We start from the raw sequence: 72089 nt of genomic DNA on the forward strand, positions 1-72089 counted from the left end.
TCCATACATTGAATTTCACAACAATAGGTACAACATTTCTTCTTTCCTTCGCATTCATTATCCCCATGACACCGAATCACTGGAAGGGAAGGATCATCTGGGCACATGCAAGGATCGGGTGGGCACTGTCCTGGCCTCTCTGCAATAATGGAGGATAATACAGTACAACAGTGGTTAACCTTAAAAATATAATGTATAGGTAGCACTGACGTATCAACTGCTTTGTTTAGTGACATCACTGTTACCATTATGATAATAATAATAATAATAATAACCAAGGTCTGCATTTATGATTTTTTCAGATTTGTAAAACAAAGGAAAGCTGAAGGACAATAACTGTTGCATTTGGTGACCGCTTTGCTTATCAAGACAGTTGCTAAAATTAACTGCATTAGGAACATATACAATAATTAGCAGCCAAAAGTCAACATTATCAATGGCAAAATTACTAAAGCTTATTAAAAAGATGAGCTATGCTCATTTTCCTGGAGATTAACAAAGACGAGAGTAATTAGCTTCTGTGTTTATTGTACATTTTCAGAATTACCTTAAAAAGATTACTGGGAAGTTTTGAACAATTTTCCCTTTCTGAGTTCCTGTACTATATCTATAACTACTATTTTATTCATTGAAAATATTCTTCAAATTACTGAAAGAAAATAGATGTTTGAAAAATGTTGCCATGTACAGATGTAGCTCATATCTATGGGATGAAGTAAGTTTAATTTGAAACCTCGTAAATCAAATTCTATTGGACAAATGGAAAAACTCTGATGGTCCACAGGTTGGTTGAATACTATAAGGACCACAGTACATTGTATGAACAGCATCTCCAACAAAATAGATTAACATATATATGCAAATTATGAATTAAAATAGGATAAAAGATTTTCTTTTGCATTGCAACAAAACAAATTGTAATTTTCTCCAACCAAAACAACCACTTGTGGAGTTGGTGAAGTGATCAATCTCAACTTTATATTTCTTTATCATTCTTATTTATTTTCAAGTGTTATAAAATAAATATAGATTGATTTTACACTGGAAATGTGCACCTTCAACTCCCTGAGAGAAAATTAAGGTTATATTTTAAAGAGATTCAGCTAATATCTTTAGTATGGCTTTGATGAGTTTGAAATCTCCAACAGAATCATAAATTGGTTGAATAATATAAAGACTGCAGTAAATTGAACTGCGTTACAGTTTTGCATATTTCCCATGATAATAATGGTAGTAAAAACTATATAAATTAATATTCAATTAGGTAAATCAAATAGGCAATTTACAAAGTAAAGAAGCAGGCATAAAAAGCAGTCGGGCTTCCTTCTCTTTCCTCCATCATCTCAGTTCATCAGACAGCTACTTTTATGTTTCACCTGTTGTATGGTTGCTCCCGAGGGTGGAGGGGAATCCCATCCAAAGAGCAAGAAGGCCCACAAGGAGAAAGGTGGTGAGCAGCTTCATGCTGTCCTTCAGATTCAGCAAATGACTTAGAATGGTGGAAAAAAAGCTACTGCTGGGCAAGACAGTGAAGGAACAAAAATATGGTTAGGATTACAATTGCACAGAACTGCTATCAGACTTTTGCCAAACTGGTTTATATGCTTCCGTTTTGTCTCCTCCCTCAAACGTAAGGAATTAATCTCATTTTTGTTGAAGCAGAACTTTGGCTCTAAAGCCCTACGTGGCATCGGACTATGCAGGACTGCCTTCTGCCGCATGAATCCCAGTGACCGATTAGGTTCCACATAGTTGGCCTTCTCCGGTTTCCGTCGACAAAACAATGTCGTCTGGCGGGACCCAGGGGAAGAGCCTTCTCTGTGGTGGCCCCAGCCTTCTGGAATCAACTCCCCCCGGAGATTAGGACTGCACTCACCCTCCTTGCCTTTTGTAAACTCCTGAAAACCCACCTATGTCACCAGGCATGGGGAAATTGATATACCCCTTGGCTGTTCCGTTTTATGTATGGTTTGTTAGGGGTCACATGGTTGTTTTTAATAAGGGTTTTAAAATTGTTTTTAATATTGGATTTGTATTTTGTATTCCTTGTTGTGAGCTGCTCTGAGTCCCCAGAGAAGGGCAGCAAATCTAAATTATTATTATTATTATTATTATTAGTAGTAGTAGTAGTAGTAGTAGTAGTAGTAGTAGTAGTAGTAGTAACTGCAATATTATGGAATAATGTAGATTGTCCCATCTGGCATGACCATGTGACCATGGAGATGCCTGCTGATTGGCTGTATGCCAGCCCATGCAAAAGCAGGAGATTGGCAGTTTAATTATTTTATTGACCGTATTTATTGTATTTGTCAAACAAGTATAGATTATAGTTTGTATAAACATAACACAGTATAAAGAAATAATAAAAAGGATAATAGGACAGAAGGACAGGGATGGTAGGCACAATAGTGTGCTTATGCATGTCCTTTACAAACCTCGCACCATGAGGCTATTCGTTCAATCTCCCATCTTGTGTGGTAGTTTAATAGATGGATCATTTGAGATGCAATCATTGGTATATGGAGAGAAGAAAAGTGGTGAGAGTACACAGCCTTGTGCTGGGTGTGGGGTGGAGGCTTTGCTACTTGTACTAGTATCTGATGTAATTTTCCCTAACTTCATTTGCTGTTTCCTATCTGTTAGGAAGCTTCTGATCTACTTACAAGTGTGTTCAAGTACTGCTAGATTATTTAGTTTAGTAACTAATCCAGTGTTTCTCAATTATTTTCTCTTATGCCCCCCCCCCCCCAGGAAGAAGTAAATATTTTGCGTGCCCCCAAATCTCCGATCTGGGCTCCAGTGGAATGTTAGTGTTAATATTTATTATTTTACTTATTATAAGCTGAAAGCAAACTATTGGCTGGGGATGGTTGCTCTCCCCACTTACCTGGGAGCAAGTCCAACAGAACTTAGTGGAGCCTGTTTTCGGTTAGGGGAATCAATTGAGAGGGACCACGCATATTCCCTGGGGTCATATACCCTCCCCCCTAGCATTGCTCCACACACCCCTAGGGGGGCCCACGCAGTGAAGGGCTATCAAAAATTTTATTGCCACACTGTGGGTGTGGCTTATGCAGGAAGCAGCATTATCTTTCAACATCTTTCAGTGCAAATTGGGTACTCTGGGGTGGAGCTTCATTTTCAATACCCCACTGCGTTACCACTCGTCCAGGCAGTAGCCCAACCCTGGGCCTACCCCATTATTTGAGAAACACTGAACTAATCTATTTATTTATTTTATTTATTTTATTTATTTTATTTATTTTATTTATTTTATTTATTTTATTTATTTTATTTATTTTATTTATTTTATTTATTTTATTTATTTTATTTATTTTATTTATTTTATTTATTTTATTTATTTTATTTATTTTATTTATTTTATTTATTTTATTTATTTTCTTACTGATTGACTGATTGATTGATTGATTTGTATGCCGACCCTTTCCGTAGACTCGGGGCGGCTCACAACACAATAAAACAGTTCATGACAAATCTAATAATTTACAATTTAAAATATTAAAAAAAACCATTATTAAGCAAACATACATACAAGCATACCATACTTGAATAGGCCCGGGGGAGATATCTCAGGTCCCCCATGCCTGACGACAAAGGTGGGTTTTAAGGAGTTTACGAAAGGCAAGGAGGGTAGGGGCAGTTCTAATCTCTGTGGGGAGCTGGTTCCAGAGAGTCAGGGCCACCACAGAGAAGGCTCTTCCCCTGGGGCCCGCCAACCGACATTGTTTAGTTGATGGGACCTTGAGAAGGCCCACTCTGTGGGACCTAATCGGTCGCTGGGATTCGTGTGGCAGAAGGCGGTCTCGGAGATATTCTGGTCCAATGCCATGAAGGGCTTTAAAGGTCATAACCAACACTTTGAATTGTGACCGGAAATTGATCGGCAACCAATGCAGACTGTGGAGTGTTGGTGTAACATGGGCATACCTGGGGAAGCCCATGATTGCTCTCGCAGCTGCATTCTGCACGATCTGAAGTTTCCGAACACTTTTCAAAGGTAGCCCCATGTAGAGAGCATTACAGTAGTTGAGCCTCGAGGTGATGAGGGCATGAGTGACTGTGAGCAGTGAGTCCCGGTCCAAATAGGGTTGCAACTGGTGTACCAGGGGAACCTGGGCAAACGCCCCCCTCACCACAGCTGAAAGATGGTTCTCTAATGTGAGCTGTGGATTGATTGAAATTAGATTCATTTCAATCAAGGCTTGAACCTAAGCCTGAGGTGGTAACTTTATGTTGCTGCTATTGTGGAACTTTTCATTCGTGGCTTACAGGAGGTGGATTAGGGCAGTTCATCCGAAACAGAGAGAATCAGAGGTCTCCAGGGTGAAAACAATTCCTGTATTCACTAGAGAAGGAAGGGAAAACATGTGAGGAAGATTAGGCTATAGGGCTAAGGTGAAGGGAACACAGAGGTTATTTTCTTTTTCACTAAGAACATGACAACCTGGAACCTGCACTAAGAGTTTGGGACATAAGTAAGATTAGAAGAGAAACAAAATCATTTAATCTGGGGAAAATCTGAATGAACAGAGTGATAACATGAACTATTAGATTCATTTCGATCAGGGCTTGAACCTAAGCCTGGGATGGAGTTTATGTGGCTGCTATTGTGGAGCTCTTCAGTTGCGACTTACAGGGGGTGGTTTAGGGTAGTTCATCCTAAACAGGGAGAATCAGAGCTCTCCGGAGTGAAAACAATACTTGAATTCACCAAAGAAGGAAAGGAAAACATGTGAGGAAGATTAGGCTACTGGGCTAAAGTAAAGGGAACATGAAGGTTATTTCCTTTTTCACTAAGGAAATGACAGCCTGGAACCCAGTGGGTGCTTGAAAAGAAAGTGTGTGTAAAGTATTAAGAAAGTGTGTGTAAAGTATTAACTTCTTATTAAGAATAAGAAGTTCTGTATCCCAGAACTTCTCATTCTTAATTCAAACAGTGTATTACTTCTCAAAACCAACCTCCATCGTCAGGCATGGGGAAATTGATTCCCCTGGGCCATTTCCGCTTTATGTATGGTCTGTATGAGATGTATGATTGTTTTTATATTAAGGGTTTTAAATTGTTTTAAGTATTGGATTTGCACTGTTTCTTGTTGTGAGCCGCTCTGAGTCCTCGGAGAGGGGTGGCATATAAATCTAATAAGTAATAATAATAATAATTACATATCACTTTTTTTTACAATCATGATCTGTGAGGCACTTAATAAGTTGAATCTGAGAATGGGTACATTCCTGGGTCATGTGTAATTAGATTCCATAATAGAGAACAGCGTGGTGTGTGTGTGTGTGAAATCAATATAGATACATCCATCTAGGAATACTGGTTCTATAGCTTACACAAAATCTGAAATATAATGCATAGGTATTTCTTGCCATGTTTAGTGGCCATTCACAGTTAAGACTCTGATGAAAACATATCGTATTTTTTGGAGTATGAGGTGCACCGGGGTATAAGACACACCTTAGTTTAGGGGGAAGAAAATAGGGGGGGGGGAATCTGCCTACCAAGTATTCATCTGGCTAGCATCCCTAGTCTGGTCAGCTTCAGCACATTATTTTATCCCCTGGTTAGGGATTAAAAAAAAACTTATATGGAGAGCGTAACAATGAAAGAACCTGCAAGCCAGTAAAAAGTGGGGAGATAGTTAGCACTTCATTAGGGTTGGAAAGAAACTTATTTGGAGCAAGTAGAGCAATGAAAAAAAGCCTGCAAAGACTTAGGGCTGGAAAAAAGTTTTTGGGAGAGAGTAACAATGAAAAAGCCTGCAAGGTAAGAGCTGGGAACTTTGTTAGCATCTCGCTAGGGCTCTAGAAAAAGCTTCCAAAAAGTTATATTCAGAATTTAAGATGCAACCAAATTTTCAGCCTCTTTTAGGGAGGAAAAAGGTGCATCTCATACTTTAATCTTATACTTTTTAATCAAGCGCAGTCACGATTTCTCTTAGTGAGTGCTTTGTTTATCATGTGAGTTACCCTAACTGGACAAAGTGAGTGGCTCACTTATCATTAAAAAATATGCTAAAATATTAATAACAGAAAATAAAGGCAAGGACACTGTTGGCACTTCCCTATTAGTACCAACATATTATATCTTCCTTATTAACTTCAGTATAGAGGGACCATGTCAGGACTAGCAGAGCCTGATTTTAGCACCCTTTCAAAAGGCCAAAAGTGTGGGGACAGAGCTCAACTTGGGTTGCAAGATGACAAACCTATGGCATGTGTGCCAGTAGTGGCATGCAAAGCCATGTCGCCTGGCATGCACAGCATTGCCCACCCCTCTTCTGGATTTCTGGCATGCATGTGCATGACAATCAGCTAGCCCTCATGCCTGTGACAGTGCCAGAAAATGGAAAAGCTGGTCTTCCCTTTTCCAGTATGAGCATGTGCGCTAGCCAGCTGATCATCACATGTGCATGCACACCATTAACTGGAAGACTAACTGGCTGGTGAGCATGTGCCGGAAACTGGAAGTTCATTTTCCGGCATGCACATGCCCACTGGGCAACTCCTCTTCTGGGTCACATCCCAGACAAGCACTCATGCGCACACACTTTGCCATTTCTGTCTTAAAGTGAAATTATTGCCAGAGATGATTGAAAGAAAGAGATATACTCATTTTCTTGGAGACAGAGAGGTGATTTAATTAGCTTCTGTGCTTAATTAGCTGATATGTACACAGCCACCTACTTCTTCAGCAATTTAGCCTGTTCTCCATTCCTTCTTGTACGCACATTTTTTTATTTATTTATTCAATTTTTATGCTGCCCTTTTCCTTAGAGTCAGGGCGGCTTACAACATGTTAGCAATAGCACTTTTTAACAGAGCCAGCATATTGCCCCCACAATCCGGGTCCTCATTTTACCCACCTCGGAAGGATGGAAGGCTGAGTCAACCTTGAGCCGGTGATGAGATCTGAACCGCTGACCTGCAGATCTACAGTCAGCTTCAGTGGCCTACAGTACTGCACTCTACCTGCTGCGCCACCCTGGCACATGACCTGCCTGAAGGTGGATTCTGGTTTTAATTGACGCCAGTTCACTCAGTGGGGCTTCGCACAAGCAAGCAGGCACTTCGCATTTGCTTTATGCAGGCACAGTGCTAAAACTAAGCTTCTGCACATGTGCAGAATCAAAAAACAAGATGGCGGTACTATAGGCGCTGCTGAGAGAGCTGATTTGGGGATGTAGCAGGCCTGGGTTGCTGCCAGTTCTAGCAACCCAGGCCACCACATTACTACCCGTTCTATAGAACTGGTCCAAATCAGAATGAACCCACCTCTGAACCTGCCTAATGCAACATCTATAAACCTTTATGTCTTACCTGGCATCAGACCAGAATATCTCTGGGACTGCCTTCTGCCACACGAATCCCACTGACCAGTTAGGTCTCACAGAGTTGGCCTTCTCCGGGTCCAATGTCATTTGGCGGAACCCAGGGGAAAAGCCTTCTCTGTGGTGGCCAACTTTGGAACCAACTCCCCCTAGATATCAGAGTTGCCCCCACCCTCCTTGCCTTTCGTAAGTTTCTTAAAACCCACCTTTGTCATCAGGCATGGGGGAATTGAGACTTTCCCTTCTCCCTAGGCTTATAAAATTTATGCATGGTATGTCTGTATGTATGATTGGTTTCTTAAATTGGGGTTTTTAAATTAACTTAAATATTAGATTTGTTTACATTGTCTTACTATTGTTGTGAGCCGCCCTGAGTCTATGGAGAGGGGCGGCATACAAATAAGTAAGTAAGTAAGTAAGTAAGTAAGTAAGTAAGTAAGTAAGTAAGTAAGTAAGTAAGTAAATAAATAAGTTGCTCTCAGCTATAGAAGGGAAGCCCACACAAAATACTAGAAAACTCATAAGAAGAAAGGTGATGAGTAGCTTCATGCTGTCCTCAAGATTCATCAAAAGATTAAGAATTAACAATAACTCAGCAAGGCCAAAAGATAAAATGAAATGTGGTTAGGACTGCCATTGCATTGCTATCAATAGTTTTGCAAAAAAGAAAAAAAATGCTTCCCCTCCCACCCCAAACTTAAGCAATTGCTTTCTTCTTATTTACACATATTATATATTACATTGAAAAAAGAGGGCAGGGCTGAAACTAGTGGCTAGATCTGTAACTGTAATATTCTGGTGTGGTGCAGATTAAAACTACCCTTCCATTGCTGAAATCTAGGGTTTCCTGACCTCTATTAAAAGGACAAAAAGTCCTCCTTTTTGTCTTCAACCCAGCAATCTAATTGTCTTACTTTGGGGGAGCGTGTTGAAAGATGTTTTTATACAAACATTTCTGTAATTTGACCTTGTAAATTGTCTGCTTCTCTCTTTCTTTCCTTCAACAGGCTAGAAAGCCAAAATATTATTTATTGTATTTCTTGATTCTTTAATTCTATGATCACTGTAAATCATTATACAGTATATATTTTAGAGTGAATAATGCATCACAATCAATTCTATATTATAACTAGAAGCTTTGTTATCTCTAAATAAGTATTACTTCTAATACTTTGATTGGAAAGCTGATGGATGAGGAATCTCAAAGGAGAATCAAAATTCTCCCTTCTTCATCTTTGAAGATTTGTTTGGCATTTATTGTCTCTTTAATGTACCACCCCTCTTCTTTTTTGTTGTGATAGTGAATAAAATAATTTTTCCCAGTTTGGAATATTCCAATAATTTATAACGATGCTTCTTAATAAATTTTAGTAGGGTCAATCAGATTAGGGTAGATTATGGCCTCCACGATGGATAGCCATCTCGGTACTTTTATATAATCTTTCTTTTTTTATTTCCTACCAGGTATTTAGAAGTGATTTCTTAATTACGTGTTGATTGAAAGTTGTTTGCCTTTTTGAATCCACTTTCCATAAGTGTGCATGCCATCCTGTTTGAAGATTAGGATCTTCTAGGGTCAATGTTATTTTTTTTGATAAATTCATTCCTTAATCCAGTTTAAGGAGGCTGTGTTGAAATAGAGTTTCATCTCTGGGAGTCCTAGGCTGCCTCTGCCTTTACCATCCTGCAGATTTCAGATCTTGATCCTTGGTTTCTTATTGTGCCAAATGAATTTTGTGAAGTTTCTGTTCAGTTCCCTAAAAATGTTTAAATCTAAACTAATAAGAGCAGTTTGGCATAGATAGGGATATTTGGGAAGAATGCTCATTTTTATTACTGCTGTCCTACCAAGCATAGAAAGTTGTAATCTTCCCCATCTTTCAAAATCTTGCTTTGTTTGTTGCATTAACTTATCATAATTGTCTTTTTTTGATGCATGAACATTTATTCGTATTGATCAAGAATTTAATCTTTTTGGTTATTTGAAAATTTAACAATCCTTCTTTGGGTCATATTCTTTGTCATCAATTTGGTCTTTTGTTTGTTAATTTTTAATCCTGCAAATCCCCCACTCCATTCATGGCACCTCTGTCCTGAGCAGCCTGTCCGCTCCGACTCTGCTCCGACTCCGGTCCCCCGCCTCGCTGCTCTGCTCGTGGTGGCTTTGCCACGAGTAGCCTACTCACTCTGACTCCACTCCCCCACCTTGCCGCTCCGCTCATGGCGGCTCCACCACGAGCGGCCTGCCTGCTCCGCTATGAGCAGCAGCTCCATCTGCTTGCCCCTCCACCATGCCACCACCCGCCGCGCCATGATCAACCTGCCCAGCCCTTACATAGAAACATAGAAGACTGATGGCAGAAAAAGACCTCATGGTCCATCTAGTCTGCCCTTATACTATTTCCTGTATTTTATCTTAGGATGGATATATGTTTATCCCAGGCATGTTTAAATTCAGTTACTATGGATTTATCTACCACGTCTGCTGGAAGTTTGTTCCAAGGATCTACTACTCTTTCAGTAAAATAATATTTTCTCATGTTGCTTTTGATCTTTCCCCCAACTAACTTCAGATTGTGTCCCCTTGTTCTTGTGTTCACTTTCCTATTAAAAACACTTCCCTCCTGAACCTTATTTAACCCTTTAACATATTTAAATGTTTCGATCATGTCCCCCCTTTTCCTTCTGTCCTCCAGACTATACAGATTGAGTTCATTAAGTCTTTCCTGATACGTTCTTGCTCTTCTGCAATCTGCAGGTTAATGGGCCATGGTGCGAGAAGCAGGCCAGGTGGCCCCGATCTCCGGCCACGCAACCTGCTCTGTGCTCTGTCATGTCAGGAATCTCTCAGCATGGTGGTGGTGCCCCGAGCAAGTCACAGCGCTGCTTCCCAAGGCCACAACTCACTCAGGGTGCCATCGCCACATGGGCCAAGAGATGCCTGTGGTACGGGAGAGCAGAGAGGAGACCACACGACCAGACCTCAGGCAGGCTGTTGTTGCTGCTGGCCTCAGCTACTTCTCTAACCCACTGCAGTGTGATTCGGCTGCTGTGCATATGCAGCAGCCAAAATCTCATGCGGACGTCCTTGCGGCAGCAAAATTTGTGCAAAAATTGACAATTTCTTTGCTTGCACGAATGCACGGAAGCAAAAAACCTGGTAACTTTTACCGGAATCATACCAGTTGCACATGCACAGTGCATGCACACCGGCAGTGGCGGCAATGGAGCTAGGCTATGCGCTCCATGTCCGCCACCAGAACGGCATTCCACACTGTTCCAGTCCGGGCGTATCCCTGGTTTTAAGGCACTTGGAGCTGCTTTGAAAATTCAGGGGGGTAGTAAACTGATTAAATACTTTCCCTATATAGTTCTTGGTTTTTTTCCCCAAGAAAACTTGATCTCTGTTCACCTCTAGAATAGGCTGAAGCTTTTTCTCAAAATATTTTGTCCTCAGTCTAAATGGATTTTCTCTGCCCTCTGGTGGTGATGCTGATGAACTCATACTTGGCTCATTGTTTTACTATTTTGCAAATCATAGAAAAGGACTCTTCTTATTTAGATTGAACAATTTGGAATTAATCCTTACCTGACCAGAATTTTTGTTAGCTTACATAACAAACTACAGAACACATAATACACCACGCATTGTTTTCTTTTACTATAGAAGAGGTATCATATCTTGGGAATGTTCCATTAAAATAATAAACCATAACTCTGGAAAAGTTAATATATTGCAGAAAAGTTAATATATTGCAGAAAAATGCAAGTTTTCAAACACATTTATTAATAAACTGATATTTGTACCATCAAAATGATATGGTGAATTATAATTACAATATTTTCACATTATAAATATGGAGTGAATTCTCATTTTAAAAGACTGTTTGTGGGGATCAGACTTGGCTATCTGTTAAATTCAGAAATAAATCATCACAGTGATTTACATCATTGCAATGGTTTACATCATCCACTTAATTGTGTCATTATGCAAATGATGAATTTTATATTGTGTGAACAAATTTATATTATTAACATAATCACGTGAATGATTATCATTTGCATAGTGTTATCTCAGAAACAAACGTGTTGTTTTGGAGAAATATGGGATGGATATTCGGTCTGTTGCATTAAAAGTCTGCTAAATAAGAGTCTGTTAAATCAAGGTTGCACTGTATCTGCTTTTTTCTATTCTTTGCTTTTAGTATGCTTTCACTCACAAGAAAAATCATGGTTTGTTTTAACCAAGTTTTATTAAATAGGCTGAATCCACACATAGCTACCATCCAGAGTTTACCATGCCATATCAAAATCAAATAAACCAAGTGATTATTTAATGCAGTTTGTGGATTTGGTTAAAGTTTCATAAAAATGGACAGCAGAAGGAAATAAACTATCCATCAGTTCTGAAATGATAAAAAAAGTTGCTGTTGCAGAGATAAATTCAAGAGTTGTGCTTTTGTGAGATGGACCGGAAATCCTATTTTATTTTTAGATTTATATAATAGATTCCAAACCAAGAGAAACATAACCAGCTATATGGGTGCATATAGTTGTAACCACTGTTCATGAGAAGGAATTCAAGAATGATATAAAGAAGCATTTTGCTGGCTGTGTGTCTTCTTCATAAACAGGCAGACCAAGATTGATTTCTTTGGTACGCTGCCTTTATATGTAACTTTGATTCAATGTAAAGCAATCTCTGGTCATCCAAGTCAAATTCTGGCCTATGCAAAAACAAAAACAACTGTCTTGGAAACTTTACAATGCATCACATATTTACATTTCTTTTGATTTAATCTGTTCAGCTAATTATTACTTTGATGTTAGATGGAAGAGAGAAAGAGTCAATTAAATGAAAGCATTTTCTAGCAACATAGGAGGGAAGATTTGATGAATTCTATCCTAGCTGCTTGAGGGATGTTGGTATTGTCTAACAACAGAAAGCCTGGAATAAAAAGATAGAAAAACACCCTTGATCATGCAAACCAGAACAATTATGATCATAATCGTGATATACTGTGGGCTGCTATGAGTTCTCCCGGGTTCGGGCGGACCCATATCTAATGTTATGGCCAGGTTGGCAAACTGTCAAATCCCACCTCTGGCTGGCCCCTCCCAACATTGCCCTCCCAGGAGTCTCCAAGCAACCCATTTTGGATGTGAGGTAAGTACAGGGCCTGCGCTAAGTTTCGGGGAGGGGAAAAATGGGCCTTCCATAACTTCTGGAAATCCAAAAATGGGCTCATTTCTCGCCTGGAGGGCCTCTGGAGCCAGGGGAGGCAGTTTTCGCCCTCCTAGAGACTCAAAGAAAGCCTCTGGAGACTGGGGAGGCTAAGGTGGGTTCATTTCTGGCCTCCGGAGTTTGGGGAAGGTGAAAACAGGAGCCCTGTCATGGTGCAGGAGGCTGACTAGGCCACACCCACCTAGGCCATGCCCAACATGGCCACACCCACCCAGGCAGAGAACCCATTGCTGAAATTTTTGAAGCCCACCCCGAGTGTACAATTTCTGTTTAGACCATATGCCGAAATCAGTTCAATTGGTATACTGGCAAATTTGCAACAACCAAAAAATGGGAGCCAAAATAAAAACAAAAAACCCCCCTGCAACTTGTAAAGAAAAAAAACTCACAATTTTTCTGATTTGGTATGAGTTTCGAGAAAAGTCTGGTAGAATTTTTTTTTTTAAAGGATGGAAACAATTCTTTCTATAGGATTGAAAGGGCCAGTATTTATTATTTAGACAAATGTCTAAAACCTACTCAGGATGCAGAGGTCTGGCAAATGAAAAAGTCAGAGATCTGGTAAGAAACCTCTAAGGGAGCATAGTAGTAAAAAACAACAACACATTTCCATAATTGTCCCATTTGAAGGAGAGGGTTTAACCATTTAGAAAGCACCAGAAAATAATGTCTGAAATCAATCAAAAGGTATTTTTGATTGATCTAGTAGCAATTAAGTTAAGGCTCATCTCTCAGGATTCTAGATTGTTCCGATAAACAATGATATAAAGCAAAATGATACATGAGAAATAATTGATGATGATACCTTATTTACAGATCCTAGAGCAATTATAGTAGCAACACCTTTGTCTTCCTGGACAATCGTAGTCATAACGACAGCGATGCATTCCTGAGATGGTGCACTTAAATGGATTTCGTGGGCAACTCCAAGGAAGCACTAAAATGGAGGGGAGGGAATGTGGGGGCACATAATTGTTGTTAACCATTATTTATTTATTTATTACTTGGACTTATATGCCGCTCTACTACCAAGGGGCTCTGGGCAATGTACAGCCAAACACATTTAAAAATACAGCGTAAAACCTCCTAAAAATAATGCAATAATTTAAAACATACTATTAACAATTAAAACAACTAAAGCATGTCTTTCCTGGTTGGATCCCGATAGCAGGCCATCTGATCAACTAGTCCAGGTCTGCTGAAAAAGCCAGGTCTTTATGGTTTTTTGGAAGGCCAGTAGGGTGGGAGCAGTCCAGATCTTGGGAGGTAGCTGGTTCCAAAGATATGGAGCTGCCACAGAGAAGGCCCTCCCCCAACATTGTTTAGCTGATGGGACCTGGGGAAGACCAATCCCATGGACGCTTACCGGTCACTGGGAGCTATGTGGTAGAAGGCGGTCTGAAAGATAGTCTGGCTCTAAGCCATGTAGGGCTTTAATTAGTCAATTAAAGCCCTACAAGGATGTTTAATTAGTCAAACATAAGGTGACCAGGCATCCTGCTTTTGGCTGGACAGTCCCGCTCTTTGATAATTTGTCCCCTGTCCCGCGGCATTTCAAAAATGTCCCGATTTTTTGAAAGATCAACTGCTGTGCAGAGGTAGCTGGTGCAACAGTCACCTCTGCAGTCATCGGTCTTCATTGGTGGCTCCAGGCCGGTCACCTCCCGTCAAGCCACCCCCACCGGCCTAGACACCCTCCTGAATACGATCTGGGTGGATTTGCTGCAGGTGGAACCTACAAGTCCAGCTGAGCCAGGCCACTCCCTGACAAGGCAGGCAGAGCTGGCAGCCGGTAGGAGAAAGCCGAAGCTATATGGCAAATCTTACCAGAGAATTAAATCTATCAAATTGACATTGATATTAAGATATCCAGGCCAGTGTTCCTAATCCAGAGTCCCCAGCTTCTCTGTTTGCACAGAAAACCAGGCCCACAGCTGTAAGAAATGAGACTGTTTGTTAAAAATTAAGATTACCTGGGGGAATTCTACAACTTCTATTACATCTGAAATTACAGCAGCGTAGGGTCTGAGGACAGTCGTAATCACTCCTGCAACGATTGATTCCAGGTAAGGAGCATGGAAATGGATTTCCTGTGGAAATACCACATCCTGTTGAAAGGAAAAAAAATGTTTACTCTGTTTTTTATTGTTACGTGTTTTCTTTTTTCTTTTTTGTTTAATTTTGTTGATGTGTGTATATAATTTCTATACTTTTAAAGGAAAACTTAATAAAGACTATTTTAATTAAAAAAAGAAAAAAACAATGCGAAATACCCAAATACCTTTTACAAATTATTTTTTTTATTATAACGTACTTGCCCATAGTACTTATCATGAGTAAGATCATGTATTGAGCCTATGAAACTTATTACATTTGCCTACACATACTTTATACTTAGGTTCTGCTTTTTTGTATCTATGCTATTTTAATAATTGCACTGTTCCTTCTTTATTACCCTTTGCCCAACCTGAAATATACATGAATAAATTCATGTACCCACCAACAAGCTTTTCTAGATAAACAAATTCTCTCCTAGCTTTCTGAGGACACAATTCAAATGTTGCAAATAACTCTTTATGATTATCAGATACTATAGAATGCACATGTTTATAACCTTACAAGACCACAACAATCACAGAGAACTCACAGCCAATCAGAGCTTTCATTTTTGTCCAAAATAAAAATACCCTTTTTGTTAAAAAATTAAAAAGATATGTTGTCCAATCAGTGCTTATTTACCAGCTAAGAAAAAGTCTTTCATTTATCTCACCATAAAAAGCAAAGAGAAACAAAATAAAATGGAATGCTAATTGTACATTAGAACATCTTATATAATTATCTTTTCAAAATTGGACATTAGAGATTGGGAGGTATGATTCAGAAGGCATTCCTTATAGTGGCCACCCCAAGTAAGACAATGTGGTAATCACTCTTGCTTGTGCAATAACATTTGCTGCCTGAAAACAGATCTCCTCAAGATTGCAGCAGAAAAATGCCACGGAAACTACCATGTCATTTGATCAGCAGGAGGCATAATTCAATTTAATATTGCAAATGCGCTCCCCTCTTGAAGAGCCCTAAGTATATTTTCTATAAATATCATGAGAACAAAATGTTGATCTGACTAATGTGAGAAAGAAAGCAAAACAAAATATAAAACGAACACTATTCCTCACCATCCTTTACAACAATTTATAGCTAATTTAATTCATTTAAATTTATTTGGGAGACCCAAAGGATTGTTTGGCACAATTATAATTTGTTGTGATTATAGTCAATTTGCTCGAATTGATTGTCCTCTTAATCAATGGAAAGCAAATTATAAAGATAGTTAAATAAACTAAATATAAGTTTAAGCCCACCAAATATAAAGTAAATCACATTTTAGAGTTAACAAAGGCTTCCTATAGACTGTTTTGCAGCTTTCTTTGTCAAACAGGGCCCTCTACCAAGGATTTTATATCTTACCAAACAGAACTTTGGAAGACGTAGAGGGTAATCCTATCCAAAGGGTTAGAAGACCCACAAGAAGCAAGCCAGTCAACGGCTTCATGATGTCCTCAAAAGTCAGATGTGAACTCTCAGACAGCAATTAGGCTCGTATTTAAACAGATGTGTGGGTAGCTTTAAGATTACACCTTTCCACATCTTCCTCATGCTTGATATAGCAACTGCATAATACAGAAACCTGAAATAATTGCCTTATGCTGTCTTCATAGATAGCATGGACTTGCACCACACATGGACTAGAACCCAAAGGGTGTGACATCTAAAATGCTCCCATATAAACATCCTTACTTCAAACAACTCTTGTGAGCCACAACCTAATTGTAGCATCTTCCAACACGTGAAGAAAACACAGTCAACCTGAGAACAGTAAAAGGGCAGGGCCTTCCTTGTAAAGGACGCTGGACTTCCTATATTCTAAATAATAATTGGAGATAGTTAGGGCTGATACATACCAAGGACAATTACAGAATAGCCAGAGGGTGGGGTGGGGTGTAGTGAAGCATAACTCAATGGTACAAAATAACAATTTTTCTAAAGAAATATGCCATACAATCAAATTACAATGATCTCAAGGGAGACATCACTTCTAGTGGACAAGATGAAGCAGCTGCCTTAGGCAGAAGATGATAAGTGGTGATAGGAAGGACACATGCCCTGTGACATCAAAGTCTGATTATCAACGTTTGATGAAAGGGAAGAAGCGATCCATCATCAGTGTTGACTTTGGATGTGTCAATTATCGGTATTGTTTTTAAACCATCTTCAAGCCCCTCTGAAAGTTGTAATTGATGGAGAAGTAGGAATTAAATTTAATAACGTAAATAGATCAGGATTGGAGGTCATCGCTAAATATTGTGAAACAAATCCAATAATTTAATGGTGTTTTATACATAGTGTATTCTTGCCATTCTGAATATCCCACATTTTAGTTTTACTGGATGTTACTAGTAGTATTAGGGGGAGGGGAAAGAGTTTTTCTATCACTACACACATGATTTTATAATGATTTGTCTTTCTCTTCTTTTTTATCCGATTTAAAAATTTCAGTATCTGTGATCTTTTTTTATTTATTTAAAAACAGATTGCAGATACTGAAATTTGTAAATGACTTGATATAGTCTTTTAAATGACTTGATTCAACTCTAATGAGAAAGCCATGAGTAGAAGGCAAGATAATAAAGAAAATGGTCCAGTACATCATCAGGCTCAAGGTTGATTCAGCCTCCCATCCTTCCAGGTGGGTAAAATGAGGACCCAGATTGTTGAGGGAAATATGGTGACTCTGTAAACCGCTTAGAGAAGACTGGAAAGCACTGTGAAGTTGTATATAAGTCTAAGTGCTATTGCTATTGATACCTGCAGCAAAGAGAGATGAGAGAGATGGTAATACCACTTAAATCATATTTATTCCCCCCCCCCCACCTCTCTGTCATATGTATACAGGCCCATATTAAAAAAAAACATGGATTAGGACTGTAAAATAATTCCCATCAATATGTCAAAACTGGGAACATAAACATTACCCAGGAGTTTGAATCTTGACATCCTGATTCCCTAAACACTGGGATCTCGATCTTGATTCCTTTATAACTTTATAAAAGAATTGACTACCACAGGATATATTTGGGGAACATTAATCTTGGTTAACTTTGTTTGCCTCTTTGCATTGTTATTAGTTTGTATTTCAATACATTGTGCTCAATCAAATAAAATGCTTAATTTAATCACTGATTTAATATTCTATGTTGACAATTTTATTAAGAAAATTATTTCATCCAGTGCCTTTCCTTCCACTTACAATTTTTCAGTGCATATTAACTTCTCCACTATCCATTCTTTTCATGACAAATGGCTAAACAACTGAACTAAATGATATAATGGATGGATGTTGCCAGGTAAAAGCCAAGTATTTCACAGAGCACAGGTTCTCCAGAAATGTTGCCAAAACACATTGCCCAATCAGAACATTGCTTTCCGCCCACCATCACTCTCAGACTCATTAGCCTCAGCATGAATGCTTCTGATACAATCTGGTGGGCAGATCCCAAGTTTCTTTGTGATTACTAAGGATCGTAACACCTGTAATTTCTCTGTGGGTTTCTTCCATTGTTTTTAATCTAAAATAAGTACCAAAAGTGGGTTCCACAAGTGGTAACTGTAGTGGGCGTCTAAAATGTATCTAGTTTTCATTTTATAAATAAAAGAGAAACAGGTATCTGTCATTCTTCCCTTTGGAGCAATAAGCAGGATGAAGTGCAGTAGAAAAATACATATGATGAATTAATATTCCAGCTCAGGAAGCTCAAACTGCCCAAGGAGCTGCTGATACAGTTCTACAGAGGAATCATTGAGTCTGTCATCTGCACCTCTATAACTGTCTGGTTTGGTGCTGCAACCCAACAGGACCGACACAGACTTCAGAGGACAATCAGAACTGCAGAAAAAGCCATTGCTGCCAACCTGCCTTCCATTGAGGACCTGTAAACTGCACGAGTCAAAAAGAGGGCGGGGAAAATATTTACTGACCCCTCACATCCTGGACACAAACTGTTTCAACTCCTACCCTCAAAACGTTGCTACAGAGCACTGCACACCAAGACAACTAGACACAAGAACAGTTTTTTTCCAAACGCCATCACTCTACTAAACAAATAATTCCCTCAACACTGTCAGACTTTCTACTAAATCTGCACTTCTATTCTACTAGTTTTTCTCATCATTCCTATCATCCTTTTCCTCCCATGTTGACTGTGTGACTGTAACTTGTTGCTTATATCCTAAGATTTTTATTAATATTGCTTCTTCGTTGCTTATTTGACCCCTATGACAATCATTAAGTGTCGTACCACATGATTCTTAACAAATGTATATTTTATTTTATGTACGCTGAGAGCATATGCACCAAGACAAATTCCTTGTGTGTCCAATCACACTTGACCAATAAAATTCTATTCTATTCTTCTATAATAACAGAGTTGGAAGGGACCTTGAAGGTTTTCTAGTCCAACCCCCTACTTAGACAGGAAACCCTATACCAATTCAGACAAATAGTTATCCAACATCTTTTTAAAAACTTCCAGTGTTGGAGCATTCACAATTTATGGAGGCAAGTTGTTCCATGAATTAATTGTTCTAACTGGCAGGAAATTTCTCCTTAGTTCTAAGTTACTTCTCTCCTTGTTTAGTTTCCACCCATCGCTTCTTGTCCTACCCTCAGATGCTTTGGATAATAGTTTCACTCCCTCTTGTTTGTGGCAGCCCCTGAGATATTGGAACACTGCTATCATGTCTCCCCTGGTACTTCTTTTCATTACACTAGACATACCCAGTTCATGCAACAGTTCTTCATATGTTTTAGCCCCCAGTCCCCTAATCATCTTTATTGCTCTCCTGTGCACTCTTTATAGATAGCATATTGCATAGCCTTTGGGTTTTGGAAAGTTGCCTCCACCATATATCCTAAAGTTCAAATGCCAGCCTTACCTTCAAAAAATGTTGAAACATTCTAGATCAAAGTGAGCTCTTCCTTGATGGGGTTGGCAAAACATCCAATCTGTTGTAAAATGTTCCAATTTCACATTTTCATATTTTCATTATGATAACATACTTTAACCCATGCATGAAGGGTCATGTTTTCCATAGATGCTGAGGGTCTACAGATAGGGTGTTTCACATTCCTGAGAACAGCACACTACAGTAATTTATTTATTTGTCTATCTATCTATCTATCTATCTATCTATCTATCTATCTATCTATCTATCTATCTATCATCTATCTATCTATCTATCTATCTATCTATCTATCTATCTATCTATCTATTTATTGGATTTGTATGTCGTTCCTCTCCGCAGACTCGGGGCAGCTAACAACAGTGACAAAAAAACAGCATGTAACAATCCAATACTAAACAACTAAAAAAAACCCTTATTATAAAACCAAACATACATACAAACATACCATGCGTAAATTGTAAGGCCTAGGGGGAAAGAATATCTCAGTCCCCCCATGCCTGATGGCAGAGGTGGGTTTTAAGAAGCTTACGAAAGGCAAGGAGGGTGCAATTCTAATCTCTGGGGAGAGTTGGTTCCAAAGAGCCGGGGCCGCCACAGAGAAGGCTCTTCCCCTGGGTCCCACCAAACGACATTGTTTAGTTGACGGGACCCGGAGAAGGCCCACTCTGTGGGACCTAACTGGTCACTGGGATTCGTGCAGCAGAAGGCGGTCCCTGAGATAATCCTCAACTTGTGACCACAACTGAGCTGAACATTTATGTTGTTACTTTTGCAGTTTTGCCCCATTTTACAAGTTTTCTTGTCACACTTGTTAAGTGTATCACTAAAGTTGTTAACTTATTAACAGCTGGTTTGTTAAGTGAATCTGACCTCGAGTTGTCTTTGCTTGTCAGAAGGTCTCAAAAGGCGATGACATGACCCTGGGACAATACAAACCACGATAAGTATGAACCAGCTGTCAAGCATCCTGGAAATATACATGAGTGTGGGGATGCTGCAACTGTCATAGGTGTGAAAAATGGTCATAAGCCACATTTTTCACTGTCATTGTAACTTTAAACAGTCACTGAGTGAACTTTTGCAAATCGAGGACTACCTGTAGTTTGAAAAACACTGTAAGGCTGAGCTTCACTTGGTTTTCTGTTCTCTTGTCGCAATTCTATCATCCTTTCCAAGAATGTTTCCAAGATTGACCCATCAAGCTGAGGAGTATCCCTGTTGCTTAGTCTATGCAAATATTTAAGAGGCATCTGAAATACACCGCACCTTGGCACTCCCCTCTCCCCTTTTCTTATTTCTCCATCCCATTGCGATTCTCCCTTATCTTTTGAAGAGATCAAATACATTGCTGGAGAAGTTGCTATAAATGTTAAGTTATTATGTTTTTGTAAAACAACAACAACAGAGGTACTGATCCCGCTATATGGAGTGCTGGTGAGACCACATTTGGAATACTGTGTTCAGTTCTGGAGACCTCACCTACAAAAAGATATTGACAAAATTGAATGGGTCCAAAGACGGGCTACAAGAATGGTGGAAGGTCTTAAGCATAAAACGTATCAGGAAAGACTTCATGAACTCAAACTGTATAGTCTGGAGGACAGAAGGAAAAGGGGGGACATGATCGAAACATTTAAATATGTTAAAGGGTTAAATAATGTCCAGGAGGGAAGTGTTTTTAATAGGAAAGTGAACACAAGAACAAGGGGACACAATCTGAAGTTAGTTGGGGGAAAGATCAAAGGCAACATGAGAAAATATTATTTTACTGAAAGAGTAGTGGATACTTGGAACAAACTTCCAAAAGATGTGGTGGATAAATCCACAGTAACTGAATTTAAACATGCCTGGGATAAACATATATCCATCCTAAGATAGAATACAGAAAATAGTATAAGGGCAGACTAGATGGACCATGAGGTCTTTTTCTGCCGTCAGACTTCTATGTTTCTATGTTTCTACTCTGTAAAGCCTCGTTTCCCACTTTTAAAAAAGACACTTTAGGGGGTGAAAAATTTACACCATCTAAAGAGAAACCAGAGTAGTGCAGAAATTTTGGAAAGAGGTGCAAGAGGAAATTAATAGGATGTTAAATATAAAATGGGTGATTACAAAGGAGATGGCAGTATTAGCAATACGGAGTGATATGGGAGAATTCAGAGAAATTAAAGAAGCAGCTATAGAAAGTGCCCAAGCGGTAATAGTTTTAGATTGGAAGGATGCAACAAAATGGACAATACAAAATTGGTACCAGCACATGGTGGAACACATCCAGTTTAAATTTATTTATTTATTTGTTTGTTTGTTTGTTTGTTTGTTTGTCTGTTTGTCTGTTTGTCTGTTTGTTTATTTATTCATTCATTCACTCACTCACTCACTCACTCACTTACTTACTTATTTATTTATTTATTGGATTTGTATGCCACCCCTTTCCGTAGACTCGGAATTATGGATATAAAGATGAGTATGATTAATGAAAATAAAGTGCAGGAACTGATGGGACAATGGGACAGGGTTAGAGGTTATGTGGTTACTAGAAGTTGAGACCAAGGTATAAAGAATAAATTGGAATCAATCTATAATTTGTAAATATTGTAATGTTCTTGGTTTAAAATGCTATAAATAAGGTACACCCTCATTTCGTGGAAGGTTCCCACTGAGACTGTGTTTCATGTAGTGTGTATGTGTTATTATTATAAAAAAATCAATAAAAAATTTATTATTAAAAAAAAGACACTTAACAAACCCCCTCCCCCCCAAGCAATCCATTCTAAATATCAAAAGAAAACTGCAGTTTCCTCATAAGGTTTGCCACAAAACTCAATAACACAGGGGTTTCAACCTTTGGAACATATGCACCAAAGACAAATTCCCTGTGTGTGCAATCACACTTGTCCAATAAAGAATTCTATTCTATTCCGTTCTGCTCTGCTCTGCTCTGCTCTATTCTATTCCATTCCATTCCACTCCACTCTACTCTACTCTACTCTATTCTATTCTTGACACTTCCACACAGGACATTGTTTCTCAGATCAGATTTCTTCTTTCTGTTTGCAGGTCACTGGTGCCAAATTGTTATCTGAACTGATTTTCCCCCCAACTCAGTTGCAATGCTGCTCAAATCGACTATGTTTTCATTTTACAATTTCTGACTTTCTTAAAAGTCTGTAGAGATTGTCAGAGCTCTAGGTCCCAAAAGGGCTTTTTTGGGAGGCAACTGGACTTTGTTTTTTCACCAAAGACGTTTCGCTTCTCAGCCAAGAAGCTTCTTCAGCTCTGACAGGAGAGTGGGGAATGAATTCTGAGTTTGTTGTTCTAGGAAACTTGACTGGCAGTTGGTGGGTCTCCTCCCAGTCCTTGGCTTTCCTTCCTCTCTATAGTTGCTAAGCCTTGGTAGTGTTCTAGTGCCATGGTGCATGCGGAGCTACCCTGTTTCCCCGAAAATAAGAGGTACCCCGAAAGTAAGGCATGTCAGAGGTTTTGCAGAATTTGCTAATATAAGGCACCCCCTGAAAATAAGGCGTAGTCAAGTTTACATACGGTACGGTGGAAAAACATATGGTACCATTCAAAGCTGTTCATAGCGGTACCATAATAATGTGGCGTCCCCTGCTGGCCCCTTCCATCACTTTGTACCGTCCAGTACTGTCTCACCGCCAGTACAGTCTCCACTACAGTGTCTAGACTGTAGTTCCTCTGGTGGCCGGAAGCTGCAATAGCGCGAGTGCCGTTGTTTGTGTGTGTGTGTGCCATACTGACAGGTACCGTACCGTAATCAGTGTATTGTACGGAACACTTTCTTTGGAGGTGTCAGCTTTTCTGCCTGTGAATTTGTCTTATTTGAGAAATATAAGGCACCCCCCCGAAAATAAGACGTAGCACAACTTTTGGAGCAAAAATTAATATAAGACAGTGTCTTATTTTCGGGGAAACACGGTATATCTGCCAGCACGTGAGTTGTTGCCCTAGCTCACCTCCAGCATACATGTGCACACCGGCCAACTGATTTTTGGCTCGTAATAAGGCTCTGGGAGGGCAGTTTTCCCCTCTGGAGGGCCTCCTGCGGGAGAGTCTTTGGAGTCTGGGTAGGGCAAAAATTGGGCCTTCTGGGCCCACTGTATGTTGGGGAATGGGGGGATTGTGCACACATGCATGGGGGTCGAACCAGCACGTGGGGGGTTGTGCACATGGGGGGGCATTGAATTATAAGTGTGGGCATCTGCATGCACGCAATAGTGAACCAACCAATGCTCTGGTTCAGCAAGGAAGTGCAAAAATCAGCTTTCAAGGGAAAAAAGTTTCACCAAATAATCAGTGGATCTACACTGATTTTTTTTAAATTTCCACTTTTATTTTTCCATTGCAAAAAATCCCCCAAAAAACTCTTGAAGAAGCAAAGATAGGATACAGAGCAGTGGTGGATTTCTACCAGTTCAATCCGGTTCAGGCAAACTGGTAGCAGCAGCGGTGAAAGGTTCCACCCACCCGCCCAGATGTCATCACGGACATTCTGTGCATGGACAGAAGTGTCACGCATGCACACATGCTCTCATTCCCAAACCAGTAGCAAAGGTAAGTGAAACCCACCACTGGAAGAGAGCACCATTTGAAAGCTGGTTTTTGCACCTCCTTGCTGAAAAGAGTATTGGTTGGTTCATTCTAAATGTTCCTAACAGCTTCAGTGAAGACAGCCACAGTGAATGGCAGGGAACATATCTCAGCTGCAAGTCAAACCATCCTTAGGTTTCCTCAAAGTGCAAGGGCAAGCAGGCATGAAATGATGGCTCCCTGTTAGATTAGATTAGATTTATTGGATTTATATGCCACCCCTCTCTGTAGACTCGGGGCGGCTCACAACAATGGTAAAAAACAGTACATAGTAACAAATCTAATATTTAGCAATCTAAATTACAGTTTTAGGTTAAAAAATCCAAAAGAAACCCCAATATATAAAAAACAAGCACACAGTCGAATCATACACAGAAACTACATGGGCAAGGGGGAGATGTTTCAATTCCCCCATGCCTGACAGTAGAGGTGGGTTTTAAGAAGTTTCCAAAAGGCAAGGAGGGTGGGGGCAATCCTAATCTCTGGGGGGAGCTGGTTCCAGAGGGTCGAGCCACCACATAGAAGGCTCTTCCCCTGGGTCCCACCAGACGACATTGTTTAGTCGACGGGACCCAGAGAAGGCCCACTCTGAGGGACCTAACCGGTCGCTGGGATTCGTGCGGCAGAATGCGGTCCCGGAGATATTCTGGTCTGTTCCCTGGCAGTACCGGTTTTTTTCCCATTCCACCTGGTATTTCCTTACTACATGCTCAAACAGTGTTGCAGTGGAACACCAGTGGCACTGCCATGCAATAATTATCTAGGTATTTGCTCTAAAGAGTTGCCAATACCTGCTGGACTGCATAGTTTAGGATTACTTACTCTGTGCTTATCTACTAATGCTTTGCTCAGTTCCTCCCCACCCCTGGTGCTTAAGGTGACTGATTGAAGGAGGCAGTACCTATTTTGGAAGATGGCAACACCTGCGGTATCAGAGGATAGCTGGGGCTTCAATGACCCCAGTTGAGAGATTATAATTTGTGCTCCTAAAACCATATTTTGCCAGAAATTGCCACCATTCCTAACAATGGATCTTGCCTTGGCAAAATGATAATTGGATTTCTGTCCTAGTTTAGTTCGTATATACCTAATTAGTAAAGGCTGTTCATCCTCATCTGATACATTTGGCTACCTGCCTGCATAGATGATAAGATCAAGCTTAGGGAGTGTTTTAGTCTTCCACTTCCTCAAAGCACAGGAAGCAGGCAGAGAAATATCAAAACTGCTTTTCCAAAGGCAACTGGGTTTTTCCTTGAAAACATTTCACTTCTCATCCAAGAAGCTTCTTTGGTTCTGACCAGGAGCAGGCTACCATTCCCGGCCCTACTGGAACGGGCCAGGAGCGCGTCCCTGCTTCCCCACCTTGGCTGTGTGCATGTGCACGAACACGATTTCGGGGTTTAATCACTTCTGCACAAAAAACCCAGAAATGGACAAACAAGTAAGTGCCCGCTTGCCACTGCCCACCACCATTTGCTACCCCCCCACCACCACCCACTTGCCACGCTCGCCTCTTGCTCTTGGGGTAAACGGAGGCAGCACGGGTGGTGGTGGGAGTCGGCATGAGAGGCAAGCAAGGGGTGAACAGCGGGGGAAGGCAACGCTCGCGGTGGAGCAGGCGTAGGTCCGGGGAAGCGTGCATGCCTGGCATCGCCACCAGTGCTGACCTACGTGCTACATGGCCACCACCGGAACGGCGTTCCCCACCGTTGAGGCTGGGCCCCCCCACTGGTTCTGACTGAATGGGAATAGAAGGATAATCTTTGCAGTCATCTGGTCATTACAATTCTGAAGGTTAGTTGTTAGCTCTTTGAGAATTGTTGAAGCCACTTGGGGGGGGGGGGTACTTATCTGTAGAAACATAGAAACATAGAAGACTGACGGCAGAAAAAGACCTTATGATCCATCTAGTCTGCCCTTATACTATTTTCTGTATTTTATCTTAGGATGGATATCCCAGGCATGTTTAAATTCAGTTACTGTGGATTTATCTACCACATCTGCTGGAAGTTTGTTCCAAGGATCTACTACTCTTTCAGTAAAATAATATTTTCTCATGTTGCTTTTGATCTTTCCCCCAACTAACCTCAGATTGTGTCCCCTTGTTCTTGTGTTCACTTTCCTATTAAAAACACTTCCCTCCTGGACCTTATTTAATCCTTTAACATATTTAAATGTTTCGATCATGTCCCCCCTTTTCCTTCTGTCCTCCAGACTATACAGATTGACTCATTAAGTCTTTCCTGATACGTTTTATGCTTAAGACCTTCCACCATTCTTGTAGCCCGTCTTTGGACCCGTTCAATTTTGTCAATATCTTTTTGTAGGTGAGGTCTCCAGAATTGAACACAGTATTCCAAATGTGGTCTCTGTACCTTCATGGAGGGTTCCTACTAACCGTTGCTACTGATGCGATGCATGCACAGCTCCCAGTGACCAGTGGTTGGGCAGGGGCATCCCGGTGAGATTTTCCTTCTGGGCATGCGCAGGAAGGAAATCTTGCAAGAGGATGCACACATGTGCGAGATTTCAGATTTTTTTTTGCTTCTGCACGTGCACAGAAGCAAAATCTTACTGGGATGCGCCTGGCAGTCATCCAGAGCTTTGCGCACATCACCGGTTTTATTACTGGTGCACAGTGTGGCTCGTACTGGCTAGCAACCCAATACTGCTTCAGTATCATCTGAATCCAAGCGTAATATTCTTTGATCTTGCATTTGGTTTTCAGATAGGGAAGAAAAGTTTGTACTGATTTTTTTTGGAGGCTCTTGCATTTTCTTATTGTTTAATTGATTATCTTTAATTAGTTCACCGTTGTGTTTTTTGGTTCCAGAGTTTCCACTCCTACAATTTCTCATCTGCTTATATTTCACTTAGCACTATGGTGATCTCGTGGGCAGTCAGTACAAGAATCAATCACAACAAGCAGAGCATAGCAAAGAAAGCAAATTTTCATAAAGCTTTATTGACATGACTTGTTTCAGATTTTTTCCCCTTTGGCTTCAAAATCACTTTAGGTCCCTTAGACACCTTGATTCAGAGCTACCAGCAATAAAACCCATACATCTGTGATTCTTCCTCTTTGCCATCTGCTTGGACTTGAGACCATAGTGTACATTCTGAAGAGAGGTTGGATTCAACAGGTTCCGATCAGTTCTGGAGAACCGATAAGATAAATTTTGAGTAGTTTGGAGAACTGGTAAATACCATCCCCTGATTGTCCCCGCCCCCATCTATTCTCTGCCTCCCAAGTCCCAGCTGACTGGGGGGAAATGGGGATTTTGCAGTATCCTTCCCTTGCCATGCCCACCAAGCCACGCCTAAAGAACAAAATTTTGAATCCCACCACTGATTTTATGAATAGACTCTAGCCACCTCATTGGGAAATCAAGGGGATTAAATGTCCCATTCAAGGTTTTCACATGTAAAAACATGTATTGCTTTGGATCTGGATGACACACAAAATATACATTTATTTATTTATTCATTCATTCATTCATTCATTTATTAGATTTGTATGCTTCCCTTCTCCGAAGACTCGGGGTGGCTATCAGGGATCTCTGTGTGTGTGTGTGTGTGTCTGTGTGTGTGTGTGTTTGTGTGTGCAGGTCCTTTCACTTTTTACAAGTTCTCATTCATTGGCACAATCAAATGCTTCAATTGTCCATTTTTCCAGAGCATGGAAAAAGAGTTGGTGCAGGAAATAAGATTTTTTTTCTTGGCATTTCCCAAAAGAGGCAATTTGGGTGGAAGAATTAAGATGTGGCTTTACATATATGCAGCATACAAATCTAATAAATAAATAAGGCTGTGTAATGCTTTGGAAATATTTAATTAAAAAGTATTTCAGAGAGCAAATGTAGTTTAGTCTGCAACTCATTAAAGCCTCTATATTTCTTCCTATATTTCTTCTTTCAACAATTTAAAATTGTTGAAAGAAGATGCTAAATTCATGTTTCTATGTGCACCAAAACAAATCCAATTTTGTAATCAAATTGGAAATGTTGCATTGCTTTTGAGCATGTGTTGAACATATATGAACTGTTTTCAGTGTTATAACCATATGGTGATTTTCCATGAGTGTATGGATGTTTATAGTGTAACATAGTTAAGGATTCCTTCTGTCTAATTTTTGCGCTGAAGACAAAATTCCATTAAATATTTAAGGATATACAATAATACTGTATATTCATTGGAAATGAGCCGGATGTTGGAAAAGGCAAAAGGAGAAGGAGATACCAGAGAATGAAATGATTAGGTAATGTCATTGATTCACTGAACATGAATTTGGACAAACTCTGGGAGACAGTGGAAGACATGCTATGGCATTCTATGATCCATGGGGTGAGACATGACTTAGCGACTGAACAACAACAACACTTAATAGAAAGTTTTAAAGCAAAGGAATTTTCTTTTTTTTTATTCATGTGTTTAAACTTACTTAACAGAGGTGACAGAGAGGGTATTATCTGCTTTGTATTGTTCCATCACAGACGTTTCTCTGACTGCTCATATTTCTTTCCTGGCACAACAGAACCTTGCACAACAGAAGTAAAGCATGATTTCTGCAATGGTGGGATTCATTTTTTTTTTTACTACCAATTCTGTGGATGTGGCTTGGTGGGCGTGGCATTCCCACTCCACTTCAGGGGAAGGATATTGCAATCCCCATTTCCTCCGATCAGCTGGGACTCGGGAGGCAGAGAATAGATGGGGGCAGGGGCAGTCAGATGTGATATTTACCGGCTCTCTGTATTTCTCAAAATTTCTGCTTCTGGTTCTCCAGAACTGGTCAGAACCTGCTGAAACCCACATGGGAAATGAATGTGCCTGTTCACCTTGTGGATCTGTTTTGATAGCCATCTGGCTAAGGATTAAAGGATTCAAAGTCCAGGATACTTGGAAGAACTAGCCTGCAGAATATTTAAATCTAATGTAATACATTCTCTTTATATTTGGCATTCTTCTATAGAATGGGGGAGCATCAATCACTGACAGCATGTTTGTCTCCACATGGATGCATGAGGAATGGATTTGATTTTTATTTTTTTGCTGAAGTAAAGATGTCCTTTATGCCGACCCTGAAACTTTTTTTCAGATTATTTATACAGTGTTCCCTCAATTTTTGTGGGGGATGCGTTCCAAGACCGCCCGCGAAAGTTGAATTTCCGCGAAGTAGAGATGCGGAAGTAAATACACCATTTTTGGCTATGGACAGTATCACAAGCCATCCCTTAACACTTTAAACCCCTAAATTACCATTTCCCAATCCTTTAACAACCATTTACTCACCATTATTACTGGCACTTAACATTGAATAAGACACTTAGTGATCCTGATGTTTATAAACATAATTATTTATTAACAATAATTTTTTTTTGTTATTTATTTGCAAAAATTATTAGTTTGGTGATGACGTATGAAGTCATCGGGCGGGAAAAGCCGTGGTATAGAAAAAAACCTGCGAAGTATTTTTTTAATTAATATTTTTTGAGAAATCGAGGGAACACTGTATATGTAAATTATGGTAATTGGAGGGAAGGGAAAGAGAGTTATTCAAATATAAATTAGTTTCATATATTTCTAATGCAAAGAAGATAGAAAGAAGTAAGAAATCAATAACAAGTTTATTTATCAAGTTAAAATTTGCATATAATAAAAAGACAATTATTTAGAAAAATGATCACCCCTGCCCTCTCTTAGAAACAAAGGTACATACATATATGCAGACACATACAGAACTTTTAAAAGAATTCACTGAATTTTTTTAAAGGAAAATCATGACAAATTCTTCAGCAATTCTGTCCAAGTCAGGATGGACCTAGAATATGTCCAAATGAGGCTCTTTTGTTCAATTGTTGAACCAACTCATTTTAGTTGTTGCCTTAAATAAATATCCACTCACAAAAGCAAGTATTTTGAGACATAATGTTTTATTCAAGACTCCCCCTCCCTGCTCTGGACATTTTCAGATGTGTTCAAACTATAAGATGCTAACTGGGAATTCTGGGAATTGTAGTATCAACAATAATAGATGTAGAATCTTCCTGGGTAAGAAAAGCTGTTTATTAGGAAGAATCTGAAGGGTTAGCTCTTCACAATGAAGTAGAGTTAGAAAATCATCAATACATTCTTTTGTTTGGGAACATTAGACAGTGATGCTGTCTCTTCTGAAAATATAATTTAGCAAGGAAGGAATTTCTTGCTTCCTGCTTCATTTTGCAAATCAAGAGTTCTGGGTTCAAATTCCTTTTTAAAAAAATCAATAATTACTGAATAATCCCCGTAGCTCTTGAAGATACTATATATTTCACTTCCTTTTCCTTCTTTGAAATGTCCACCTACCAAAATTCAACCAGTTTCATTAGAGTTCCATCTCAACTTCTCATCTTACCAAAAAGGACAAAAATGAAAAATATTTTTTTAATAATTTACACAATCTGGAGGAAGAGGTGTTCCACTTAAGTTCTTGGGCAGATAACCATTGAAACCACTCTGGATATGCCAAGGGTGAAGCACAGGAAATTTCTTTGCCCAAAATATAGGGTGTCTTTTCATGACAATCACTTTTTGTTGGCAATCTGGTTTTCCAGTTGATCGAGTCTCGCCATCATCTGAGCAAGTGCTTGCATTAAGGAAGCCAAAACAGAGATAATGTGAAGATACAATGTTGAATGGCAGGGAACATATCTCAGCTGCAAGTCAGACAATCCTTAGGTTTCCTCAAAGTGCAAACACATCATGTGTTTGCACTTTGTGTGTAAGCACCAGGGGTGGATTCCTCCCGGTTTGGACCAGTTTGCCCAAACTGGTAGCAAATTGCTAGCTTGATGTCACAATGATGTCAAGGAACTGATATCACAATGATGTCAAGGAACTGGTTCGGTTGGTGCTGATTGGTGGCCATTTTTTTTAATTTTGGGGGAAAAATTTTTCCAGGGTTTTCTTATTCTGTGCATGCACAGAAACTGACTTTCTGGCACTGCACATGTGTCGGCATCTTGTTTTCAGCTTTTTTTAAAAAAAATTATTTTACTTTTTGGCGCTGAGTATTTGAGGCATGCTACATGACGCAGGAGGAAGCGAACTGGTAGCAAAGTAAGTTAGAACCCACACCTGGTAAGCACTAAACTATATTCAACCCATTATCCACTGAATCCTCAAATAGCAGCAGCAGCAGCAGAGTTGGAAGGGACATTGGAGGTCTTCTAGTCCAACTCCCTGCTTAGGAGGAAACTCTACACTACTTCAGATAAATGGTTATCCAACACCTTCCTAAAAACTTCCAGTGTTGGAGCATTCACAACTTCTGGAAGCAAGTTGTCCAACTTATTAATTGTTCTAATGGTCAGGAAATTTCTCCTTAGTTCTAAGTTGCTTCTCTCCTTGAATAGTTTCTACCCATTGCATCTTATTCTACCCTCAGTTGCTTTGGAGAAGAGGTTGACTCCCTCTTCTTTGTGGTAACCTCTGAGATATTGGAACACATTAAACTAGACATACCCAGTTCCTGCAACCGTTCTTATGTTTTAGCCCCCAGTCCCCTAATCATCTTTGCTGCTCTTCTCTGCACTCTTTCTAGAGCAGACCTGGGCAAGGGGTGGCCCGTGGGCTGCATCCGGCCCACCCGCCATCTGTGACCAGCCCGCCCTCTCTCTGTGACCGGTCCGCGGCAGTCGGGGTCCGCTCCACTGCGAGGATGAAAGAGCTCACCGCATCTGCCAGGACTCCTCCGGTTCCTGCTTTCCTGATGAATCATGAGGAAAGCAGGAACCGGAAGAGTCCCGGCAGATGCGGTGAGCACTTTCGTCCTCACACTGGAGTGGACTCCAACCTCCTACTGAGAGCAGCCGAGCACAGAAACCACGCAAACACTCCAGCGCAGTGACTGTGGTGCACCGTGTTGCCGTAAAGCAAACAATTAGGGGTCTGTAGGGTGGGTCTGGGTGTTTAGGTCAGGCCAGGGTCTGGGTCTTTACAGTATTGGGTAGAACTCTAAAACCATCCCAATTTGCCCCATGGCAAAATTAATTGCCCACCCCTGTTTTAGAGTCTCAACATGCTTTTTATATCATGGTGATTAAAACTGAATGCAGTATTCCTAGTGTGGCCTTATAGGCATTATAAAGTGGTATTAACACTTAATATTAATAGAGTTGTAAGGGACCTTGCAAGTCACTAGTCCAAGCCCCTGCCCAAGCAGGAAACCCTACATCTGCCCCTACCTAAGATCAAACTCACAACCTCCTGACTGTGAGCCAGGAGCTCTAGGCCACAGCAACTTCAAGTGAACTTGATTGTATCCCTCTGTTAATGCAGCCTATAACTGTGTTGGCTTTTTTTGGCAGCTGCTGCACACTGCAAGCTCACTAACACTTGCTGTATTAGTTCCTAGAAATCTAGCATACATTTTTTTACTTTTATTATATAGTTTATTGAATGGTTCCCTAAATCTTCATTTTTCAAAAAAGTTGCAGACATTCAAAGTAAAAAGATCAAATTTTGCTAGAAAGGTAGATTTGAACAACTTTCCTATTTAAACTTCCCAATTTCTCCAATCACACATTCTGTGCAAGTTACACTATTTAAAGGATATTTTTATTGGTGAGGTCTTGTAGGATTTCAATAGTGTTTGACTGGAATTGTACGAGAGCTGCACATTCACATGGGCTACGGATTTCAGTTGTTCCTGTGCCCTCCTCTGAAATATAACAAAATTAATTAGAAACATAGACATCTATGCATGAACCAGAGGCCCCCAAACCCTAGAACAACCTTATATAAATCGATCTAATAGGCCCATTTGGGAGGGTTCACACATAATAATAATAATAAGTTTGGTTTATTTTAACCATGGGCTTCTTCAACCATATGCGTAATAAATCATAGTTTAAAACCATAAAGTTGTTGTGCTTATTTAAGGACTCTGAAATACATTTAATGATGAGTGTTTTTGTATGTATGACTACTTCAGCTTCAACCGCAACAACACAAGAGCACTCAACAGATTCAAACTTAATATTAACCGCTCCAAACTTGACTGTAAAAAATATGACTTTAACAATCGAGTTGTCGAAGCGTGGAACTCATTACCGGACTCAATAGTGTCAACTCCCAACCCCCAACACTTCTCCCTTAGACTCTCCACGATTGACCTCTCCAGGTTCCTAAGAGGCCAGTAAGGGGTGTATATAAGTGCACTGATGTGCCTATCATCCCCTGTCCAATTGTCTTTCCTTATCTTATATATCATACATATTCTCTCCTTATCTATCTATCTATCATCTATCTATCTATCTATCTATCTATCTATCTATCTATATCATATATATTCTCTCCTTATCTCTTATATCATATATATTCTCTCCCTCCCATCTACTTCTCTTCTTCTTTACTTTCTATCTTTATATATATTACTTAATGTCTATTCTCTTCCATATGTATTGTATATTGGACAAAGAAATAAATAAATAAAATAAAATAAAGTACATGTAATAAGACTTGCCCAAGGCTATAATTATGGTGTGAGGCAAGTTGATAAACAATTCTTTGCTGCTTCAGATTAGAACCTCTTTTTGTTATGCTAACTAACCTGGATCTTGAGTGATAGTTAGAACAACATATAGACCAAGATGCAAAATGGACAAGCTACTCCTGGGTTTTACTGAAACATGTCATCTAAATACTGAAAGCTGTAATATCTTACCTGGGCAGATACTGAGTTTGAGATTGTCAACTATATGACTCATGGTGTTGAAATCTGCTGAATATGAGAAATGTTGATCCACTGGCTTAGAAGCAATTTCTCTCAGCTCTTCCTCGACAGCTTTACCAACACCAACTGCAAACATGACGATTCCTGCAAATCCATCAACATACAGTAAGAACAGTAAGTGCAGAACAGCAGCCTGGTGCTTCAAGCTATAGTCAACCATTAATTCTGTTTTTACAGCCACTGGAACAAAGAGTTAAATAAAATCAAGTTTCCTTCTCACAACCATTAGGAGGAAATAGAAAACTGAATCTTTGCACAAAGTCTGTCCACTTTGCACTCTTAGCTCACAATCTCTACCATCATCTTCCTTCCAAAATGCTGGCTGTTTCAATAATCAAAACTCAAAAGACTTTGAAGGATTCAAGCAGCTGTATCTGCTGGGATTTTGGACCATCTGAGCCTCAATAGGACAATTAGTCCTATCCGTGACATGAAGATATTGACCGAATTAACTTAGAAACTGATGACTGGGTCAAATATTGTACTCTTGAAAGCACCGTAACAGATTCTTGGATTGCAGTTGCTTTAACTTGTGGTTTAGATGGAAATGGGAGCCCCTTCACATTATCTACAGCACTGATTTTTCAAAAAGTAGCTAAATTTTGCTAAGTATAGAGAATTGACAAATACTGGCATCTTCTACTAACATGTTTTAATATGGTCTTATGGAAGCCTAGCCAGGTTTTTTAAAAAAATATTCTCTTCACCAGCTCCCAGACCAGTGTCAGGGATTGAAAATTGGGGAGTTGCTCATTAATGCCATTGTACCTCTTGTCTTCTGACAGAGAGCTTATTCAGGTGCTATTAGAATCATTCCCTTTTACAGTGATGTGCAAGTGTTGCAACACAGATATCAGAAACAGTTCAAAATAGCAATAGCACTTAGACTTATATACTGCTTCACAGTACTTTACAGCCCTCTTTAAGCAGTTTACAGAGTCTGTGTCCTTATTTTACCCACCTCGGAAGGATGGAAGGATGAGTCAATTCTTCAGCCTGGTGAGATTTGAACTGGTGCACTGCAGCCAGCAGTCAGGTTGCAGTACTGCACTCTAACCACTGCCCCACCAAGGCTCACCTTGGATGGAGGAAAAATGTTTTTTTTTTCATTGTTCTTTCTTTAACAAACAAGTAACCAAAACCCTGGTAAATATGACCCTACAGGGCAAAACAATGTAGAAAAATGCTTTTAAGCATAGTTAAACATTATATATAAATGCATATATTGTGACATGCATATATGCATCTATTCTAAGTGGATTAGAAACACATGCTAATGTCTTTAAATTGAAGTATTTGTGTGAATGTTTATTTTAAACTGCACCTTAATTGGTAAATGGGGTGAACATATTGGGGGGAAAGCTGACACATATACCTCATCCTTCAGAAATTATTTATTTGCTTGCTTGTTTGTTAGTTATATCAAACTAGTAAAAAAAGGCTTAGAGGAGCTCATTAAGGATCTAAAAATGGTGAAAATCTTGCCTTAATAGCAATAGCACTTAGACTTACCTACATACCACTTCACAATGCTTGACAATCCACTTTAAGGGGTTTACAGAGTCAGAATATGGTCCCAACAGTCTGGGTTATCATTTTACCTACCTTGGAAGGATGGAGGACTAGGTTATGTTAAATATTAAGACAATGCTAATATTAACTACCCTGTTTAATGAATTCACTGCTAACAAAGAATATAAGATAGTAAATAATGTTATTTTCTTTGGTTTAGGAATAGATAAAGATGAATAATGTGTTTGAAAAGTAAAGATAACAACAACTTGGATATTCCAATTGTAGATTTGGAAATAGTTGGTAAGAGTATCATGGAAACACCATAAATCGGCTCTGGATCAAATAAAGGCTAATTGTTTCCCTGAGACAATAATTTATAAGGAGAAATTCCCTCTTTGGATATACTGTAGAATACAAACACTTGATGTATTGGGGAAAAAATAACAATGGCTGGCAAGATTGAGGGGAATAACAGTGTGGATGGACTTGTGGATAGATATCACAATGACAAATTGCCATTAGGACAAAACAATATAGGGGTTATTTGTACAATCAAGTTGCCCTCAATTTACAATCAACTGCTTAGGATTCTAAAGCAAACAGCCATCTACACTGAGTAGCAGCAATATAGGAACATTATCACTTTAGTGACAATAGCAAAGACATTATTTCATTATGCATGGGAAAAGGCACTGGTGTATCGTTCTTCTATTTCACTAACAAAAACCCCTCACATAGATGGATACTATAAGTTTAATAGTGTCACTGTAAAGTAGTTGATGATATAAGTGCCAGATTATAAACATTTCAGATTGGGTGCTACTGCGAAAAGGTTGAGGTCCTTTTGGAGTACTAATGGCACTTATTAGTACTTAATTTACTAAATTAGAGCCCTATCAATCTCAAATTGCTGACATTATGATGCAGAAAGGCCAATCTTAAATTTCAAAGAGAGAATTGTTGTATAGGAGGACACGAACGTAAAAATCATGAACACAGGAAAGCTAAAAAACTCAAATATGGACTAACTACACAAGGAAATCTCAGGCATCAGTGAATTGAAATGGGCTGAAATTGAACATTTGATGCCAAATTGATGCCACACTGTTTATTATTCAGAGCATGAAAAGCAAAGAAGGAACAGTATGACTTTTATAGTCAGGATAGATATAGCAAAGACAGGGCTTGGGTATACAATCTGTAGCTGAACAATATCAATTAGACTTCATGAACAATCCTTCCATATGATGATTATCCGGGTTTATTCTCCAATAGCTGTCGAAGAAGGCTGGTGACTTTTGTAGTTTAGTAGTTGCAGGATCCAGTCTGGTCCCAGTGACTAACTCAGATTGGATTCTGTAACATTATCCAGGGACATGCATATTTGCCTTCATTGGTGAGTTTGGTAGTCATGTACAATTTGAAACTGGCAAAACAAGTTGTGCTGCTTGTGGTTAAAGACAGCTAGAATAGCAAGAAGGAAAATATAGATGGACCATATGGCCTAGCAAACAGAAAGGATGCAAAGAATATTTTATCCATCCAACAACTTCCCAATTGCTAACATAATTTTCAAACAACCAAAGTGACACATACATACAGATGGGTACGCAGAAATTAAATTGACTTTTACCACTCTGAGTTGCCCTGAGGTAAGATGGGTAACCAACAAATTTTACAAATAAATAAAGGTGTAGCCAGGATCTGACGATAGAACAGATCATGGCTGTTGTGTGCCACTTGAGATCACAGTGTCAGACAAACAGATGTATAAATTAATTAAATGAATAAATAAGTGCATATCTACAAAGATCTGAATCATGTACACAATGATCTTCCCCCTGAGACTCTGAAAATGAAAGTTAGAAGAAGAATAGAAGGAGTATTGACACTTTAAAACTTTGGATACGTCTTCTGGGAATGCACACCCAAGAAAATAAATAAACAGATCTTAAAACAAATCAATGCAGAATGCTCACTCAAGATATAAATCACCAGACTCAAATTATCACATTTTGGACATATGCAAAGAGCCAGCTCCTTTGAGAATTCTCTGTTCACTTGGTCACACTTAATGCTTTTGGCCATTCTAGAGGATGGGGGGAGCAAGGGTAGAAAGTCTGGATCAGCTTCAGTGAGACATAAGGAATTTGAATCCAAAACTAACACTGGCAATGGGAAAAAAAACATTTTCCTTAATTTTCGGTTCAACCACAAAACATGAGCTGTCTATCTGTTTCATCACTTGCAATTTTAATAACTGCCAAAAAAGCAATATCAGTGTCTCGGGGTTGTTGTTGTTGTTGTTGTTTTTTACTGTTACAGTAATCTGAAATTCTTATACATTTTTCCTTTGGCAATAACATGAGGAAATTAGAAAATTGACTAATAACCACAAAAACCTGGCTCAAAAGAGATGGAATCCATATAAGGAAACACCATCAATATAAACATAGTTATTACTTTTAAAGGAATAAAATAGGAGGAGATATCTGAGAATCACACTTATACCAGATAGGAATCATTGGACTAGATCAGGATTGAAATCTGGTTAAAATAGAAAAACAGAGTTGGAAGTGACCTTGAGTGTCTTCTAGTCCAACCCAATACAGGAAATCCTATACCGCTTCAGACATATAGTTATCCAATCTCTTCTTTAAAACTTCTAATGTTGGAGGATTTACAACTTCTGGAGGCAAGTTTTTCCACTGATTGTTGTATTTAACTCCCATCATCCCTGGTCATGGTGAATAAGGAACTAGAGTCCAAGGAGCATCCAGATGTTGCATTCCATCTCATGCCCAGCTGGACAATCTAGTTCTAAAATAATGGCAGCATCCTATTTTCCAGTTCAAATTTTTAAAAAAGGCTTGTCCAAATTTATATAATTGAGTCTTTCATTACTTGATGTTTGCAAGATATATTATGCACCTCTCATAAATTTCAGCTGGAATGATGGTTGGGATATTTGAAAGTTAGACATAGAAACACTGAGAATAGTAACTTGCTAATTATTTTATTAAGTCCTGACACTGGAACCTGCAGATAAATTCATTCTGCCACTGGATAAATGATCAATGTGTTATGCAAAGCTTTCAAGAAATACTTCAATTTTAAGGCCTAACAATAAAGCATCATTTCTAAGCTCTTCTGGAGATGATAGGAATTCCAAACAATTCCTATAGTTGAAAGAGCAATGGAACTGTTGATTGAGGCATTGCAAATAACTTGGTTAAGAACTATACAGCTTCTATGTCACAAAGCACCTCAATCACGTGAAACCCAACCACTTCACACAAGCTTAGTGATCAAACTGTTGTTCAAAAGAAGGCTATAATTTAGTATATCTCTGTCATGGGTTATAATAAAATGTGTCCATTTGGGAGGTATTCTCATGGATTAAACCAGTTCAGAGCCATTTATTATACTATCTATATCACCACCATCTGTGCAATTATGAATAATAGTGTTGCAATCTATTAAATACATTGTAAACATAGAAAGAGCTGACGTGTTATAGAGTTTAAAGTACCACATTATGATAGGGCAGATCCAAGCACAATTATACCATCTGCCATGGAAACTCAATGGTTTATTATTATTATTATTATTATTTATTATTTATTAGATTTGTATGCCACCCTTCTCTGGAGACTTGGGGTGGCTCACATGAGGCAGTCATTCTTTCGCAGCGCAACTACTCTTGCAAGGTTGTTAATGTGAAGGAAAATTGGACAAAAGAATCAGAATTAGAATAACAGAGTTGGAAGGGAACTTGGAGGTCTTCCAGTCCAACCCCCTGCTCAAGCTCAAAGAGATGCTATACCATTCTAGACAAGAGGCTGTCTAGTCTCTCCCAAAAAGCCTCCATGATGGAGCACCAACAACCTCTGAAGGTAAGCCATTACACTGGTTAATTGTTCTCAGTGTTAGGAAATTTAAATGTTTGATTTAATTTTAAAATTGTTATTAATTTATTAATTTAAAAATAAATTTGATTTTAAAAATTAATTTAAAATTTTAAAAAATTAATTTAATTTAAAATCAGAAAGCATTTATATATGCTACTTTCTGCTCCTGGAGGAAAGGCAAGATATGAACCTAACAAACAATGCAAATATATCATAGAAACATAGAAGATTGACGGCAGAAAAAGACCTCATGATCCATCTAGTCTTCCCTTATACTATTTCCTGTATTTTATCTTAGGATGGATATATGTTTATCCCAGGCATGTTTAAATTCAGTTACTGTGGATTTATCAACCACGTCTGCTGGTTTCAGTAGAAATATTATTTCAGTAAAATAATATTTTCTCATGTTGCTTTTGATCTTTCCCCCAACTAACTTCAGATTGTGTCTCCTTGTTCTTGTGTTCACTTTCTTATTAAAAACACTTCCCTCCTGGACCTTAATTAACCCCTTAACATATTTAAATGTTTCGATCATGTCCCCCCTTTTCCTTCTGTCCTCCAGACTATACAGATTGAGTTCATTAAGTCTTTCCTGACACGTTTTATGCTTAAGACCTTCCACCATTCTTGTAGCCCGTCTTTGGACCCGTTCAATTTTGTCAATATCTTTTTGTAGGTGAGGTCTCCAGAACTGAACACAGTATTCCAAATGTGGTCTCACCGGCGCTCTCTATAGCGGGATCACAATCTCCCTCTTCCTGCTTGTTATACCTCTAGCTATGCAGCCAAGCATCCTACTTGCTTTCCCTATCACATTTTCCATGAATTGACTTACCTGATTCTTTTGCTTTTCTAGCCCATTCTGAGATGTCATCCTGAGAGCGCCCATCCGTAAAGACCAGGCCAATCCTGGGAATGTTCTGAGAAAGAGGCCGGGCACCTTCTGCCTCGGAGAAGCTGTGTTCCACCATGTGCTTGAGAGCCAGGCCTGTCATGGTGCCCTTTTCCATGTACTGCACTCTTCGAACAGCTTCCTTAATATCATCTGCTGTTGTGAATTTGTTGAGTGGGAACTCAGTGCGCACTCGGCTAGAATACTGAACCAGCCCCACATGGGTGCCTTGAGGGGACACGTCCAAGAAATCCACTATCTGGTTGACAAATTGTTTCACCAGCTCAAAATTCTGAGGACGGACACTCTTCGATCCATCGATGACCATCACCAAGTCAATGTGGCCTGTGTGGCACTCTATTGCCCAGGGGGGGGAAAAAGGTGAGATGAGGCAGTTTTGATTTTGACTTTAAGAAAGAAAAAGAAAAGAAAGACAATTCCCTGGGAACCCCTGGCAGATAGCTGCTACAGATTAAAGAGAATGTCCTACCAATCTTGTACTTCTTGCCCCCAAAAGCTTTGGAAATTCTCTCTCAAGTTATCATTCAAAGGAATGGTAGCATGCAGGTTGGAGACAATTATTGTTCATAAAATGACCTGAAATTTTAATTGACCTGCAATTGCTTAATTCATTTATAGGAACTAAAAATGTAATGCCTGCGGTCCTTCATGCCTTTCCCTACTACAAGGCCTCGTTTTTAAGCAATTGCTTCTTCTTTTTGTGGGTGTCCCTGGAAGCAGCAAAGAAGGCTGAGATGAAAGGTGGATCAGGATGTCATAATGCAAATTCCGTAGGCATTTACTTGCACCAACCATAACAACAATCAAAGGTAGGATTTGCATCATGATGCCACAACATGAATTATTGTCATGTTTGGATTCTGGTGACCTGCAGGTAGTCCTTGACTTACAATCACATATTTAGCCACTGTCTGAAGCCACAATGGCATTGAAAAAAGTGACTTACAACTAGATTTTGCACTTAAAAATTGACACAGCATCCCCATGGTCATGTGTTCAAGACCTTGGCAACTAGCATGTATATATGATTGTTGCAATGTCTTGGGATCATGTCAGGAGTGAAATGATCCTTGTTCACACGTGTCTATCGGTCGTCAGAGAGCTGCTCGCGAAGGGTGTGTGAGGCTCCGCCCACCTCCCCAAACACCGCAATTTCAGTTCTTTTAACTTCTGCATATGTGCAAAATGTTCTGTGCATGAGAATGGGTAAAAGAACTCAAATGGTGGTGTCTGGGTAGGTGGGCAGAGTCTCAAACTCCCTTTGCTACTGGCTCTCCGATGATCGACAGGCACAAGTGAACTGGGAGCATTTCATCCCTGGATCATGTAGTCATAATCTGAAACCTTTCCTGTTGGCTTCTGACAAAAAGTCAATGGGGGAAGCTGGATTCCACTTAGTGATCACACAATCCACTTAATGACTGTACTGACTTGCTTAACAGCCATGCAAAAAAGGTTGAAAAACCAGGCATGACTCACTTACCAATTGCTAGCTTACCAACAGAATTTCTGGTCTCAATTGTGATCATAAATTGAGGACTACCCGTATTTTTGCTTCTGATGTTTTTGAGTGTTTCTTTGTCACAGAAGTTAAGGTTGTTCCTTTGCCTACTCACTGTTAAGCAGTTGTTCAAATTCACCTTTCTAGAAGTAAGTTAATTACCATAGGGCACCAGCTTCTCAGTAAATCAGGCAAGTTCACATATGCCAAAGGGATTAAGATCGTGATACAGTGGTCCCTCTACCTAAGAATGCCTGTACTTACGAACTTTTCTAGATAAGAACAGGGTGTTCAAGATTGTTTTGTCTCTTCTCAAGAACCATTTTCCACTTACAAATCAGAGCCTCTGAAACTGTAACCGGAAAAGGCAGGGAGAAGCTTCCATGGGGCCTTTCTAGGAATCTCCTAGGAGGAAACAGGGCCGGAAGAGGCAGGGAGAAGCCATTGTGGGGCCTCTCTAGGAATCTCCTAGGAGGAAACAGGGCCTCCACCCTCCCTTTGTTTTCCCCAATCACATTCATTATTTGCTTTTACACTGATTCCTATGGAGAAAATTGCTTCTTCTTACAAACTTTTCTACTTAAGAACCTGGTCACAGAAAAAATTAAGTTCATAAGTAGAAGTACCACTGTACCACAATCCAATCAGAACATGTAAAGCCAAAATAGTCACTCACGTCAGTTCCTCTTTCATTCACAGAGGTGGCTAAATAAAAAGGACTCTAAATACCATTGGCATAATTTAAATCAGATTCTCTGCATCCAAATCACTGGAATTTTGTCTGACTTTCTTTCAGACACTAGCTCATATTAGATCAAGCTTTGTTTTTCCTACTAACCCTTTGGGGTTGCATGGGAACTATATCTGTCTCTAACTCTAGCCAAGGCTGATATATCGAATGTGCTTTATACATCAAAATGTTTGCATGTCCCTTCATTGAATTGTATGCCCAAGCTTTCTGCCAGATTATAAGGGGATCAAGTAGTCCTTTCATTCTTTCACCACAAATCCTAAAAGCATTTCTCAATCTAATGCATTTTTTCTTCTTCAAAGCCATGGTGCTTACTCTGGGACATCCAGTAAGCTCCAGAAAGAAATATAACTGTCAAGATGACGTAGGTTTTTAAGCCATCTCTATGGCTACTTTTCATGAGATGCTTAGCTGGGGAAAATACCCAATACATTGGAGGAGCTTTTTATCAAGCTTTTTATTAAGAACTTGATACTCACTGTTACAGGTCTTCTTATCTGCTTGCAGTTGTTGACCTTCTGGGCAGACACAATGGTAAGAGCCAGACGTACTGAGACATTTAAATTCACATCCATGCTCTACAGTATTGCAGAGATCATTGGCTGAAATACCAATAAGAAGCATGTAATGCATCACTCAGAAAATATATTTTGCCAAATAGGGGAACCTTTATATGTGCCAAACTACAGTTGCCTTCGTCCACAGTCAGATTGTGAAATAGCTGCATTATGGTTGAATAATGACTTGTGCAGTGTAATAAATAGAAGTTATTGTTATTGTTGTTATTTCTGGTTTTCTCAAATATCTTTCAAAAATAAACATGAGTAAGATCTTTAACAAATATCCAGGTTGGTTCATCTAAAGGGACCATGTGTCCTTTATTACGAAAGATATTCTTTATTTCAGAAAGTTGTCCTTTAAATTTGTGTCATTACTTATTTTCCCAGTTTTGCTCTTGAATTTTCCTTTGTAAAGCAAAGTTATAAACATAAACCATTATTTTTCTTATGCTCTTGAACTTCTTTCAGGTTCAGATATTTTCCCCCAAAGTTTGTTTTTGATTTTTATTTTTTCCCCAAGAAAATGGAGCCACCGTAACTAAAAGTAATGCTGAAATATCATATTCTTAAGAGGATGATAAGGGACATCCCATACAAGCCTTGTCACTTGTACAAAAGTGTCCCCTACATTTTATTCATTTTACAAAGAGCCATAACATCTGCTTAGACAAGTTAGGGCAGTATGTATGATATAACATAATCATTGCAACACAACCACTACTGTCCGCTAAAATCATACTGAAAATATAAATGATAAAATACTGTACCCATAAATTTTAATCTGAAAACCTGGTTAAATAGCAAGGAGAGGGGAGGGGAGGGGAGGAAGGGAGGGGAGAGAGGAGAAGCTTTTCTAGGGCTGCTATAGAAAAGACCTGCCTTCTTTCCTTCATCTTTCATAGAAACAGGTCCTCTCTCAGTCAACTCACAGGATAGACAGAACCATTCTGAGAAAAATGGTTCCTAATAAAACCTGTATCACAACAGAGAGCTTTATGGGTAATTATTAGCACTTTGAAATGGACCCAGAAGCCTATCAACAAACAGTGCAGGTATTATTCTGGTGTTCAGGTGTTATTCTGACTAGCAGGTTTCATCAGCTAACATAATCATTCCATTCTGGACCAGTTTTACCTTCTGAACTGCCTTTGAAAGTGGCACCAACTAAAGCACACTCCAACAGTCCAAATATTTGGTGGTAAGGATATGATCCAGTACTTCCGGGAGGACATAAGTGGCATACCAGCTAAAGATGGGCAAACATATAGCCATAGTTTCTATCTGATGTTCAAGCAGATGCTATGATTAATCCAGACCATGGATCTGCAGTTTCAGAAGAAGGAAGACCCCACCTAAGCTAATCCTGCAACCAAGGTTTCTTAAAAACCCAGAATTCTAAGACAAACAGTATATCCAGCTTGCTAGTGCTCGTTTCTTTCCACTCAATCCATCAGAGGCTCTAGACATTGGTTCAAGATTTCCACAACATCTCTGGCCAGGCATGGAGTGGTGATAATACCATTATTAAGTACCATCTGTCACGCTGAGAATTGCCAGCCAACAGAGACATTCAGTAGTTAAAGAGTTAATGTGTGTTTTCCCTCTGATCACACACCCCCTCTTACATCACTCCCACAATCCTTATCCTTTCTACACGCCACATCCGTCTGCTTGCGTAAGCAGGCACATTCCAATCTATACTCTTCTGTGTGTTCAGCCATGTTCCGCTAGCTTGATAAAGTGCCGCTTCTTGGCACAATGCATTTTTATTCTGTTTACTAAATAAAGTTTGTTTTTACTCCTGATTCCTGCCTGCCGAGTCTACTAATTAAAAATCCATCGCGACATGGCAGCAGAGGATGGTTTGTTTATTTTTAAACTAATCAGGCAGAAATGCCTGCAAGAAGATTTACAAACATGGAGGCTTCGGCAGATGCAGACGCTGCTACAGAAAGATGTACAATTTCAGCCGAACAGCTACCTAACTTCACTTCAAAGCAACAGATAAGTGAAATTCCTAATCTGCTTCTTTTAACTGAACGTATAAATCCTAGTCTGCAAGAGAATTTGCCAGAATTGAGAGACAGTCAAACTGTCCCTGATATTACCAGTTCTTCTGAAAAGCAAAAAGCATTTCTCTGTGAAAAACAATGCTCTTTGAAAACAAATGTTTTGAATCTTGAACTTAGCAAGCAGGCTAATTTAAAATGCTGTATCGAAGACACAGAAAATGTTTTGAGTCTTGAGCGAAGCGAGCAAACTAATGTTTTGAATTCTTATCAGCTAGAAGAAATGCCAAATATTCTTGAAGCTCTGCCAGAGCTCAAAGTTAATAAAAACCAGGTGTTGATAAAGCTTTCCGAACTAGCTTCACAAGAATGCCAGTCCTCCTTACAATGTATTGACGTGCAAACTGCAAATGTTTTAGCAAATAATTTGAGACTTGAAATTAATATGATGCAGAAATCTTTATTACAATTGAAGCTAGAGAAGAATGCATATAGTACTGAATTGATCAGAAAACAGATTATACTTGATAAGATAATAAGCTTGCAGTTAATGTTTTGCCAAGAAGAAATATGTGGTTTACCAGAACAAAGGAAGAAAATGGAGACTGTACAAAGACAGTCTGATGAGGTCACGCATTCCTTAGCATTCAAGGAACTAGGTGCAGCACCACCCAGTGGCCAAATTATGCAACTGCACCAAAATGTTGTTTTATTGCCAGAAGGTTCAGAAACGTCATCCAGTGACCATTTTAAGCAATACTGGTCACCAGAAAATTTAGATGGCCAGAAAAATGTTGATTTGCGCCAAGAGGATTTCTTTTTAGATTTCCAAATGAACAAAGAAGCTTCAGCAGAACAATTCTATTCTGCAGACAAAGAAAGGTTTGTACCTCAACAGACATTTTTGCAACAAATACCCCAACCAAGTCAAGGGGTGCAATTATCACAGGTACAACCACCACAAGTTCCTGCTACATCCGTGCAACCAGCGCAAATTCTACTTCAGTCGGCTCAGCCATTATTGGCACCACGTCCTCAACTACAGAAACAGATGCCGGCTGCAACTCAAGAGCAATTTTCCGCCTTGACGCCATTAAAAGAAGAAGAAGGCATTAATTTGGAACGCAGGAGTCCCAGTAACTCCAAATCAGCTCAACGAGATTCCGAAGGCGAATCACACTCTACAATCAATACCGTGCTTCTTAAAAATGTTCCTGATTCAAATTGTGAGTACAGCACAAAACATTTATGGACTTTAGATAGTGGAGCTGCTTTTCACATTACTCACCAAAGAGAACTTTTTACTGAATTACATGAATCTAACATAAAGGAGGTGTATGGATTCTCAAATAACCTATCCCGAGTCGAAGGAGAAGGAACTATCTACATAGATGAACTAGACCAGATGATTCCACGCATTCTCTACATTCCAAAATCTGAAAGCAACATACTCAGCCTTCATCGCCTAAACCAAGACTTAGGCTACAAAGCTATGCTCCTGAACTATGATATCCACATTATTAGAAATGGAACTGTTGTCGCACATGCCACTCCGATTGGTGGTGTTTTCTACCTGAAGCCAAATTTTCGTTCACTGGTAGATGTAAGTATAAGCGTTCCAAACCATGAAAGCGCAGGCTCAGAGAGAAAACCTGCTGCTATTATAAAATCAGAGGCTCATAAAGCCAATGAATCTCAAGGTGTTCCGCATAATGTTGCAAATGCTAAACCTGTACTAACAAATAAACCTTTTCATTCCAGGTGCATCCACCGTTGGCATCGATGCTTGGGCCATGCCTCATATGATGTTTTATCCAAGATGCCCGAGTGCGTGAACGGTTTCAAAGTCGATAGTAATTGTCCAATTTATCTTGATTGTTTTGTTTGTAACAAATCTAAATCAAAAGCTTCCCCCATTGCTAAGCATGCCCTTTGTTTGTCTTCACGCATTTTCGATTTGGTTCATACCGACATTGTCGGTCCATTTCGGCCTACTAGGGGTAACAATAAGTATTTCTTAACAATTGTTGATAGTTTTTCTCGATATGGTTTTGTGTATCTAATGAAACAGAAATCAGAGACGTTTCAGATCTTTACAGACTTTGCTGCAAAGGTCTTCAATCAATTCGGTGTCCGTATCAGAAGAATCCAAAGTGATCGTGGTGGTGAGTTCATGTCTCAGCGATTCCAGAACTGGATGAGACGCAAAGGAATACGGCACCAAGCTTCAGCCCCTTACACTCCTCAGCACAACGGGATTGTTGAGAGATGCCAAGGCGTTCTACAGACTACGTATCTCTGTCTCCTAGAAGACGCTGATCTCGACAATGCTTACTGGGGCGAAGCACTAAGGTATGCAAACTACCTTGTTAATCGTACTTGGAGCAGTGTTTTAAAACAAACTCCGTACCACATGTTCTATGGGAAGAAACCTGACATTCAAAACCTTCACATTTTTGGCTTGTATGCCATGGTTAACATTCCACTGGCTCAAAGAAAGAAGGGCGGTCCAGTGGCACAAAGACTGAGATTTATAGGTTTTGATGAAAGTTCCAAGTACTACAAATTTACTGACTCTAACTACAGAGCTATTGTTTCCAATTCAGCTAAATTTGAGGAAGATACAAATTGTCCAGAATACACAGTAATGATACTTCAGTTTATTTTCCTAAAGATGTTCAAGGTACAGCGCAACCTGACTCTCAGATGGCTGTTCCAGATGTTCCAGTTGTTCCAGATGTTCCAGTTGTTCCAGATGTACAGTCTTCACCAGTCGCAGATGATGCTACTAGTGATGTAAATGAAGACGGATATGATCAAAATGAATGGACCACAGTTCTAAGACGTTCCAAGAGAACCACAAAAGGAGTTCCTCCTTAGAGATATCAAGCGCAAGTAGCTCAAAAACTGTTTCCTGTTATTTGTAACAATGTTTTACTTCCTCCCGATAACTTTCATCAAATAAGACATTTACCTGAACCTGAACAAGAAAAATGGTATGATGCCATGCAAGCTGAACTTGACAGTTTAAAGAAACTTAAGGTGTACAAACACGTTGACCCTCCAGACGACAAAAGAGTTATTGGTACACGATGGGTCTACAGAATTAAGCGAAAGCCAAATGGTGAGGAACTATACAAAGCAAGATTAGTAGCACAAGGCTTCGCTCAGACTTTTCCTGATGATTACACCGATACTTATTCACCTACTGTCAGAAATGAAAGTGTCAAAATCGCCTTAACAACTGCCGCTGCCCTGAATTTAGAAGTTTTCCAGTTCGATGTCGGAACTGCCTATCTGAATGCTGATCTAGATGAAGAAATCTACGTGAAAGGTGCACCCGGATTCCAGGACCAGGAAGGACGTGTCTGGCGCCTGCAAAAGAGTCTGTACGGATTGAAACAATCTGGTTTAATGAGGCATAGAGGTCTAATTGACAAGCTAAATTCAATGGGCTTTATTAAGTCCGACTCTGATGAATGCGTGTTTACAAAAGGGCAGGGTAATGTTTATGAAATTGTTCTTGTTTATGTTGATGATATTGTTTACATTGGTCCAAATCAACGCATGAGTGAGATTTTTGCAAAAGGTTTGGAAAAACACTTTACACTGAAAAGCTTAGGACACATTCACGATTACTTAGGAGTTCAGATTCAGAAAACTCAGAAGGGGTTTAGCCTCTCACAAGCAAACAAGATTGATCAACTTTTGCAACAATGCAACATGGCTGATGCGCGCCCATGTCGGTCTCCAATGCAGACAGACTTTTACAAGTTGACATACCAAAATAGTCATTTGTTTAAGGACCAAACACTTTATCGCTCAGTCATTGGGTCACTGTTATACATTAGCAGTTGGGCAAGACCCGACATTTCACTTAGTGTGAATTTGTTGTCACGACACGTAGGCAACGCAACTACATTTCATTGGACATGCATAAAGAGATTGCTCAGATACATGAAGCACACGATGGACATGAAGTTGTTCCTGGAACCAGAACACAACAAGTATCCTGAATTGATTTGCTATGCAGATTCCGATTGGGCGAGTGACATTGAAACTCGTCAAAGTACTTCTGGTTTTATAATGTTTTTGAATGGTTGTCCAATTTATTGGAAAGTTAGAAAGCAGAAATTTATTTCTTGTTCCTCCACTGAGTCCGAATATGCTTGTGTTTCTGACTGTTGTAATGATTTAATCAATGTTTCTGCTCTCATTAATAGTATCTGGGCTGATCCAATGAAGCCAATTGTTATTATGGAGGACAATACTTCAGTAAAATTCATTGCTGAAGCTGAATATGTGGGAGCCCGTTCATGGCACATCGACTTAAGATATAAGAATGCAAGAGAATATGTGAAACAAGGATTCGTGAAACTACAATATGTGCCTACAAATGAACAGATCGCTGACGTGCTGAATAAACCACTGCCAGCTGACCAACACGAATACCTCTCTGAGAAAATGTGCCTTATGTGAACCAATGTCCCTGATGACTACCAAAGAAGGGGTGTCACACTGAGAATTGCCAGCCAACAGAGACATTCAGTAGTTAAAGAGTTAATGTGTGTTTTCCCTCTGATCACACACCCCCTCTTACATCACTCCCACAATCCTTATCCTTTCTACACGCCACATCCGTCTGCTTGCGTAAGCAGGCACATTTCAATCTACAGTGGAACCCCGACATAAGAGCTGCTCTACTTAAGAGCAACTCGAGATAAGAGCTGGGAGGGGAGAGATATTTTTGTTCTACTTACAAGCCCAAATTCGAGATACAAGCGCCAAGGAGCTGTCTCCTGAAGCCAAACGCTAACTTCCGCGTTCGGCTTCAGGAGACAGCTGCGAAGCGGCGCGTGTGTTTTAAAAGGTTGCAGCCGGCCTGGGGGGCTCGGGGGGGGGGGGGGCTTGCAGCTTTCTTTCTTGCTCTTTTTCTTTCTCTCTTTTACCTTCCCTTCCTCTATTTCTTCTTTTCTTTCTCCTTCCCACCTTCTTCCCTCCCTCCCTCCCTTCACTCATTCCTCTCTTACTCTCCCCTTTCATAAGTTTCCTTGCTTCCTTCCTCTGTTCCTGTCCCTTCCCCCTTTCTTTCTTTCTTTCTTTCTTTCTTGCTCTTTTTCTTTCTCTCTTTTACCTTCCCTTCCTCTATTTCTTCTTTTCTTTCTCCTTCCCACCTTCTTCCCTCCCTCCCTCCCTTCACTCATTCCTCTCTTACTCTCCCCTTTCATAAGTTTCCTTGCTTCCTTCCTCTGTTCCTGTCCCTTCCCTCTTTCCTTCCTTCCTTCCTTCCCACCCTCCGTCCATTCATTCACCCATTCCTCTCTTGATCGCTTAAAGCCGGTCCCTGGTGCAAAAAGGGTTGGGGACCTCTGTCCTACAGGATTGGGTGGCAGAGAAGTTGAACATATGTAAATTTAAAAGTTTAAGAAAGTTTACAAGTTAAGTGAAAGAAACTTCATTATTCATTTATATGTACATGTACATTTCTTCATTAAAAACATGTCTTTCTGCATAATTTAGACTAACTTTGTGAGTTTTTTGAGGGCTGGAACCAATTAAAATTATTTACATTAATTCCTATGGGGAAAAGTCGTTCGAGATAAGAGCTGCTCGACTTAAGAGCCCAGGTCCGGAACGAATTAAACTCGTATCTCGAGGTACCACTGTATACTCTTCTGTGTGTTCAGCCATGTTCCGCTAGCTTGATAAAGTGCCGCTTCTTGGCACAATGCATTTTTATTCTGTTTACTAAATAAAGTTTGTTTTTACTCCTGATTCCTGCCTGCCGAGTCTACTAATTAAAAATCCATCGCGACACCATCAACCTATTGAGGATACATCTCCTGAAACCAAAAGATTATTTCTAACAGGGATTTTGTATAGGTGACATATTAAATACATAAATAAAATATTTCACAATGTTTCACAATACTCCAAATTTTCAAAGAACATATTTTGTATGACAGTCATTTATTATTAATCTATAGCATCAGAATCATATTCATAATGAGTGGGTTACTATTTGCACAACTCTGCTAGTCTAATTCCACAGACAGAATCATATGGCCAATTTAAGTGTGTGCTACATGTGATAGATTAAAGCATACAAAGACACAGCCAATCATATATGAAATGTACCTTTGCACGTCTTGCCATCTGCCTGCAAAGTGAAGCCATCGCGACATCGGCAATGATATCCATTGACTTTATTAACACAGTCGTGCTGGCAACTGTGGTTGTTGAAATTGCAGAAATTGATCACTGAAAAAAAGAAATAAACCATTAGAGGACTTCACCACATATGCAATAAAACAATCTGCATGGTTGATTTAACCCAATGGCTGGACTCAAGATCCAGCATTTGCTGCAAACATTTGCCTTCCTGTAAGATGGCTCCATTTCTTTTACATCAAACAACACTGGCATAAAATACAGAAGAATATATTTAATACAGTGTGGAAAGCTTGAGATATCCCAGAAGTTTGTTTGTTTAATTTATTTAATTTAATTTTGTTAAAACATTGCTGTTGAAATACTTGGCCAGCAGCGTTGAGGTTCCTGGGAATTCTAGTTCAACAACATCAAAGGGCTCACAGATTCTCCTTTTTTGTATAGTTTAATGAGGACAGAAAAGATCCCAGCATTGCAGGGAAAGAGTGACCATTCTCATTATGCCATGTCCTTGCTGAAAATTAACACTCCCATACCACCCAAATTTCAACGGCAGTTTCAGAATACAGTAGTACCTCTAGATACGAGCTGCTCCACATGTGAGTAATTCAAGTTACGAGCTGCGACGTGAGCAAAATTTCTGTTTGACACCCCAACTCAAATTCAGGATACGAGCCGAGCGTCCACTAGGTGGCGCAAGAATTCCATTTTTCCCAGTTATCTCCGCGCGAAAAGCCAAATCTTAATGCATTTGTTCGAGATACGAGATGATCGACATACGAGGTCGGCTCTGGCACGAATTAAACTTGTATGTCGAGGTACCACTGTAGTTATTTCCAGTGAAGGGCTACCAAAATCTTTAGTACCACACTGTGGCTGTGGCTTATGCAGGACACCCTGCATTTGCTTTCAACATCATTTAGAGCCGGGATGGCGCAGCAGGTAGAGTGCTGTACTGCAGGCCACTGAAGCTGACTATAGATCTGCAGGTCAGCAGTTCAAATCTCATCACCGGCTCAAGGTTGACTCAGACTTCCATCTTCCCGAGGTGGGTAAAATGAGGACCCGGATTGTAGGGGCAATATGCTGGCTCTGTTAAAAAGTGCTATTGCTAACATGTTGTAAGCCACCCTGAGTCTAAGGAGAAGGGTGGCATAAAAATCAATCAATCAAACAAACAAACAAACAAATAAATCTTTCAGTGCAAATTGGGTGCTCTGGGGTGGAGCTCCATTTTCGCTACCCCACTGTGTACCCCCACATCCTAGTTATTTCTCTCTAAATCTGTTGAAGCAATACAGAGTTTACTCACTGCTACAGGTCTTCTTGTCTTGGTTAAGCTGGTAGCCCGTCCGGCAACGGCAAATGAAAGTACCTTGTGAATTAACACACTGGTGCTCACAGCCATGTCTCTCATTAGCACAAGCATCAATGACTACAGGAGTAAAACAGAATTCAGAGTTTGAACTTCAGAGAAAAAACCCGGAAGAGTGTTTGCTACTGGGAAAGCTAAACAGAGAACCCACTTCCAGTTTTGCAAAAGAAGGAAAAAATGCCTTACATATGTATATATGTTCTAGTTTATTACTTTCACATTAGCTGTAAGAATTTATTTCTGTCTGTAAACAGCACTTCTGACTTTCCCTTTGCTATTTTCATTAACAAACAACTCATAGAAATGCAGCATCAGATAAAATTTCCACATGATATAGCTTCTGATTACTTCTTGTATGACGCAGCATAAAACCAGCTCCATCCAATGACACCTGTCTCTAAACCACAGGGTTTTTTTAAAAAAAATGGTCAAGTTTATTTAACTAGCTGGAGGATACTGTACATGCATGAGCACTGATTTCTATGAACACTAAGTTCGGTACCAAAACTAATATCTAATCAATAACTATTAATTGTGTGTGTATATATATATATACACACACACACGCACACACTTCTGGGGCTCCCAGCAGATTATCATTTGCATCAGTAATCATCTATCTCATCCCATCCATCCAATCAATCAATCACTTGATCTAGATATTTTTTAATAAAAATGCAAAAGGGGAGCTAGCATGCTGCAAAGTACCAGCCCCCATAACCAATTACGATAAACAGGCCCCACAACCATTACCATAAAACAAAACTGGAAACCAAATACCAGAATAATAGTTAAATGTTTTTCCTCAGTGCAGAAAAACAACTTTGCGAGTGGTCCCAACATGGTTTCAAAATTTCACCCATCAGTTAAATAATCTATTATTCTTACTTGAGCACGTTTTTCCATCTGTGTTAAGTTTGTATCCTGGTTTACACTGGCAATAAAAGGAGCTTGGGATACTGACACAAGTGTGCTGGCAGCCATGATCAAGTTCTGTGCACATATCAACACCTGGGGGAAGTAAGTTTGTACATTGAGAAGGAAAGATGTGCTGCGAACTGTAATATTGTTAAAACAGCGGAGCTCCTATGGAAGCCTGTGGCTCCATCTAAATTTCTTTCTCCTTAGCTGGAAATTTGGATAGAAAAGATCCTTTGGCAATATTTCTCAACCTTGGCAATTTTATGACGAGGGGATTTCCAGATTTCCCCAACCAACATGGAATAGTAGAAATGAAACAACAACCACAACAAAAATATAGTAATGGCAATAATTGCCCCCCCCTCCAATTCTTATATTGGAGTTGAACGGCAGATAAATCCAATAGATAGGTAGATAGGTAGATAGGTAGATAGGTAGATAGGTAGATAGGTAGATAGGTAGATAGGTAGATAGGTAGATAGGTAGATAGGTAGATAGGTAGATAGGTAGATAGGTAGATAGGTAGATAGGTAGATAGGTAGATAGGTAGATAGGTAGATAGGTAGATAGGTAAGATAGGTAGATAGGCAGGCAGGCAGGCAGGCAGGCAGACAGACAGACAGACAGATTGATTTCTGGAATAAGTTATTTGAAACTAAGAATGGCTGCTGAAAAACTGAATGTTTGAGATATTTAATCAGAGCATATGCCCACTTTGAAAATCATGATCACTCCCAAAAGGTCTATAAATAAATATTAATATTACTGTACAAGACATGCTTTATTTTTGATCAGTTTTGAGTGAAAAACCTTAAAAAACCTTCACTTCCGAGTGTAAACAGTCTGTTTCGAGCATTTGGGAAATCTTTGAAATAGCGGTTTTTTCCAACTGAAAATATTTCCAAAATTCTCCAAATAGATGGACCCACAGTTGAAACACCACACTTGGGTTTTCAAATTTAATGAAGCTTTCACATTCAAAAAGATTTGCCCACCCATGGTATGTAGAAGGAAAATAAGGAGGATAAAAATCAGTCTCAATGCAAGCTTTATTACTTTACTCACCGCATAACTTGTCCTGGAACTGCTTGCCAAACTGTTGGATGAGATCAAAGGACTCCACCAAGAAGACATGTTCCTCCAGTGGTGGAGAGGCCATGGCCCTCAAAGAGTTCATGTCTGCCCGCTGAACACCCACAGCATAGATCTCAATGCCAGCAGCTCGTGCCTGGGAAGCCACTTCAGTGACGCGATCCTGGGGCCGCCCATCCGTTACAATCACAGCGACACGGGGAATCTTCCTGTGAAGAGGCCGGGCACCATTCTGTACGGTAAACGCCACATTCATGGTGTATTGAATAGCCAAGCCTGTCATTGTGCCTTGAGCCAAGGGGACAATGCTATTGATAGCCTCCTCCATTTCAGCCCTGGTGAAGAAAGACTTGAGAGAGAAGACATTCTGGACTTGGCTGGAGTACTGAATGACCCCAACCCGTGTGGCATTTGGCCCTATATCCAAATTATGGATGATGTCAATCATGAAGCGCCGCATGGTCTCAAACTCATAGGGACGGACGCTACGCGAGCTGTCAATCACAAAGACAATATCCAATGCACGAGTTTTACATTTAGTTTCTGGAGGAGGAAAGAAGATAAAGTTGGCTTAATCATCGCATATACGTTGAAAAAGATATTCTTTATTAATTAAGATAATTAATTAATTAATTAATTAATTGGGCTCTTTTAGTGTATCGGCTAAAGAACCTGAATGATATATGGCACAAGCATACACACATTCATACACACACATACACACACAAATTATAAATATTTCTAAAACAAAATTATAGATTTGCCACTCCAGGTAAAATACCCTTAAATGGAAAGTAACACTCAGTACAATTCATTCCTCCATTTGATACATAAACACTATCTGTTAGAAAAGAGCAGGCACTATCTGTTAGAAAAGGTACATAAACACTATCTGTTAGAAAAGAGCAGTGCAACATGTATTTAAACTTCACTTGCTATCAATACTCAACATCAACAAGGTCAATGATCAATAAAAATGAGAGTTCTACTCAAAATCATTATGAAGTGCCAGATTGCCTTTTCTGGTGTTAACATATCTTGACCACAAAGCTATTATCATTCATTGAAAAAAAATGAGAAAAATGTATTACTTTTTGGTTTTGTTTGCTTATAATCTACTCTAGCACCCCCCCCAAAAAAGAGCCATTATTAGACATTAGCATTTTAGAACTGCCTCATACATTACATTTTAACCCACATCTAATATTTTTTTTTAAAAAAAATCATGCAGTGTATATAAAAAATTAGGGCTTATTAGGATGCTTTGATCCAAAAGGCATGAAACTGAACTGCTAATTCAAAGTCAACTGTTTTAATCAATGGCCCCTTTTCCAAATGTTTCCAGTAATGATTTTGCCAATTTCGCAGTATATTTATATGGAAGTTAGTCCAACTTAAACATACTGATTAAATATGTGTTGGGTTACACTATTAATCTGAAATGCTTCCATCGCCTCGATTTATTTATTTAAAATACGTCCGTGATTTCTACCTTAAAAGTTTCAGTCATGGATTATGGGACTTTAGTAATAGAAGAGTAGGGAAAATACTGAATCTCTATTCAGACAGGCTAGAGATAGTATAGATCGGGGCTGCCAAATTCACAACCCCTGGGCCAGATTCGTCATCCATTGGCCATGCTCATGCCCAGTTTAGCGATCATGATATTTCATATGACACTGCTGTGGCACCGCAAATTTGACACCCCTGGTATAAATACTGGATAGTGAGAAAAGCCTTGTGGTTTCCTGTAACGTACAGTATATACACGACATCACTGCATACTGTGTAAGGGGGGAAAAACCCTCACCAACCCCCAAGAAAGGATAGGAGAGAAATATGGCCTAGTTCAAATGTAATAGTTACTTTTTCAAATTTAATAATGAATGTTTTTCTGGTGGGAAATTCAGACTATACCTTATGAGCAGTGAAGGGCTACCAAAATTTTTACTACCACACTGTGGGCGTGGCTTATGCAGGATGCCCTGCATTTTCTTTCAACTTTCAGTGCAAATTGGGTGCTCTGAGGTGGAGCTCCATTTTTGTTACCTCACTGCGTTCCCCCGTGTCTGGGCAGCAGCCGACCCCTGCTTATGAGATGCATTTGAACAGTAGTAAGTAACAAATCTTCACTCATAAATGAGTGATCAATTGAAGAAAAAAGCACCTTTTTGGCAGTTAATTTTGATTGTCAAGTGAGTGCAAGGGTGTGTTCTAACTTAACTCGCTACTATTTCGCTTTTTCCTGCAACGCGCTGTTCTGTCGAGCTCTTGGTAGAATCCTCCCGAAAATTCACAGATACAAATTTCAGACACACACACGTTTGAAAATTCAAAACAATGTTCTTTATAACGAAAATTCAAATAAACTAAGCACTCTTTTTGTATAGCAAAGAGCACTTGTCTCCAAACAAACTGGTAATTTGTACAAGTCCCTTATCAGTTCTGTGATACTTAGTTTGCAGCTGTGAGGCAATTCACAGTCCTTCTTCTTTCACAAAGTGAAACACACTTTGCTCTGGTTTAGTTTCAAAGCGGGGAAAAATCAGCACACAAAGGTCTAAGTCAGCAAGGCAGGCACGAAACACAAGGATCAGATAATCCTCCACAATGGCCAAACCCACAGTCCCACCCAACCACAGGTGGCCTCATTTTCTTTGATAACAATCTCTCAGTTGTTCCTGTCTATGCATCGCTCTCCGCATGCATGGCTGTATCATTAACTCTTGTTCCGAATCCAAGGAGGAGCTAGATAATTGATCTCCTTCTGAGCTGTCTGCCACACTCTCCTCCTCCCTGTCACTCATGTCTTCTTGGTCAGAGGAGCCTTCATCAGCAAATTCCACCGGGAGCAAAACAGGCCTGCGGCATGTGGATGTCTCCCCCACATCCACAGTCCTTGGGGCAGGAGCTGGGCCAGAGCTAACCACAACACGCGCAGCCATGCCTCGTGGGTGCATCTGTGCAAAACACACGCACCGATGCGCAATGCCAAAAGATCCAAACTCCCCCCAAAAAAATAAAAGCTGAAAACAAGATGGTGATGAATGTGCAGTGCCAGAAACTCGGCTTCTGCACATGCTCAGAAGAAAAAATAATATATTTTTTTAAAAAAATCCAAAAAATTCCAAAAAACTATGGAGGTGTCCACGGACCCACACCAAATGAACTGGTTCTGTGATGTTATTGTGACGTCCCCAGCAAGTTGCTACCAGTTTGGGTGAACTGGTCCGAAATGGGAGGAATCCAGCTCTGAATGTGTGTCAATTCTTGATAATCATAGAGATAGATTTTGCCCAGGACTATCAGTCCCCAACCTAGATCTTCAGGTCTTCCAATAGTGATTGAATCTACTTTGCTGCTGGACTGTCTATATATCAATCTCTTTTTAGCTTTATCTAGAGTTTTCATTTAGGTTTGATTTAAAACCAAAAAAAAATTAGGTGGTACTTACCTAAGAGTTTTGGACGGCCTTCCATCATGGTGAAGGCATGCATTAAAAAAGGTATAATATACAGCAGCTTCATCATTTTCTTTCAAGATGATAGGATCTCAGGAAAGTGTCTAAAGTGCAAAAGGAAAATGTATCTATTCATTTAACTGGATTTTTATAGTGTCTTCTCACAAGGCTAACAAAAATATCTGATAATTCATTTATTTGTTTATTTATTATTTTTATTTCTAGACCCCTTATTCCAAAGTCTTAGTGTAGTAGAGTCATGTTAATTTGGGTATGTGTGACTTCAAGTCAGGTTTTTTTTTACTCCTGGCAACTGCCTGGCCTAATCCTTGCTATTTTCTTTGCAAGATTTCTGAAGTGGTTTGTCTTGTCATAAGGCTAAGAGAGCATAGCTGGCTTTATACCTAAGGTAAGACTAGAACTCACCATCTCCTGGTTTCTAGTTTGGTGCCTTATCCACTACACTGTAGTAGTTCTCTATGCTAATATAGGACAACAAAAATCAGAGTTTATTAGAACCATTTAAAACTAATATATTTTATTACAAGACATATTCTTTTTGTAAGCCATAGATTCATCCAATACATAGAGAGGCTAGATTGATGTAGGACCTACATTGGATAATTGGGGAGGGAGGGAAAAACCAAAAGGCTATGCAGGTGCAGGTTACATGTGAGACTGATTGCGAGTACCTTACAGATTAATACAGTAATACCTCATGATACGAACTTAATTGGTGCCAGGAGGAGGTTCGTAAGGTGAAAAGTTCGTAAGACGAAACAAAGTTTCCCATAGGAATCAATGGAAAAGCAATTAATGCGTGCAAGCCCAAAATTCACCCCTTTTGCCTCATTTCCGCCGGCATTCGGATTTTGTTCGGGTGTGGGGGGAGGGGGGAGACGGGGGAGACAGCGCAGGCTGCCCGGAGGGAGCCTCGTGGGTGGATTAACGGAAAAGTCAACAGTTACTGTCCGGCTTGCAATGACTGGAAGGGAAGGGAGGGAAATGCACGGGCGGTTTGTATGTGGGTCTTCTCTGATTTCCTCCCTCCCTCCTTCCCCCTCTCCCTCCTGGCCTCCCTCCTCCTCCTCCTCCTCCTGTATTCCGCCTCCCTCCCAGCCTCCGGGCCACATTCTCCACGCCACCGGCCAGCTGTCATCTTCTAAAGAAGCAAGAAGAGGAGGAGGAGCTGGGCGCCTTCCTCCACCACCACCGCCGCCCAGCTCCTCCTCCTCTTCTTGCTTCTTTAGAAGATGACAGCCAACCAGCGGCGCGGAGGCTGGGGATGGTGTGCGTGTGTGGAAAGGGTCAGCGGGAGAACTGGGGGGAACTGAGGGAAGCCAAGCCGGGAGCAACGTCGCCGCCGCTCCTGGCTCGGCTTCCCTGGCCGCCGCAGGCAACGTGCGCTGCGATCTTCCGGGCCGGCCAGGCTCAGTGGATCAAGCCCCGGCCCCTTTCGGCCGAGCCTCCCAGGCCAGGCACCGCCTTCCATCACTGAGCCTGGCCAGCCCGGAAGATCGCAGCGCGCGTTGCCTGCGGCGGCCAGGGAAGCCAAGCTGGGAGCAGCGGTGACACTGCTCCGGTTGCCTGGTCCTCTCCTGCATCCCACGCTGATGTTCCACGCTGCGTCGGGCGCTGCCAGCCCCGAGTTGGACGCACCCTCGCCGCCGCACCCAGCCGCTGCCCGCCCCGTCCTAGCTAGAGCCTGAGCCGGGCCCGCTCGGTCGCGCCTCCTCGCCCGCCTGCCCAGGATACAGACCTGCTGCCTCTCCCCACGCCCACCGCCGGCCCGATCCTGCGCCTCCTGCTTCCCCCCCCAGCCAAAAATACAAAGGCAGTCTGCCGCCGCCCGCAGAGCAATGGGAAGCTGAAGCCGCTCGCAGTTTCAGACTCCCTTTGCTCCATGCTGCTCCGCCCTGCCTGTCATGCGGCGGCAGACCGTCTTTGTGTTTTTCCCTGAGGGGGGGAGCAGGAGGACCTTCCTGACTCCCTCCCTCAGCGCCGGACCTCCTGCCCTCCCTCCCAGCCAAAAACCCAAAGTGACCTCCTGAACGCTTTCCGTCTTACCAACCTGCCACTGCCGCCACCGAGAAGCCCCATCGCCCGGCTGTCACCTTTTAAAACAGCCGGGTGGCTTCCCAGCAGCCTCCCGAAGCCGAACGCCAAACCTGAACTTCCGGGTTCAGCTTCGGGAGGCTGCTGGGAAGCCCCCCGGCTGTTTTAAAAGGTGACAGCCGGGCTGCGGGGCTTCCCAGAAGCCTCCGGAATGCCGAACCCGGAAGTTCGGGTTTGGCGTTCGTAAGATGAAAAAAGTTCGTAAGAAGAGGCAAAAATTTTCTGAACCCCGGGTTCGTATCTCGGGTTGTTCGTAAGATGAGGGGTTTGTATCTTGAGGTACCACTGTAATTGTAATTAGTGATGGGCGAACCCAACGGTGTTCGGGTTCGGCAAGTTTGGACGAACTTTACGCAAAATTCGGCCGAACCCGAACCTGAATGGGGAATCCCAACAAGAGATTCCGGGGGCAGAGCTTTGACATCATGTATATCAGCAGGTTGCTAAGGATGCCAAGGTGATCACTTCCTGGATTCCATGGAATCCAGGAAGTGATCAACTTGGCGTCCTTAGCAACCTGCCAGTGACATCAAGGCTCTGTCCCCGGAATCTCTTCGTGGGAGGGATTCCCCAGCTCCTTCAAAGGGAGGTCTTCACATAAAAATAAACATTGTTATTTTTATGAAAAAGGACGCCGCAGTGGCGCTGCAAACACGTAAAAATAAACAATGTCCTTTTTCGTAAAAATAACAATGTTTATTTTTACATGAAGACCTCCCTTTGAAGGAGCTGGGGAATCCCTCCCACGAAGAGATTCCAGGGGCGGAGCTTTGACGTCACTGGCAGATTGCTAAGGACGCCAAGGAAGTGATCACCTTGGCGTCCTTAGCAACCTGCCGGTGACGTCAAAACTCCGAACGCTGAACGCAACCCCGAACTTTGCCTGAAGTTTCAAAAAATTTTGGGTTCATGTTCAGCATACCGAACACCGCAAAATTCGGTACGGACCCGAATTGTGCAGGTTCGGTTCGCCCATCACTAATTGTAATGCATTAAAAGCCTATTGTGTTTGTTGAGATCTGCAGAGGTTGCCTGAAGCCATTTTATGAGAATGAGTTCAACAACCTCTCATAGTGGAATTATAAATAAGCCTTTTAATAAAATGTTTATTAAATACCAGAATCCTTTTATCTGTTTTTTATCTGATAAAATTTTATAACATTGCTTTCACATCCAGTTGTTCACAAATATTTTTGGAAGGTTAGCTTTCTAGCTTGAAATCTCAATATAGATAACATGATTTGAAAGTAAAAGATCATTTTACAGTTGGTTATTCTGTGGTAAACTACTGAGCATATAGTGCTTACTCTTAAATTAGTTTATTCCAAATTATAAAGAGTTCTGAGAGTCTAAAGCGGTGCTTCAATTCTTTGGAGAACATAAGGCAAGTGCCCATGTAATTTTAGCAGTTTTGTAAATGTTGCTATTAAAAATACCAAGTTAATGTTGAAACTATTCTTAATGTAAAAGCAGTTGTCCCAATGGGTGGTTTTGTGGTATTCTTCCTTCTATATTATATTAAAATTCTTCATCATCTAGCAAAACAAGAGAACATTGTGGCTTTCTGATGGAGAGCCCGACTGCATGTTAATGAACTTCGTTTGAATATATGAGCCAGAATAATTTATTGAAATTAAATATTCCTTTCCCCAAACTCCTCTCTCTATTACTGATCTGTACAACATGCCAAAATATACATTTTAGGCTAGTATGTTGTACAAGCCAACCCTGGGTGGTTAGTTTATGGTTCTGTGTACTGTATGAACCAAGAGGTGGGTAAATAGAATATCCGTAGTTACCTTAACCATATATGGTATTCATATGGCTTATTCAAGAAGGTCAACAGGCTGCCATATTTTCACAACTTAGGACCGGAGTCACCAATCTTGGCAACTTTGAGACTTGTGGACTTCAATTCCCAGAGTTGAGGAATTCTAGGAGTTTAAATCCACAAGTCTCAAAGTTGCCAAGGTTGGAGACTTAGAACATTGGGTTAATGAGCAATTCACCAAATCCGAAACAGACAATTTCACTTATCTCTAGTCATATTCAGGATAGTTTTAAACACTCTAACACAGTTGACATAAACCCCAGGAAAAGAAAGAATACTAGGAGAAACAGAGCCTTCTGAATAATTCAAAACACACTGTCTCATCAATAGCATATTTTTTCAGTGTGGTGACATTTCTAAATGTGGAAGATCCGAAGTGATTTAAGGAGAATAAGAAATGCAGTCATAGCAAAGTATTAAAGTGTAGTATTATACCGTAAGGAATATGGGCAGTATTAGTTTTGGAACTCTGGGAAAAAATAATAAGAATCTCTAGATATTAATGTAAGAATATTAATGAAAAGTTACCAAGGATCACAGTCTTCCCAATAGTCTAATCTTAACTGGTAATGCTGGCAAAACCTGCCTGTTTGGTCCAGAAGTATGTTTAGGAAGATTGGCACTTGATTTCAATAGCATATAGCACTTAGACTTATGGTATATACTGCTTCATAGTTCCTTATAGCATTCTCTAAGCCAGAGGTGTCATATTCACATCATCGTGGTTGCATTATGTGATGTATCGGGATTTTTTTCCACTTCCTCTAAACTGGGCGTGGGCGTAGCCAACACATGACGCATGTGGCCCATGGGAGTTTGACAAGCTGTTTATAGAATCAACTTATTGACCTCAACAATCTGAGTCCTCATGTTACCAACTCTGGAAGGATGAATCAACCTTGTATGATCAGAATCGAATCCTGGCAACAGAATGCAGAGTTAACCTGCAATGCTGTATTCTAACCACTGAACCACCACGGCTCCTCAATGGCATCTTATAGCTTTAACAATAATTAACTGGGGTAACTAAAGAAATAATAATAATAATAATAATAATAATAATAATAATAATAATAATAAATTCAAGTGTTCTGCATTCTAATTACGGGAGGCAGCAGGATGCATCAAAGGGCATCTCACTCCCACGATCAGGTTCTGCATATCTAAAGGAAACAGGCAGACCATGTTAGCCTGGATGCCCCCACCCATACAAATCTTAAATCTTAGCAATAATTGCAGTGAAATGATCATTAGCACAATGATTAGCACAGATTATTGTAGTTTCGTCAGCAACTCAATTTTTGAGGTCTAAGGACTGTAAACATGCAATGTGGTTTTAAAGAATGCAGCTTTGATCCTTCAAGAGAGTCCACAAGTGCAATAACTTTTCCCAACAGTTTGTTCAGAACAGGGATGGGTTCTAACTTACCTCGCTGCCAGTTCACTTCCTCCCATATGGGCGCATGCACGTTTTTCACATGCATACATGCACAGTGGCAAAAAATCCAAAAATATCCCCCCCCCCCCAAAAAAAAAGCTGGAAACAAAATGGCAACCACAGGCAAAGTGTTGGAAAATCAAAACCAGAATAAATCCTTCCCCAAAAAAAATTTGGGGGAAAAAAATTCCTCCCAAAAAGCTGAAATCAAGATGGTGACCACATGCACAGTGCCAGAAACTCAGCTTCTGCACATGGAAAAAATTCTGGAATTTTTTTTTTAATCCGATTTTTTTAAAAAATATTGCAGCACCCATGGAGCAGGATTAACTGGTTCTGTGACATCATCATGACATCACCAGCAGGTCGCTATCAGTTTGAGTGAGCCTGTCTGAAGCAGGAGGAATCCATCTCTAGTCCAGAAAAGTCTTAACATTTGTTTGTTTGTTTGTTTGTTTATCAAATTTATTTGCCACCTATCTTGCCATGAGGCTACTCTAGGTGGCTTACAACCATAAAAGCCGAGAAAGGAAAGAAGTGTAAATGTAACAGTAGCAAAGTAATGGAACATTAGAATAAACAATGAAAAAGAAAATAATGAAAATGCAACCATATGGGAATAACTATAGCATTTAGACTTATATACCGCTTCACAGTGCTTTTACAGCCCTCTCTAAGCGGTTTATAGAATCAGCATATTGCCCCCAACAATCTGGGTCCTCATTTTACCCACCTCGGAAGGATGGAAGGTAGGTGGGTAAGCAGGAAGCAATGGAAAGGGGGGATGTGACTTGCTATCAGTCTAGTAGCACCACCAGTGGGATGCTCCCCAGGCCAATCAGCAAAGCCAAGTCTTCAGGCTATTACTGCTGTTATAAAAACAAATTTCCATAACTTGGAGACTGAAAAAGCTTATGAGATGGGAGTGGTGAAGAGTCGGGATTTTAAATTTTCTAATAAGCCAGACATGTTCAAAATGCTAAAAGTATAACATCATTTGCTTTATCCACCAGAGTAGTTTATAATAGTATGCTCTTGCTTAGTGAACAATGCATGGAGATGCTAGAAAAAAAGCAGAGGGATTAGCTAAGACTATGCCCCCCCACCCACAAAAATATGTAGTGTTTTCCTTCTGTTTTGAAAGGGGAGTTGTTGCATGTATGTCCACAGCTTTGTGATGTAATTCAGGCTAAATTTTGGAAGCAGAAGAAATCTTACTGAGAGAGAATGAAACCGGTTATGCACTGCCTCCTAGTGGCCAATGTAAGTAAAAATACCATGGAGGATATTTATTTACTTATTTTATTTATTTATTGGAATTTGTCACACAAAAAATGAAAAATAAAAGAATAAAAATACAATGACGGGGACGATAGGCACATTAGTGCACTTATGCACCCCCCCTCTATTTACCACTTAAGTATGAAGCAAGGTCCACAAAAGTCAATTTGTGACTGAAACTGTGAAAATGTGTAGCTAAGACAACGGAATAGGACCTGTAAGGCATTCCAGGCTTTGACAACTGTACTATAGAAATCATATTTTTCATAGTCAGATTTAAAACAAGTTACATTGAGTTTAAAGCAGTTGTTCCTGCGTGTATTATTGCAATTAAAACAGAAAAAGCCATTTACAGGTAAAACGTTACTACATATACAGTGTTCCCTCGATTTTCGCGGTTTCGAACTTCGCGGATAGCCTATACCACGGTTTTTCAAAAAATATTAATTAAAAAATACTTCGTGGTTTTTTTTCTATACCACGGTTTTTCCCGCCCGATGATGTCATACGTCACCGCCAAACTAATAATTTTTGCAAATAAATAACACAAAAAAAATATTGTTAATAAATAATTATGTTTATAAATATCAGGATCACTAAGTGTCTTATTCAATGGTGAGTACCAGTAATAATAATGAGTAAATGGTTGTTAAGGGAATGGGAAATGGTAATTTAGGGGTTTAAAGTGTTAAGGGACGGCTTGTGATACTGTCCATAGCCAAAAATGGTGTATTTACTTCCGCATCTCTACTTCGCGGAAATTTGACTTTCGCGGGCGGTCTCGGAACGCATCCCCCGCGAAAATCGAGGGAACACTGTACTGTAATTTTGTATGCAATACTTAGACCTGACCACAAGAGACACAGTTCTAAGTAATGCAAATGGAGAATCTCGAGCCTAGTAGCATAAGGAATTCTAGCCGGAGAGGGGCGGCATACAAATCCAATAAATAAATAAATATTGTGTACAGAAGAGTACAAGAGTACTTTTCTTGTGAAGTACTTCCAGTGATAGGCTACTAAAATGTTTACTACCAAACTGTGGGCGTGGCTTATGCATTTTGTTTCAAAATCTTTCGGTGCAAATTGGGTGCTCTGGGGTGTAGCTCCAAATTTTTCTACCAGTACTGAGTACCTGACCGTACCCGTAGGAGCCCATCACTGGATATTTCTCAACCCACTCAATTGTACTGATGTCAGATATATGATGGGGATTCCAAACAGTTGAACAATACTCTACAATTGGCCTAGCATAAATTTTATAAGCTCTAATTAGCAATACAATCTTTCCAGGGGGAAAAAGCTTCGCAAAATTAAGTTTACAACTCTTAATGCATTTTTAGCAACTCTGTTAAAATGAGCTTTGGAGCCTAAATTGTCAGAGATAAGTACACTTAGGTCCTTTTAATAAAATTAAGTTTACCACTCTTAATGCATTTTTAGCAACTCTGCTACAATGAGCTTTGGAGCCTAAATCGTCAGAGATAAGTACACTTAGGTCCTTTTAATAAAGTAAGGGTCATCTGCTAGATCAATGCTACCTAGCTTATACTTGACATTCTGATTATGTTTACCAATATGTAAGGCAGAGCATTTATTAATTTGAAATTTGAAGTTGCCAAATAGGTGACCATTCAAACACATAGTTGAGATCACTTTGCAAAACAACAGAATTGTTTGTTTGTTTGTTTGTTTGTTTATTTGGATTTATATGCTGCCCTTCTCCGACACGTCCTTCTCTGACACGACAAGGTTGACACGGCCAGGGTGATGGGGGGGGTGCCCTTGGGGCTCACCTGCTGCAAGCCTACAGGTGACAAGCCAGGTGGAGCCTTCCCACATGCCTTGGGCATGGCTAAGAGCAAGGAAAGTCAAGGCCAAAGCCAAGGGTCCTGTCAACCAAACAATGTCGGCTGGCCGGACCTAGGGGAAGAGCCTTCTCTGTGGGAGCCCCGACCCTCTGGAATCAGATTCGCACTGCCCCCACCCTCCTCGCCTTCCGAAAGAGTTTAAAAACTCGTCTTTGCTGCCAGGCTTGGGACTCTTAGAACTTCCCCCTGATCAATGAATGTTTCAAGTATGAGTGTTGAATGATTGGTTTGATAGGTTTTACCTTCTTTTAATAAAATTTAATGGTTGTTTTAATGTAGCATTAATTGGATTTATATCATTGTTCTGCTTTTTTGTATATGTTGTCGGAGAGGAGTGGCATACAAATCCAAATAAATAAATAAATAAATAAGTAAGTAAGTAAATAAGTAAGAAAGTAAAGTAAAGTAAAGTAAAGTAAAGTAAAGTAAAGTAAAGTAAAGTAAAGTAAAGTAAAGTAAAGTAAAGTAAAGTAAAGTAAAGTAAAGTAAAGTAAAAAGTAAAGGCCAAGGTCAATGGCTTCATTCCTTTGCTCAGCAAGGAGCTAAACCCATAATTGTCCAGGTAGACAGAGAGACAATCAGACAGATAGATACAAAAAAGTGAAAATCACTCATGCCGTGATCACAAAATCTCCAGAACCGCCAAATTACCAAACCTGAAATTTGGCACGTATGTTCCTCTTGGTTTCTAGGTGCTCAATGAGAAAGGATTTTTCAAAATGACATCAGATCATCAATATTTCTTATATTATTATTAACATACTCTGATGCTAATTAGTTAGATGTTTACTCCCCCTCTCAACTTGAAAATAACTCTGGAGATAATGAGATAGCATAGGAGAGGCTTCTGTAGGGCAAACCTGGGGGAAAGGGGGGGGGGGGCTAGAAAGCCTGAGGGAGAGAAGAGGATAGGATAGGGGAGACTTCTGTGGGGAAAGGCTGAGGGAGAGAAGGAGAGGGGCCGATTGTAACTACTCATTAATTTTCAAGCTGTAAGTGTAGATTTATCAAGCTCGGTCACATACTATCATAGCAGAGCATGGGTATTCAGCTATGTGTGTGTGTTTGTGTGTATAATCTCAAAAGCTTTGATTTTCAAGAATACATACATTTCCTTATACTTTTTTCAAACTCCTGTTACTCAATTAATGATATTTTTTTAAAGGAAGGGTACTTCATTAATCTATTTCAAGGGATAAATAACCAGTCACTTAGTTTTTTTAAAAAAATTCTCCTCAGATAAGCTGACTATTTATTATGAACAAATTTAAACAAACACCACAGATTTATTCTGCAGATTTCCGCTCCTACCATAAAATTGATTTAACCCTCCAGGCACTAGAAGCTACACAAGATTCCACTTATTCATTCTAAATCATTTTATAATTTGTCACTTGCTACTTTCACACCCCTACAAACCAGAGTATAATTCCCCCATTTTACTAAAGGTCTCTTTTGTATATATAGCATATTCTTCATGTCAGCCATTTCTCTTTCCCAAACACCAGAAATGTCTTGTTCATGCCTCTGCAAAATTTCCAACTCAGTTTTGTGTCAGAGCCAAAAAAAAAAAAAAAAAGCTAGAAAGCTTAAGGAATTTCAGTTAAGAAAATTGACCATTTCTAGTTAGCAGGAGCTAAGACTCCCTGAGGATTGATCCATGAATCCAGTTTCTGTTCTGAGCAGCAGTTGAAGCCAAAGGCTAGCAACCTAAATAAACATAGAAAGGGAAACATGCCAATTAAGATATATTTAAATTATTATTCTCAGTGAGGTGGTTTTTTTTAACTCAGAGTAAAAGTGTGATGTGTGAAAAAGAAGTGTACTGCTGTCTATTCTATTCTACTCTATTCTATTCTTGTCTGTCTCTCTGTCTGTCTGTCTGTCTGTCTATCTATCTATCTATCTATCTATCTATCTATCTATCTATCTATCTATCTATCTATTTATTAGATTTGTATGCCGCCCCTCTCCAAAGACTCGGGGCGGCTAACAACAATAAAAAGACAATGTAAACAAATCTAATATTAAAAATAATCTAAAAACCCCCAATTTAAAGAACCAATCATACATACAAGCATACCATGTATAAATTCTATCTAAATTCTAGGGGGGGAGGGAAAATTTCAATTCCCCCATGCCTGACGACAGAGGTGGGTTTTAAGGAGCTTGCGAAAGGCAAGGAGGGTGGGGGCAACTCTGATATCTGGGGGGAGTTGGTTCCAGAGAGTCGGGGCCGCCACAGAGAAGGCTCTTCCCCTGGGTCCCGCCAGACGACATTGCAACAAATTTGAGGTGGCATAACCCAATGCATGAGTACATCCTTGGGTTAGAAGCTGAATGTATCACCACAGGCTTGTGCTTTCACAAAATACACATACACAGTGTGTGTGTTTGTGTGTGTGTGTGTGTGTGTGTGTGTGTGTATTATCAATGTATTTTTTAAAAACCCTATATTTTCTTATGTATAGGAAAATGCATTTTATTGGATAAGACAGTGATGGTAGACCTTTTCGGGCCAAAACAGCCCCCAAATAGCCCTGAAAATAGCCCAAAAGGCCCCCCCCCAAGGCCTAGGAAATAGCCCGGTTTTGGGTTGTTTTCAGGCCATTTTCCAGTGCTAGAAACTAGAAAAGCAGCTGGCGATGACACATGTGTCCACAGAGAGCCCTCTGTGTACCACCTCTGGCACGCATGCCATAGGTTTGTCTTCGTGGGTCTAACAAACAAATATAGTCATGGTACAATTCTTTTATATTATAACAGTCACACAGTACACAAAACAAATCTTGTTAAGACTGAACTCTTATAAACTCAGAATGGATTGATGAGCTACCAGACCAAGTCAAAACCATATGGTTTAGGTTTAAACATAGGTTCATACACTGCTCTGGTTATCCAATTCCTTCTGTAACATAGCTCAGTGTTTCCCAACTTTGGCACATCCTGTCATCTTTACTTTGCCAAGATTGAGAAACACTGACAATAGCTTAACGGACCCCTGATGCAAAATAATGGATTGTGTGTCTCATTATCTCCTGCTGAAGCCAAATTTGTTTTGTTCATGTCTTATGTTCTCTCCCCCCCCCCCCCCCCCCGCGCGCGCGCGCTTTTGACAAGAGTGAGGGAAAGCAGTGATAAGCCTACAGTGGCAATGAAGAAGACCACTGTTATCATGGGGACTTATTGACATATTCTGATTTCTCCTTACATTAAGAAAATTCTAAAAACTTAGAACTCATTCTAAGTTTTGCTTTTTTCAACTCTTGCTTGCAGAGTCTACAGAGAGGGGCGGCATACAAATCCAATAAGTAAGTAAGTAAGTAAGTAAGTAAGTAAGTAAGTAAGTAAGTAAGTAAGTAAGTAAGTAAATAAATAAATAGAAAGGGAAAGGAGGAGTGAAAAATATCATGTAGCTTCAAAGCTTTTCCCACTGTGAAAGTCTCAGAATTTCAATTCCCATCCCAGTCATGAGCCAGACAATGAAGGACAGGTCTTGTAGTCGCTTGACCAGAGGTCTTCAAACTTGCCAACTTTAATTCTTGTGAACTTCAACTCCCAGAATTCCTCTTTAAATATTTGGAGTTTTAAAGTATTCTTCTTAAAAGTATTCTACCATCGCATAAATTTTAAGAATTGCAATCATCACTATATATTTTTCTTTTTTGAATAGGCCAGGTGTCTAGCATCCATGCTGAAGAATACATTGCAATATCATGTACAGCAAGGGTCCCCAAATGTACAACTTTAAGACTTTTGGACTTCAACTCCTAGAATTCTCCAGCCAGCATAGCTATGCTGGCTGGAGAATTCTGGGAATGGAAGTCCACAAGTCTTAAAATTGCCACATTTGAAGACCTCTGATGTACAACAATGCATTATTCCTTCTAAATGTCATACTGTTGGTCAAGGACTGAGTTTCAAAAAAAAAAAACCTTTTTGGAGTTTCAGTGCAACCTACTTGATAATTCTTCTTTTTAGTAGAACTATTCTGAATATTTTACTTGCCCTTTAGTTTTTCTTCTATTTGCTATTGGATTACTATGGAGAATATGGTAAGAACAGAGCCAGGACTTTCATTCTTCTTAGTGATGGACATTTGGCCTAGAAGCAGAAGATCCATGACCAGACAACAGCAGAGAACAGAAGAAGACCCACTACAAACATTTCCTCCAGCTCCTTGGTTTCTTATGTAATAATCTGCAACCAGCTTAAGTGGTATCTTCCCCATCTTATCCACCATTATGCCTGCTGACAAAAGTAGCAGAATTTCTATGGGAAATCAGCAATTAGAGAACAGCTGGGGAAAAGAAGTGCAAATACTGAACAGCATTGGAAACTTAGCATCCAAGCTGGAGGCCTTGGGACCTAAAAAACAAACAAAAGGAAAGACATTTTGCTCTAGAGCCAAGGTGCTCTCAATTTGATTGTTTGTTTTAGAGCAAAGACTTTTGCAATCTAAATGGAGGGAATGACATATTTGTGCTCACATGAAAACTAGCCAGGAGATAAGTAGCCTCGTGCAAGATGTGACAGGAATCAGCCAAAAAACATCATATCTAACTGCAGTTTATGGTAAGCGTATAAAACAAGCAAAGGGAAGAACAAAGACCAAACAGAAGACCCAGCTGATGCCTTTCACTTCCTAGAATACTGTAACCACAAGCAAAAAGGGATCCCTCATCACGTAATGGAGCCAGGTAAGCCAATATGAAACTCAACTCTGCTTACTAATATCTTGCCCTGTTCCTTCCCAAGTTTCATATATGAACTATTGGTCACGTACTGAGTTTCAGCAAAAGTTGTTGCTTTGGGTTTCAATGAAGCCTGCCAAGTAATAATTCCTCTAATTGTTATTCCTGGCTACCTGTTATCAGAAATCTGATAAATCTGATCAGAATGTTCCAGTTGAAATCCTTTGAGACAACCAGAGACATCAACTCTTTGTCTCCTGGTTGTTGTGACTCCAACTCTACACATTCCTACCCAGCATCATCAAAGGTTTCTTTCTCTTGATGCTGCACTCTTAGCAAACCTGAAAAATAGCATACAATCCTCAACTTGAGATGTAACATTTTATGAAGGATATTGGCAGGCAAAGCAACTTTATATGAGAAAAATTGAAAGAATCTGCAGAAGAGAACAAGCATCTAATTGAATTTTCAAGATACATTTGAACTTCAGCTTGAGAATACTTTTTAATTTCAGTTAGAATGGATGGATGGGTTGACTGATTGACTGACTCCAAGAACTCAATTTACCTCCCAAATTTGGTGATGTAGGTTCAGTGGAAGAGGAATGACTGCCCCAAAGTCACTCTAGGACAGCGGTCCCCAAACTTGGCAACTTTAAGACTTATGGACTTC

General features: G+C 39.9%; 2 protein-coding genes across 2 annotated transcripts; one reads left to right on the top strand and one right to left on the bottom strand.

Annotated features, from left to right (window-relative positions):
- Positions 1-29839: 29839 nt before the first annotated feature.
- Positions 29840-58292, bottom strand: MATN4 (matrilin 4). The gene is made up of 10 exons (XM_070744715.1): positions 58183-58292; positions 54702-55271; positions 53604-53726; positions 52653-52775; positions 51308-51430; positions 43080-43202; positions 40271-40684; positions 33938-34090; positions 32828-32932; positions 29840-30853 (listed from the first exon to the last, which is right to left on the bottom strand). The coding sequence occupies exons 1-10, from the start codon at positions 58256-58258 to the stop codon at positions 30795-30797; spliced, it is 1869 nt and encodes a 622-aa protein (XP_070600816.1). The 5' UTR covers positions 58259-58292; the 3' UTR covers positions 29840-30794.
- LOC139163724 (uncharacterized) lies at positions 44866-49945 on the top strand. The gene is made up of 2 exons (XM_070744716.1): positions 44866-46772; positions 49393-49945. Exons 1-2 carry the CDS (start codon positions 45054-45056, stop codon positions 49402-49404), a joined length of 1731 nt encoding a protein of 576 aa, XP_070600817.1. The 5' UTR covers positions 44866-45053; the 3' UTR covers positions 49405-49945.
- Positions 58293-72089: the final 13797 nt, after the last annotated feature.

Source organism: Erythrolamprus reginae, chromosome 3 (genome assembly GCF_031021105.1).
Source record: "Erythrolamprus reginae isolate rEryReg1 chromosome 3, rEryReg1.hap1, whole genome shotgun sequence".
Taxonomy (NCBI): Eukaryota; Metazoa; Chordata; class Lepidosauria; order Squamata; family Dipsadidae; genus Erythrolamprus; species Erythrolamprus reginae.

Bases quoted from the DNA above. Each gene is read 5' to 3' on its own strand.
- LOC139163724 (XM_070744716.1), top strand. From the start codon at position 45,054: ATGCCTGCAAGAAGATTTACAAACATGGAGGCTTCGGCAGATGCAGAC.
- MATN4 (XM_070744715.1), bottom strand. From the start codon at position 58,258: ATGATGAAGCTGCTGTATATTATACCTTTTTTAATGCATGCCTTCACC. The intron at 53,727-54,701 runs GTGAGTAAAGTA...TACTTCCCCCAG, and splicing joins GTTCCAGGACAAGTTATGCG to GTGTTGATATGTGCACAGAA. The intron at 34,091-40,270 runs GTAAGTCAATTC...ATGGATTTGCAG, and splicing joins TAGAAAAGCAAAAGAATCAG to GAATCGTCATGTTTGCAGTT.